The sequence below is a fragment of the Xiphophorus couchianus genome, chromosome 2 (assembly GCF_001444195.1).
Source record: "Xiphophorus couchianus chromosome 2, X_couchianus-1.0, whole genome shotgun sequence".
NCBI classification, from domain to species: domain Eukaryota; kingdom Metazoa; phylum Chordata; class Actinopteri; order Cyprinodontiformes; family Poeciliidae; genus Xiphophorus; species Xiphophorus couchianus.
In genome coordinates this window covers 24150289-24221646 of record NC_040229.1, presented here as the reverse complement: position 1 = coordinate 24221646, position 71358 = coordinate 24150289, and the positions used below count along the sequence as shown (strand labels likewise).

The window sequence follows — 71358 nt, the reverse complement described above, 5'->3', positions numbered from 1 at the left end:
CTTCATAGCTCCAGTGGAAGAATTTGTTGACAAGGACTCTTAATGTTGGTCATTTTGCCCAAAGCAGGAAAGACACTAAACATGTGGAAGAAGGTGTTTTTGTAAAATAAGACCAAAATTTGCCCTTTTTTTTTTTTTGGCAAGCATGTGGTGGAAGATCCACTCTATATGAAATCCCTAGATGTTGGTGGCAGCCTGTGGAGATTGCTTTGTTCGACAGGTACAGGAAAAAGGTGTCGAGTTGACCGGAAGGCGACTTGAGGTGAATACAGGGTAATGCTGGAAGAACTGAAAGACTGGAGTGGATCAGAACGAAAACAAAACCCTTAAACTTTTAGTCAAAGCCTATTTATATCCTAAAAGTTCAATCCAGACCTAAATCCAACCTGTGGATTACATGTTAACTAGTTACTTAAGCGCCATGCAGTCAGGCTCTCTGTGTCAGTAATTTGTTTGGCGACACTTATTGTTTAAAGCAGAGTGCAACTTTTTCTTTTTAAAGATTTTATTGGCTCTAGTGGCCTTTATTTGACAGTGAATTGACAGGAAAGAGGGTAATGAGAGAAGGGGGAAGACATGCAGCAAAGGTCGCCAGGCCGGGAATCGAACCTGCGACAGCCGTGTCGAGGACTAAGGCCTCTATATGTGGGTTGTGCTTAACACCTGCGCCACCACAGCACACCCGAGTGCAACTTTTTCAATAAAACTTTGATGTTGTGTTTTCCAAGTGGCTTGACAGACTACTTATTATCTGGAGTCCATGTTAATGATGGACACAAAGCAGAAAAAGACATTAGCACTGTTTAATTATGCATCACAACTTGTGGTTTTATCACAAGATTAATATGTTTTCCTTTTATTGTGCAGACCCGGAGAGCTACACACCAAAAGACTCGGGACTTTTAATTGCATCAAAAAGGAGTTTGACTACACTTTTCAGATTCTCAAACATTTTAAAAACCATGCAACATTTCCCTTCTTCACAACAACACGCTTTATTGTAGTGCTCTCTCACATGAAGCCTAATTGAAACAGTGCAATTTGTGACAAAAAGAGAAAATGTTTGAAGGGATGTAAACAGGTTTGCGAGGAAGCAGTTACAAGAATCAGCCAGGACGTAAATTAGCATCAGGAATGTATCGAGCTTAAAGGTGCTGCATGTACATAATATATCAATTAAAATTTGTTTAAATGGGATCAAAGTCCAGTTCTACCGTCAGTGTTTCTATTCGTTCCTCTCTGTTACAGCAGGTCGGTGAAAACACAAGAAGAAAGGGCTTGTTGCAAATTTTCCAGGAAAACAGCAAAAAATAAAATGTTAAATTTTTTATGTCTTTTGCAAGAAACATTGGAAAACTGTTCCTTAGAATAATAATAAAAACAGAAAATCCATTGATGTTATAATAGCACCAGTTTGAAGGAAAACATGGGAAACAGACCAGGTTTTTTTATTCAAAAAACAAAAAAACAACCACATATACAGTGAGCCCTACAAGCACTTTTTAATTAGCACCATAAAGTTTTGCCTGCAGACCACTGCAAATATTAGGAAGCTATTAGAAAATCACACAAAAACAACGGGGTGCCGACAAATCCTCGGTGCTCGCTCCCCTGAAGCGGTGGAACGGCACCTGAATGCCTCATTATATCACATAATAGAATCCTAAATGAATTTTGCATGTGTGAGCACACAGAGTTCATGATATGCTGAAGAGTGAACCTCTCTCTGAACTCCGTTTTTTTTCTTCTTCTTCTTGTTTTGCAGGCATGTTCACCACGAGAGTGACGGGGGCTCTGCCCTGCCGGCCCAGTTATTAGCTCTTCCACAGCACGCTTCCAAAGCTGCTCCGCTAATGGAGGCCGAACAAGTGAGCCAACTCCTCCGACGCACACACAGGAAACTAATGCTCTAAAAGTGACCACCGCGACGATCCTTTGTAACATCTCGCATTTACGTGTACAACATCTGTCAGATTATAAACACACACAGTCCAAAACGGCACAACGACAAATAATAACCAGCTACTGAAGGCTGACATAGTGGTATTTAAAACTCTACAATATACATGTGGAAGTACAGGTGAGCTGTGGTGAGTTCAGCGTTTTCGTCATGTTCATGGTTTCCTATCAACAAACTGGAAATAAAAATACAAGGAATTGTCCCGATAACTTATTGCTCAGGCGTTTGTTTGTGTTTAAGGAAGAGGCGTACACACAGGTAACAGTACTGACTTCAGGAAGTATAAATAAGACCACTGGTTACGATTCAATGCCACATGCACAGCATAGTTACACTTAGCAATGTTCAAATACGCCTTGGATCCCCATGTCGAAAAGCACAGCGAATACAGTTTTTACTCAAAACCTTCACAGAAATCCACACCACATCAGCGTTTTCATCGTATAAAAATAAGTTAGAAATCTGGATAAATATTTTACACAAAACTGTAATAAAATAGGTTGAGGCTATACACCAGACTTAAAGAGGATTTTTTTCCCCCCACATTATTGGGGTTGTAGGCTTGCTTAAAAAGAAGAAGAAGAAACAGCTTAAGTGAAGTTTGTGATAACTAAAGACATTTCAGGTACACAAAACTAAGTAGCCAGCCTCCATTTGTTTTCAAAGCCAAGCCTCAGCAGAGACTGAAGAAGAGCGCCCCCATCCTGTATGGATCAACGTCCAGTCGGTGACCAGCCCTCAAGTCTGGACTCTGCAGAGGAGGTTCTACAGGCTGAGGACGAAAGCACAATGCCGTGGGATTAGCTCCTCTCTGCTCTTTGTCACAAGAAAATAACACTCATTTTACTTATTTTTTTTAAAAAACAGCTCGCTGCTGGAGCTAATGCTGCACCGACATTATGGGTTTATTATTAGATAATAATAAATAACATGATCTGATGTTTGGGTTGGATAAGAGGATCCAGAAAGCCACAGCTTTATAATGACTATTCCTCAGTCAAAGCAGAAAGACAGGCCAGTTCTGTAGATAAAAACGATGGATTTTTAATCCAACAAAAAGGAGAATCAGAACAAAAGATAAATATTAATCCAAGTTTATAAATTAAATGCGGGAAGATTGAATGTGTTGAACACCAGATTACATTCACGCTACTTTTACAGCATTACCGTTTCACACATCTTTGATTGGCTTCTGTATAACATTGCCATCAGACCATTTCTGCAATAAACTTAGCAAAACTTTCCTTTAATAAGGACACAGTAGTAGAAGTTGAACTTGGACAGGATAAAATTGCTGTTTTATCCTGTCCAAGAGTCAAATTCATGTGTCCCACCATGAGTTTGCAAATGTTCACCACATTTTAAAAATCTCAGCGTTAAGGTAAAGGACTGCTCACAACGAGGAATAAACACGTCGACTGAAATCAGTGACGCAAACTCCATTTAATGATGTTTAAAGATGTAAGATTGTAGTGTGATAACAGTAAATAAATAAATGATTTAAGAGTTTAACACAAAAGCAAATCACAGCTTTTTTCTTCCCCTCACAAAGTTTCAGATTATTGTAGTTTATTTTTAAAATATTCAAATAGATAACTTACTTTGAAATAAGTAAACCATCTTATAACATGGTGCTAATTATATTTCCAGGAGTGGAAAAATAAATAAAATCTAAGATTATTTTAATCTGACCTGGAAATTTAAAAAAAAAAAAAAAAGAGAGGGAAATGCTGGATTTTTTTTCTAGATTTGTTTTCCAGGAGGAATTTATTGTATTAGATTTTCAGTCTCACTTTAGGCTTTTTCAAAGAAATTCTTTTTTTTTTATTGAGAATTACATTTTAAATGCCTCTCGAAAAGATTTTTACTAGTCATTTATAGTTCTTAAATGTCAAACCTTAAATTTTACCGAAAATCTTTGATCCATGCGTTTGTAATTATATTCATCTTTATTGCTCTATATGTGCAGAGAATGCATGTAGTAGCATGACTTACACCTTCTCTATGATGTCATCTAAATCCTAAAAACTAAAAGCAGAAAAGCACCGCCTGTTTGCAGAAGCAGTTCGACTCACCTGTGCTTCAGTCGCTTTTGAGGAAGAGCTCTGAAAACAGAAAGAAGAAGACAACTGCTTAAAAACTATCTGTACTCCAGTTGATTTCACTCTGACACAACTTCTCCATCCAAACAGTTAAAAGTCTCACAAACTGCATCTGGCAGCTGATCTCTTTCCACCCGTCCCATCTGCATGTCCAGGGTTGCGCTTACAGCCGCAAGTATGGACCAAACGCATTTGTTTTGAAATTGTATGCACTGGTACAACCTTGACATAAATTGTCTGGTTGCTGACGGTTATATTCAGCTATGAAACCAGAGTCCGTCAGCAGCCCCTGCAGTTACTGAGCCTTCAAGTCCAATTAGAATCAGTCGGCCTGGGTGCGGATTAGCGGGCTACCGAGCCGTATATCTCTGGTAAGATGACCAGTCTGTTATTCTACGCATGTTGTTCCTCTTTTAGGGTTCGATTTTAACCTTTTATGGCTTTCGGTGCCATGAAGTAAAACTTGTTTTATCATCTCAGTAAAGAAGTCTGTAGGGCTTACGTAACCACTCCAATCTCAACATCTGGCCTGATGTGCAGTGGGAGATTTTAAAGAACGATAAGTGGAGGATGGAGAAGAAATACTACTACTGAACTCTTGCATTTTTATTTCATTTTTTCATGATACAACACTGATTAAAACTGCTTATCATCTCTCTGCCGGCTGACCAAGTGGAGTCATCTAATACTCAGTCTATAATGTTCCTTTTCATGGTTTCAGATATAAATGAATAAAATGAAAAGCAGCACTTTGATGTGAACACGGCCTGCTCCTGAACTCGAGGGCCAGCCTTCACCACAGGAAAAAAGCTGTTAAGTAGAGAAAATATGATATTCCTCCACGCTGCTCTCTCAAGCTAAGCGTTTAAAATCGAGACTTGGCGCCACCTGCTGGCGGAGTGCGAGTGTGCTCGCAGAAATCCAGCATCTGACAGTAATTCTCACAGATTAACTCGCAAAACAGAGTTGAGAGCTGATTCAGCAGTTTAAACACTCAGTTAAAAGAAAATGAAACGTCTTGATAATTTAAAAGAACAAAAAACGAGTGCATAAAGGCGATGCTGGGGACGACGCGCAGACTCACCGGTAGATGTTGGGATCCAACAACATGGCCGCGTCCTGCGGTAACTGGGATAAGTGCACTACTTTTGTCTTCAGCTGAGATCGCTCCGTTTCATTCACCCACACGTCAGGCAAACTGCACACAAAAAGAGAAAAGATGACATGATTTATTAAGAAGAAAAGAAAGACAAACAGTGTAGACACAAGGAGCAGTATGACTGTGATAAGAAGAAATTATGGCAGCTAATTTTCTGGAGACGGTCTTATAGTAACATGTTTATTATCTTTGTTGTAGGTACACCTCTGTAAGCTACGATTTTTAAACCAATTAAGCCAGTTTTGGGTTTTTTCTCACTTTCTAAATCCAAATAGAATAAGGTCACGTTTAAAACGACGGGGATTAATTCATAAACACTTTAGTACGTTCCTCCTCTGCAGAGGACTCTACCTACAACATTCATGACCTCTTTTGTGAAAACTGGAAGTGTGCGAGCACTGCCTTGGCGAACCGAGGTACAGAAAAAGAAAGAGAGAAAGAAAGAAACAAAGACTGCACTCCCTCCTTTTTCCCTCCACACTCCCCGTCTCCACCTCCAGCGTTCCCCCGTCACGATGTGCGTCATCCCAGGAGCCCCCAGAGACGCACACACATGCACACACACTGCAGTAAGTTAAGCAGGCAGTCGCCCAGCCAGAATCAATCACATAGCTAGTCAGCCCTTTCAGCAGAACGGTTTGCAGACAGAGCTTCACATTCAACACAGGTAGAGGTGAGAGCAAAACTGAGACATGAAGGACAAAAGACTGGAGGGGCTGCAGAGAAGAAAAATTAAATGCGAGGAAGGGGGGGGAAAAAAATCTAAATTGGTAAAATAACAGTTGCAAATCATGAGTTGTTTTTTTTTTCTTTTTTAAATACGGGCAAAATGTATGGAATCATTTCAGGTCCTGATGATTTCACCACGTCGCCTTTCCATACGTCGGCAGTTTTTGTCGTTTCGTCCTCGAGGTCTTTGGGTATAAAATGGAGCCAATTGTTTCAAAGCAGCCATACATCAATTCATGCTTTATTTTGAACGTAACATCTGCCAGCAGGAGGTTTGATAACCTGACATATTTTATAGGAGTCGGCCAGCAAAAAGATAATCAGAACCACAAAATGAATATAATACCACAGCTTTTCAGATAAGGTACAATTATATATGAGATTAATCAAAGGATTTCTGGTTTTTATTTTATGGTTTAATCGCCATAATTATTAAAAATACTTAATCATAACCAACATAAGTAAATGATTGAAGCACATGGTTTAAAATGGTTTGTTTTTCCTTTACAAAACAGAAGTAGGGAAGGGAGAAAGTAGTACTATTAAAAGGATGAAATGGGAATAAGAACAAACTGTGCTAACGTGAATTTTGTCTGACCAAGAAAAAATACTTTATGAATGTGAAATTGATGCAATCTTTTTTCTCCTTCAACAAATAAAGTAATTAGAAAAAAGAAAAACACTTGTACTTTCGCTGTAACTTGGCTGATAATTATTTGACATTAGTAGTGAGTACTAGACTTCAACACTGTGAGAACCGTGTTAAGACATAATGAAAGTAAAAACATTAATCGTCTAAACCTCAAAAGTCGTGAAACAGCAAACCCTTCAAAATGTACGTGCAGACCCTGAAACTAGAAAGAGATTCAACACAAAGTGCGGCAGATGCTGGTTAAAAAGAAAAGCACAAACTACATCCAGCTTATAAATCATAAGGGAGACATGGCGTTTACATCCTAAAGGATTAAGGAATATTCTGAAATAAATAGCTCTGGTAAAAACTTACATCTTCCCTTTAATGGAGGGGGGGAAAAAGGAGGAAGTTTTTTTTCACTCCATCCTCTGTTGTCTACGCTTCCTTTCAAGTAGAAGTTGAGACGAGAGACGAAACAGTCGCTTTCAAAGTAGTTACAAAGTTTACATTAGCTTTGAATTAGCCGTGTTGCCCAGAGCAGAACGCTGTGTGACAGAGGAGGATTTGAGGAGCAGCAGCGACCCAGTAAACATCTTTGTGGTTCTGTGACTGAACTCTCACATGCGCTCCAGTTCCTCCGCAGACGGAGCAGAAGCCGAGCTGCGGTGCTGATGAGTTATTTTATTTTGATGAGCGAGTCACACAGAGGAGCTGAACTGGAGAGTTGTTTAGGCGTCTGTGGTCACTGTGCAAAACGGGTCACACTTCTGCACGCTAATGTACACAACCATATTTACAAAGACTTGAAAGTGACGAATAATCCACACAACCACAATGAGAACTGGTGAATTTGTCTCGCTCCTTAGAGGAGGTGCCATTTGGCTCCCCTCTTTATAAATAACCCGCACCCTCTGCCCCCAAAAAAACTCCACACCATGAGACTGTGTTTATAGGAACAATGTATTCATCCTTAAGTTGCATCTGAAATTACTAAAATCTTAAATTACTTTGTATAAGAATTGGCAGGAATGACTGAAGATCTGAAGTGAGCTGCAGTAAATGTAAACATTTAGCTGAATAACAATCTCAGAAACGAATGCGTTTAGGCTAAAAAATGCAACATAAAAAAGGGTAAATTATCAAATATTCTCGTGCAAAGAAGTGATGTCCAACTTCAACGAGTAACATATTAGAGAGCTGAAACGTATCCCTATAAGATCTAGAAAGCAGCTCAGTGTGTGACCAAAGTCAGGGGCTGCATCCTTCGAAGGTCCACTCAGCCACAGTGATGCAACAAAGGCTGTTCAAATTCAAACGCTCCTCCAAAAATGCTTCCTTCTTTCCCCTAGATTTGAAGGATGGATCCAGCGAATCATTGCAGGCTGAACGGGAGATTTTTATTCTTGTAAACATGGCGGACAAAGTAGGAGGTAGAGCAGGAGAGGACCACAATTTTAAATAAAAGTATATCAGAATCTTGCAGTAAAGGAGTTAAAATCTTAAAGCAGTTGTGTTGTTAGGCTTTTGTCTTTTGCATAAAGGTGCATTTTAGTATAATGCAAGAAAAAAAATTACATAAGTAATTGTGACACACAACGATGTAAAAGATGGAACTGTTCTTTTTCCAAGAATGGCTCTAATTGAGGTTTGAGGCATTCGTAGCCAGTGACCGTGTATTCCAGTGTTTGCTATCCAGCAGCAATCAACACCATGCAGGGGAATCCGTTCACTCATCCATCACAGATTAGACAGCAATTACAGCTCCCAGTCTCTCCCAGCCTTCCCACTCTTCTTCCTCAATGAACCACGGGTGAATCGGGTTCAGGCTGGCTCATGTTAATCAGTAACTCATTTATCTAAACTGAGTTAATGAGTGTCAGTCAGAATGTGAATGGTTCGCTCCGGCTTTAATAGACATGACTTGGCACATTCATGCAATTAATGATTGACTCGATGACTGAGAAGCACACACACACACACCAATTCACCCAAATGAAGTGTAGGCATTAATACGGAGTTCAGCGCAACGCTGGAGGAGAACTAAACAAGACGCGCGTTTCTTATCAGGTGGAGTCTTGGGTACTTTCCCAAATCCTTCAACACAAACTCCTGGAGATACTGTAATGACTATATTACTTTACTTTTGGAGGTTTAGCTAATAATTACTTTTAGTTAGCTAACTATTACTTAGGACGACTAAACGTAGAGCCCTACAGTAGTCAACAAAATGCTGATTGATGGAAATGTCGCACCAGTTTCAGAATCAACTAATTTTAGCAACACAAACGCAGAAGCTGCTTTTAAAAAATCTTAATATGTTAACAGAACTCTGTTACAGCTTCTTCAAAGACAACAATAATAGCAGCAGCTAAAATAAACAATGTAAAATGTAATTCTCTGATTAGTTTTATGTTTAGATATTTGATGTAACTTCTTTTATTTTTACATGTTAAGTGGATGGATTATATGAAGTAATGACCTTAGCATTATTCTGCAATGAGCCAAAGGTAGTCAAAATCAAGGTTATTTGCTAGATTAAAGGTAATTTTTTAAAACAACCTTAGTTTGAGCAGGTATTGTACATAGTTTTTATGCAGTCCACATTTCTGTACTGAAATGTTTTATTGGTCTGATGCAATATTCTAATCTTAATGTCGTGATTTACTACAGTTACTGTCAATCAACAATGGCCAGATCGAAATCATGTATATTTAATGCAATTATTAAACATTTTTGTATATTTAGAAGATCTCTTCATTGTTTTTGTGCGCAAACTTGGCAAATAAAGTTGATTCCGATTCCTTAGGTTTAAAGGAGAAAATCATCAGCATTAACAGAAAAAAAGGCTTGAAAACATCAGTGTGTGTGTAATGTATATAATGTGTTTAATAAATTGAGATACAGAAATAAATGAACTTTTAAATAATATTCTAATTTAATGAATGTGTCAGTATATTACTCATTTCATTCGGCCTAACCTTATTATGGCTCTGCCTCATTTTAGTTTTCCCTCCCGTTTCTTTTGTCACTAAATGTTTCACCAACAGTCTACATCTTTACTGTTATTATCTTCCTTACCCCCAGTTTCTGATTGTCTCTCCAGAAGAATAAACTTTCCATAGTTACCTAAATCCCCACAAAATATCATAAGAATGATTGTTTTCTTTGCTCTTGGCCATCATTGTTCCTTTTGCTTTTATTTCTTAATTTCCAAAGCTGTACTGTGCCTCCTTCACATTGTTGTCTTTCCATCTTCCCCTAATATCACCCCTTTCCCCTTATTGTCCTTCCATTTCAACAATGCCATCCTTCTTCTTCTGCCTCTGCTCCTCTCTCTCTGATCTCCTTCAGAGGCTTTGTTGTCAAACCCTTTAATGGAAATGTAAGAGGGCTGCGCATATGCTGGCATCTTCCCTTGGGCAAAAACTCTGCAGAGAATCATTGTTATGTGAAACTCCTTCTTCACGAGAGCATGGTGCCAAAACTGCCTGTTCTTTTGCCTGACTGATTTAGTGATCTCAGCTTTTGTTCTCTCAATGCTCACCTCCAGGGAAGCTGCGCTAAAATGGGAATAAGAAGTGGGATTCAGATGATAACTGGGTGGTCCCACTAGGCTGAACAAAATATGGCCTGATGGATGAACTTCATCTTGAACTAGAAACTTATCCAAAACTTGTGTTGAGGTTTGTGCATAGGTGCTAATTGACTCTTCAATAGATTTTAGTTTTAATCATATGAAGCCAAGTCTTCTCTTTAGCTGAAGTTATAGTATGGGAGTAGTTGTAATTTATTATGAACATTCACACTGTGATTCAAATCGTGTCAATCAGCTGGCGAGACAAAGCTGTATGATCTCAGACTCTTGTTGCCAGCTGATTCTCTGAAATTAAATCCTAAATTGATTGATGGAGACATTATTCAACAACAAATACAACTTAATGGATATTTAGAGGCATCAAAATGATGTCTTTCTTCCTGGGCATTTTCAAACTGTTCTTTATACAAATAGACTGTATATTATTTATAATAGGAAAGCTAAAGCTGTAGCAACAAAGTTGGGGAGCAGACGTCTGCTCTCTGTCACAGGATCGGCTTAATTTGAACATTTTTAGAGCCATTTTAAAGCATCAGATTCAGGGCTACGACCTCTAGAATAGATCATCACTACTTCAGTGATTTTAGCTGCACTAACTACACTAATCACTAACATAAAACATTAAAGATTGTTTAAAATACAAGCAATGCAACAAGGTTATTTTGTTCCAAAATAATAGAAACTGGGACTCCTAACGCATGAAGTTTGAGGCATGAAATTTACATCAATCGCCGTCTCTTTAATATATTTACCCATTTTCAATCTGTACTAAGTCAGCAAAAGATTTATTTATTTTTGACAACAGAGTAAGAGAAAAAAAGTCTTGCTCACATGTCTTCAGGTGTCCAGTGTAAAAGTACTTTCACCTTGCCAGTTCCTTCTTTCCTTTTGGCTAGCACCTACATAGAAACAGTAAAAAGAAAAAATGAGCAAGGACAACACATTAACCTAAATTTAACAAAATCACATTTTATTTTAACTTCCCCTAATATTCAGCTCATATAGTGCTAGAGCCATGTGAGACAGAGAAATGTTGCAGTTTTTGCTTCCTGTTTGGTCTTTGGGGAGCAAGTTTCAAAGATGCATCCCTTTCCTGACCCCGTCTGTGCAGTGAGAAATAAGAATAAATGCACCAAATATTTCAAGGCCAACCCTCATTACGCAGTGGGGTGTTGCAATAATGACAAAAATGTCAGTCTTTTACAGTATATCATTACTACTATTGTTATTGTCTTTTTTTGTATAATGTTTTTAACATTTCAAGAACTTTTTTGTGTGAATCTTCATACCTGATGCCGCTGTTGCACCTGAATTTCCACTTTGCAGGACGATAAAGGCTGCTTCTATTTTCAATCTAGTAATAAGTATTTAATATAATTAACACACTAAATACTGATCTCTACTAACTTCACTAGAGTCAAGTAACATCTTAATTGTTGAAGTCAAAACAGAATTGCATATTTTAAATATTGAGGGGTTTTTTTTAAGATCAGTTTTCCATAATTGTTTGCCCCTTTAATGAATAACATTTCGTCCATCATGCTGTGCCGTTTAGAATACTACTGGCTGGGAATTTACAAATATTTTACAGAGTGAAAGAAAGGCTGGAAAAACAACCAGGAGAGTCAAAAATAGCCGCAGATATAATATTGTGCGTCATTTGGATTTTTGTCCTCTTTCAGAGTGTCTGTTTTTAGGATAGTGAATGAGCTCACGTGTGAAGAACTTGTCTTACGCACATGCAAATCTTAAAATAGGTTTTACTCCTGGGAGTTGGCTGATGGAAATGAGGCTTGATTTGAAGCAAGACACAAAAGACTCAGACTGGTCCACTTATGAAGCTACACTCTTTGTATTTTTTTTTGACAAAACAGAACATAAAGTTCCTTTAAAGTATCCTTCGTCGGTTTAAGAAGTCCCAAACACTTAACTGTTAAAACAGAAGGATAATGTGCAAAGTAAAGCTAGTAAGTAAAGCTTTGCATCTCGACCTACATCCAAAACATAAGTCCTTAAAATAAATTAAACAAACTACAACAACTAATCGAAGAATGTAGACTGAAAGCAAAGCAGCCGAAGCTAAATGAAACAAAACAAAAAAAAACCAAACATCAACAATCAGAAAATCCAGCACAGAGAAAGGATAATCCCACATATTTTTAGTCGTGACTCAGGTACTGTAGAAGACTTTGATCTGAAGACCATAGAGGTGCAGGGAGTGCATGGACTTCATGGGTCATTGGTGTCAGAAGGAGGCATGTTATTTACTTCTTTATAGAACTAGAAGAACAATTTCATGCTAAATCCTGAGTGGCAACAAGCGAAGGTACACAAGAAGTATGGCAATGTAAGCAAGATTAGTGTCTGTAAACATTCTTGCAGCCATAGTTGAGGTTTGTCCAACGTGATGGACACATTTTTGTCTGTTTTCAACGAAACTGAAGAATATTAATAGGAATATGAGCAAATCTGTTTTAATACAATCTGTTAGGACAAAATTAAGATGCTAGGCATTAGAGTAGTAGAGTAGTGGGTTTTGTAAAGTAAGCAGGCTTTCGGGGATATGTAGGTCTGTGTCTCATCGGCATAGTTTTGATCAGACAAACCTCTACAGGTGGCCTAAATGAAGGACATATCCTTGAAATATATATTTACTGGTCTCTATGTTTAGAAGAGACCAGTAAATTCTGTCATCAACTCTGTCATCAAGAATAAGAATCCAGCTTGTTTTAATTCAGTGATTTATTAATATAATTTTTTTTTAAGTACTAGCTCCACTGGAAGATTATATCTCTTATAACAAGACAATTTTCCCATACTATAAGTGAAATAATCCATCAATGGTACTAGACTAAGACTAGTACCATTGAAAACAAGCTCCTATATCTTGCTGAAAAGTTACTTACATATTAGTTTTGACTTATTTCATGTATGGCAAGTTATGTATTTTCACTGGAAACTAGACCAAAAATATTTGGTAAGACTTAGTGTTTTTGCGGCGTAGACTAATCTATGCTGCCGTCTTCTTAGAAGTGTCTCAAGTACTGTAGACGTTACTAAGGAAACCAGCTGTTTTATTGCACATTTAAGTAAAACACAAAAGCTGGAATTATATAGTTCTCTGAAATGAAGTTAATAATTACAAACAAAGGCTACATTAAAAAGGTTCCATGCCTGTGTTTGTTTAAGCTGGAGAAAAAGAAGTGGACTTGTGTTCTGGCAGAAAGACGCGATTTGTGAGCCGAGTGGTCTGATGATTCCGGTTGGCGCTTTAAGGGGCAGATTTTAATCCTCTAAAAACTCACAAAAGAGCAGTAAAATAAAAAAAAAATAGGGGTAGAGGCAGTAGGAGTACACAGGGAGTGAACAGTAGATATTACTGTTTCCAAAACAGGCAGTAAAAAAAAGAAAAGTGCAGAGCAAAAGAGAAGGGAGGGCTGACTTGCTAGAACTGGGTGCCTGTCTAAAGTCAAGGGGTCAAGATGTGGATGACGCAAATCGGTAAAATAACAAAAATATCCCATCATAAACATGACTGAGTTAGTGTGCCAGGTCAACAGGTCCGTTCGCCAAGCTCCACAGAACCCCCACGGCTTTGCTCCATCTCCCCAGGCTTGGGAAGGCCCAGTGGGGCCCGGGTTCTGGAGGAGCACTGCTGCTTCTCACCACAACCCTCCAGAGGTTAAAGAGAAACAGTACGTATGCCCAACGCGTCAGATCTCCTTCCGACTTCCATGACCCTGACCCTCACTTAACCTCTCTTTTTTGTCTCCTTTGCATCCTTGTTTGTTAATTTGAGTTTTTCTCCTTCACTCATTTAAATTATGAAATTAATTTACATTTAATGAAATTATGAAATACATTTTCATAAATATATTTACAATTTTAACATGAGCTATGGTGGATTTTGACATGCGTCACATGAGCCGTTGCCCAGAGTTTCAATATAACAAGACAGGCAAGCACCATACTTAAAAAATATATATTCATTTCTCTTTTGTGACCTAAATAAACAGGTTTAGAAATTGCTTCAGTGCATAGAGAATCAACAGATGAGCTGTCAGTCAATGAGCTCATATCAAGTTAGCCTGTGTCGCTAAAAAAAGTATTTTTAACTGCGCCCAAACAGGAAATTCGAAGAAATTATGTTTTCATAGCAGAATTTTGACAACAACCCCAACTATTGCCACTTGGAAACAATCATTTTAAGTTTGTCCTTTCAAAGAAAAAGCTCAACTTGCACAACAACTGAACATGATGTACAATGACAGATTAAACTTCAGCTTATTCTGTGTTGATTCATAGATATGTTTAGATTATGACAGCAGATGAATGACTGGGGTCGCTTATATGCAACTGAACAAAAGCAGTTTGTCAATAATCAATTTTTCTAATTTTACCATACATTTCACCAAAAAGCAAACCCACTTTTAAAGCAAAAAGTGTAAACAAAAATAGACACCTTTTAACAGAGCTAAAGTGGTAAGTAAAAATAAAAACAATGTATTCGTCACACCTTTCCCATCCAATGTTTCTATAAATCCAACAATCAAATTAAACACAGATTTTAAAATCTCAGTCAGTTAAGGAGATTTTTTTTTCTCCTGCACAAGTGCATATATTCACCACTGGAAAAAAGGGCCAAAAACATTTACAGTCCATGAATTATGCATAGAATAAGAAACGCATAAAGACACACGCACACACATACACAAAAAAAAAAACAATCCCAACTGTCTCTGCTATGATTTAGAGAAAAATCACATCCAGCCAAAGGGGCCTTTTACAGGTTCAGTTCAAGTGCACAAAGAAGAACTACGAATGGAGGGAAACTTTCACAAAGGGATTCCTGTCGCCCTCTGCTGGACAACATAAATAGCGTCTTTTGGAAACACTGAACGTAATATGGAGTAGCAATGATAGTTTATGATGAATTAAACACTTCACATATGGAAAGATTAAAGCAAGGTCACTTTACAGCAGTAAAAAAGAAAATACACATGTACAATGGGAGGTCTAATTTACTGGACGTTGAACATAAGTGTTACGTTGTGGTCACCATGAAAATCTTTTTAAGTTTTAGGAGATTGGACAGTTTGACACTTATTAAAACGTCGGCTTTCGATAAAGCACCAAATTACTTTTACTCACTTATACCAATAAGAAATCTGAATTACTGTAGCACAAACCTCCTTTAAACATATGCATGCAAGTGGTAATTAAAAATAAACCATACAGATGCAAACTGGCATATAAAAAAATAATTGTAAAATAATTTTCATATTTTGACAAATTCTCTACATAATAAATAAGTAAAACTGTATGTTGAACCCAGTAATAGCGTCCTACTGTTTAGGATTTTTTTTTACTCTTCAACACACGTATTACTATAGAAGATACTCATGTATTTAAAGGAAGACATTTTAGAGTTATTTACTTCATAAAAGAAATGCATATTATTTCGCAACATTTAGGAGACATGGCAAAATATAACACGTACCGAGCTGTGAAAGACAACGCTGTGACCATTTCCCCCACTTTCGATGTGAGTGGTGAGGTTGAGACAGATGGCCCTGTGACGCAGCGCATCCATAGTTTGGACATCAAAGAAATCCTGGGGCCTCGCTGACAAGTTGGAAAGACAAATTCAAGGAGAGGCAAGTTATGCAAAAAACAAATGGCACTTAAAAAATAAATAGAAATCAGCACAGGTCAAAAAATGTTGGTAGTAAAATGTAAAATCAGCATAACTGTGTATATAAAGACATACATTAAAATCATCTTCTGATCTACCTCTAACTTAAAGGGAGCTGTGGATGTGATACAATACATTTAATGGTTGTAAAACTTTGTTTTGTTTATTCATCTCAGCATCCACCTAAACATACCAAGTGGAAAGAAACTATACCTGAAGTAAAAACACAAACAAATCATGTGCAAGTAAAAAAGATGCCCTGAGCCCTTTATGTCCTACATTTAAAATGGATATAAAGAATATGTTTTGCTTATTTTAATTGCACGCAGTTCTTTAAATGTCCTGTGAGTAAATGTATTTGCCCATTTATCCATAACAACTGGAACTTCAATGTCTAGCAAGTTATTTTCATAATTATTACAGTAATTTCACCCCCGTGATACAGGGACTGGCGCTCTTTTAATAAATTACCATCTTGTATTGGATGGAAAGCGCAACATCTCCCCTTTCAGAAACAGTTGAAACTTTTCAGATAGTGCAAAGTGTGGCAGTATTATGGTACTGCAAATTTGGCTGGATTGCAGGCACTCCGCTTAGGACTTAAAGGTTTAAAAACCTTAAATTACTCAAAAAACAGACAGAATACAAAAATGTTTGCTTTTTAACATTATTCAAAAATTAACCAATCTTTAATTCTTATTTCCATTACAGACATCTGAAAGGAAATATGTCATAACAAGAATTACGAATGTATTTGTGAGTAGGTGCAGCGTCAAAACCATTAATGGAGAATGTGAAGTCGGTGGTCCTATTAAATGTTAAAATGTCTCGCCAAAGACAGAGAAGGAGACATCAGTTTGTGACTCTGCACATGTGAGACGACTGTAGCAGTTCAGGAAAAAAAGACTGAATGAATATGAAGAACTGCTGGGCTTACACTGATGCTGAACTGTTTAAAACACACATGTCAAAATCGAGGTCTAGCATCCTGCAACTTTTAGACAAGTCTTTGCTTAAACACACCTGAGCCAAAGATTGAGGTCATCAGCAGGACTCTAAAGCTCTTGACTACATAGCAAGGAGGCAAGTTAGCCATTTCAGTCAGATGTGCTGGACCAGGGTCATATCTAAAATTTGATTGATTTAAAAGTTTTCAGATGGACCAGAGGTCGCTTGTTTGGGTCAAACCAGACTTCAGGCAATCTTTTCACACCTGCCCTAATGAAGCCTGTGGGTTACTTAGCCTGCGAGTGTACACTCACTCATTCATTTGGTGTGAATTATTCACTCAAAGTGAACAGAATAAAACACTTTTCCCTGACAGACAGCAAACCGTTGATGCGTGGGACACTTTACATACGTCAATCTATACTCCAAGACATAACTGAGGAAAAAAACAAAACATTTCAAAACAAGTTTAACTTGTGTGTTTGTTGGATACATACGTAGAGACCACCTGCGTTTGTTCTTGAGTTTCTTCCTTTTGTTGATTCCCGCCTTAGAAGGTGAATCCTCCTTTAGTTTGGCCTGGCTGGACATTTTGGAAGAGCTCTGCTGGCTGAAATGACTGGGGACGTGACGAGCCAACCCTCCTTGAGAAGCAAAGCTGGCATTGCAGCCACCCACTACACACTGCAACAGAAAAGTAACAGCAGGACAAAATTAGACAAGTACGTATGTATTTGTATATAACTATAACTTTAGACGGCTGGCCAGCAGCTAAGGGCCAAAAGTTGTGGTTTTATCAAAAGTTGTCTATTATCTTTAATGCCAATAAGTGACTAAATAGCCAAAGAAAATTCACATCCTCAAAAAGGACAAACTATTGCTGAAGATCACATTAAGTTATCTTAAAAGATCACTAAAACAATATAAATATGTTTCAGCTCCAGTTTTTCATTTCTCGTGACCTAAATGTCAGAGGTGAGGTGATTTCCACATCATAAATAAAAAAGAGATTTCCTGAACAGGAGGAAATTCTCCAACACACACCGCCACAAGTGCATTGGTTTCCTTCCTACCTTGAAGGGTTTATCTCCACTGTGGGTCAGCATGTGTCTCTGCAGCCAACTCTGGCTGGTGGATGGTGTGTTATACACCTTGCAACCCTTCCAGAGACAGACGAATACCTGCGAAACGGACACAGAGACAGAGGACGAATTAGACCAGTAGTCGTGATATTCATGCAAGGACTAACCTTTATTCATTGTAGTCTGTTAATTTCTCCTGAAAACAGCAGGAGGTAGAGGATGTCCGGGAAGTTTTTGGATCTGCCTAATATTGTTTTGAGACAAAGACAATCACAACATTTAGCCACTGCAACCGTCGCCTTTAGAAACGCAGTGTCTTAATATTTTTTCATTAAAAAGACACTGAATGCACTTGCGCGAACAACTAATCTGAGAAACAACAATGTACTTTAAACATAAGGATCATTTTGACTTGCTTAAAAATGATTAAAAACAACAAGAAATGAATCTGATACCAGATGTTTTGTACACAAATTAAAGATTGAGCGACATTTATCAAAAATTGGTGTGGATCCGAGTGCAAAAATCATCTTAGAACAAGTTAAATGTATATACACTTAATCCCCGCATAAAAAAACGTCCATGGCAGGAAGCAATGACCTGTTATTGACCACATACCATCCATCCCTTCATTCCCAGCCTTCTCTGCACAGTCAGTTTTTAATATTGCTAAACAGATGATTGTTGGGAAAAAAAAAGAGAAAAATAACTTCCTTCAGGTTTTAGAGCGACAGCAATCACCTTGTTCTTGTCTCCACCTGACAAGGTTTCGGATCCGTATTAAACACAAATCGCATTAAACCAGTACAACATTACACAGTGTAATAGGGACCCTGTTGCTGATCCAGAGGAGAACAATCTCCCTTTCACTACTTCCAAAGCAAAGCTCCAGCATGTTTGAATGGAGGTATCCCAGTCTGTATGAAGAGCACCTCATGTTTTTCAGGCAGTCAAATAAATACGTAAAAGTATAATTTTATTGTTTTCTCCGGAGGTCTTCAACAATATTTCGGTTAGAATAATAAGTTTAGACATCCTTTGGCACCTCAATACAACCAGCTTCTTTAATCCTAATCAAAAGATTTATTTGACAATTTACCTTGCACTAAAAAGATCACCCTAAATCCTGCACTGTTGATTAAACACAACAGATTATACTCTGACAGCATTATTTGTCCTGCTCCGCAGGTTGACGTCAACATAAACTAGCGGCACACCGTTGCTGGATGTGAGCATATTTGATGCTTTCCTGTTTGATAATGAACCCCAACATGTTCACAAAAGAGGATCAAGAGGATGCAAACTGCATTTTTAAACAGGACAAAAACAAAAATAACAAGCATTATTAGTATTCCAACATGTTTCCTAGTTAGGTGATGGCTTACAATGGCAACAGACTCTCCCAGCTCTTACCTAAGAGACTGTTATGCTAGCTAGCGAGCCCTACCTCATACACCATTTAACACAGAGTCTCTAGCAGTAAACAATGTAAGCGCTACAGCCGTTTTCTCAACTGTGCACATGACAAATTCTTATCGGTGGGAAAATTACAACCGGTATATGGCCCAACACTAACATGCAGCAAATGTTTGGCTCTGTGCTAGGTCTGTGCACCGTCAGAGTCAAGCTACAACAACAACAAAAAATAATAATAATAATAAAATAAATACACCAGCGTGGAAGGGCGTCAAGCCGAAACAAGATTTGAGACTAAGCTCCTTCAAAACTTTAAAGTCTACAAACCCCTCCTCTCTGGCCGTCTACATGAATTCCCCTGATGTGCTCTGCCAGGTCCGGGCTGGAGTTGAAGCACTGTGGACAGCGGTCCCAGCAGCAGGTGTAAGCCATCGTCTTGGTCACAGAAGATCTGGTGCTGCTCTGGCCGTTCAACAGCGCAGGAGTGGAGCGCCCGCTGGATCCTATGCTCTCCATTTCTATGGTGGTGCTGCAGACACTGAGTAAGAGGAGAGAGCAGGCTGGTTGGAAAGAAATGCTTAAGGAGTGTAGTCTGATAGTCATAAAATGCATATGGATCAGGTTTAGCAGACATGAAGAACAGGTGCAGATGCTGCTTGCCGAGTTACGTAATCAGCATGAGGAAAAGCCACTGGAGGCTGGGAGAGATTTTCAATGCATGCCACATCAATTACATGCTACACTTCTGCAAATCTTGACAGAAATCAGAAGCATGCAGGTTCTCCAGGGTTGTCACAGAATCATTTAATAACACAGTTTTATGTTAAAGTTTGTTATCCCTGGACAAATGCCAAAGCATTTAAAACAACTGAAGTAAATGAATCTTTCACCGTGGTTGCATAATCTTTTACAATGACGGAAAAACATCCTATGTTTGAAACTAATTGCTTTTGGAGAAAAAAAATCACAGATGACACAAAGGTTGAAATAGTGGTGCTGGAGCATTTCTCTCTGGGTAATCCAAAGGCAGTCCTGGGTCCTGTCTGATGTACTCCCCTGCTGGGCTCACCTCACATGTTTTCTGCAGAACCTAAGATTTAAGTTTGGTCCCACTCAAAGGTTGGCTTTATGTCTGGAGAACTGTTCCTATAATGATTTGGGAGTGTGACTTGGAACATTGCCCTGCAGAACGAAATTATGACCATTTACTGCTAGGGCCAAGGCCTATGGCAGAAAAACTGGCCCCAAGCATCACAGATCCTCCCCTGTACTTCACAAGCATGAGGTGCTCATTATGACCCACCTAGAGTGTGTGCGTGTGTATTGGCAAAGGTATTAAAAAATTAAGATTACACAGCGCCAAATAAAATACTTTTAGCAGCCTTCACATATTTTGATTTGTAACTTCTCATTTAGTATTTAATATTTCTCCCCTTTGAATAAATATACTCAAATTACAATTAATGATTTTTCTACATCTTTCAGTGATACAACAATATAAAATGGATTAAGTTATTGATAAGATTGATTAGCGAACAAAAGAAAAACTATTCAGCTGACGGGGAAGGAAGAGTAATACCGCCTCCCAACCCGTCCATCAAGCCCACCTGTCCTCGGAGTCTATTCGGCTCAGTGGTTCCCCGTCAGAGGATGACACCTCCAGACTGGAGCGCCTCTTGTCCCCCAGCTCCCCGCCGCTGCCCTTCTCACCATCTTCACTAGCAGATGTGCTCTTTTCACAGTCTATTCCCGAAGACCGGCTATCGTCATCTGGCTCCTCCTTGAGGGCCTTCATAGTGATTTCGCCGTTCAGGTCGCTGCTATTGTCCCCCAGAGTTGGTTGTGACCGCGGTCTCTGCTCCGGCTCTTCGTGCGCAGCTGTTGCTTCCTGGGTGACCGTTGGAGCAGCGTCCTCCTTGCCCACCTCTCTCGCGTCCACATCTTCCATTTTCGGCTCCGCGGCGCTGGCTTCTTTTTCTGTTTCCGGTTCGGTAGAGCCATTTTCTTTTTTCTCGCTGTCAGCTTCGTTTGTCTCGCCGGGTGGGACGTCGCTCCCACCGCTCAGGGCGGTCGTTTCCTCGGGATCCTCTGCGGCCATTAGTACCGTGAGCAAGAAAAGAAACACTTTCCGTATTAAAATTTCCTGGCACGGTCGAACTCTACGACAGTGGGGAGGAAGGCGGGGCCTGACCACAACGTCTGCTCTGTGATTGGCTAAGAGCTGCACAGGGAGGAGTCACGCTGTCATCATTTAAACTACCCATGTGTCTTCGGGTATTTATGGCAAAATGAGACAAAGTATTGGTCAGTTTTTAACTGTTTAACTCATACATCAGGTATAAACCACCTTTGTAGCGTATCATGGTTGGCGCACTTAATTCACGTCAAATAACTGAGCTTTTTTTTCTCGTTATTTAGATTACGAATTTTGTAGTTCTGCAGTTTTTAAGAACTATATACATGGCAAAGAATTTGTATTTTATATATATATATATATATATATATATATATATATATATATATATATGGTTTTTTGTTGTTGTTTTGTTTTCTATTTTCAGAAACCCTCTTAACCTGTTTTGGTTTGTTTGTGTTAATAGCCATGTACACGATTTCTTGTGTCATTGTTGTTATTCCAGAAAAACATCTGGCCAGAGTCTCTAAATTTAGACCACACCTTTCACCTTTACAATTAACAATTAAAATGAACTTTTCCGTTTCCCTTTGGGATTAATAATGTGTCTTTGAATGGAATTGAAAAATGAATGAATTAAAGAATAAATCTTTAGTAGACCACATACTAACATTCAGGATAAGAACAGAATGTTATGGACACAAAGCTAGTTACCCAGTGACTCATTCCCATCTATGTGTTTTAATCAATCACAAAATCTCAGCCTGCAGTGGTCATGTCCTGGTAACTATAACCCATCAAACCAAACCCATACAACTCTTAGTCTCTATAACCATCAAAAACCTGTTAGTTAATTTGTTTCTCTCACCATTCACTCCCATTGTCTTGATTATAAATTTTAATTCAAAAGTCTTCCTGTTAATACAGGATTTGAATGGGTTTTCACTTGACACCTGATAGAATAGCTGAGGTAGCTCTGGTAAGTGACCGGCAAAGGGCAGCACAGGATATTAGAGGCATGCACCTTCTCCTTGCCGGAGCGCTGACGTGCTGCTCTGGTTACAGCTGTTGATAGGTTTAGGCATCAGCTGGGTGGAGTTTCCTCCCTGAGCATGTGTGGTTTATACATACAATCTGGATCATGAGGATGCATCATGATTTATCATGACCATAAAGACCACAGGGACAATCAGGATTCCTGATTCAGGAACAACCAGCACCATCAGGACCATAAAATTCACAAGGACATAAAATTAGCGACCAGGACAGTCAATATTGTCAAGATTTATCAGAAGTCATCTAATCTGGGCCAAAACCCGTCAGTATAGAAACATATTTGAGAAAACTGAGACAATTGTAAGATCATCTTTCACTTTCAAATTTCGCGGCAGTTTAAGGTAGAAAAGCATCGAGAACAACAAAAAAGATATTGAATCTGAGCCACAACCACCTCATGGTGAACTCAGACAGCTGTGATGTAACAGCAAACAGTCGCTGATGGCTTCAACCTCTTCATCTTTCAGGGCAGCTCTAATTTCAGGAAACCCATCTTTCCTCTCCAATCAGAGAAAAGTCCTTGGATAGACGCCCAGACCCTGACCTCTGACCCTTTTGGGAACAGATGGATGTCTGAACTGTCTGGATGGGTGGAGACAGAACTGACACGCTACCTGAATGTGATAATGGCAGACTGCAAACGCATGACAAAACAGACATTTACCTCCGACACAGAGACAGTGACACAGGAAGCACCTCACTGCCTCAGACACAAGTTCTCTGGTTCAGCTCTGATTGGGTGGAACCAGATCCAGTTCAGAGTTTCAGAGATTTGAGGAAGCTTCAGATCGTAGCATGCCTCTCATTTATAACAGCTCTAATTATTCAGGAAAAATAGTCTGTTGCTGAATAAGAAAATGTATGCATCAGCATAAGAGCGCAGCTCAACCGTAGCCAGTGCACAATGGTATCAGTAATTATAACATTTTGTCAAGAGCAGAGGTGAGAGAAGCATCTTCTCTCAACAGAAAAACTATAAATTATTGCAAATGCTACACATAACGTTTACAGTTCGCTACATGTATTTTGCTTTGGTCCACAAGATTGAATCCCTAGAGCACCAAGGAGGAAGAGTTTTACATCTTTATTGAAGCAAAAGATACATCATAAACCTTGTTTTAGCCAATAAAATACAATAAAAGTTAGAGAAATTAAAGCCCATACTGTCAGTTATCATTGACAATATGAGCTTTCCACTGAGTTTCTCTGGGTAGCCCATATCCATAAAAGACATCAAGTCTGAATGAAACAATTGCATAGAGTGCCACAGTAAGAAATTGTTGAGTTTTACCAAGATCTTCCATATGGTGTTGTGTTGAGGTGCTAATTGTCTGACATGTTAAGAGAAATTGGGGACTGTTTTCAAAACTCTCCTTAAGCAGTTAAAAAAAATAAAGAAAACTGAACTTTTACATCAAACAATTGACGATGCATGGAAAACCAAACACAAACAGTGAAGAAAAGTTTAAATCCTTATTTCTAACCTGATGCATCTCAGATATATATTAAGCTTGTTTTACCTGAAAAAATGAAAATCTTTTATTTCCATCAGGAAACAAGACCTTTAAACAGGAAGGAGGTTTTATGTGATGCTGATTAATGCATCCACTCACTTTGACTCATGAACATTTTATAACTCTGGAGGCACTGCTGTGAATCAATTTGATAAATGATAAAGGATTTATATATATATATGTTTTACAGTAGTTGTTTGGATCTGATCAAAGATGCAGCAGCTGAAGAGTAATAGAAAACCCAATCAGAACAATAGGAAAAAAACATTGTCAAGTTCCGATGCCAGAAAGATGTGGAAGAGATCCTCTGTTCGGCAGGTTTCAGTCAAAAAATCTGATGTTTAGTTCCTGCATCCATTGTCCTGAAGCCCAACCAGTCCTCCCATTACAACCCTAAGTTGCTACGCAGCTTCCAGATCCTGAAAGCAGGATGTTCAGGGTGGAGGACGAGATGTTCCTCCCAAACAGGGCAGGATGTGAGAGGGAGGAGGAGGTGTGATTTACTGTCCGCCTGGACGAGTGCCGGCCCAAAGATAAGAGCAGGAGGGAGGAGAGGGTGTGGAGCTGAACTCGCTGCTGTTCAGCACTTTTCTAAGTTCAGGAGCGGCTTGGTTTCCTCAGACAGCTCCCTTAGCTGTAAATATGTGACAAAACAAAAACAAAGTCTTTCTATAGATAATAACTGAAGAGCCAGACTCCAGTTAGAAGGTTATGATTCAGATGACGACAAGGAGATCAATTTAAATTGATTGTCACAGCTATTGTCTGTAGCTGCAGCTACCTGAAAACCTGAGATGTTGACATGTGTTGGTTCCTTTGAATCAGGACCAAAATTATTAGTTCACTGCAGCTTATCCACAAAAGTTAACAATTATTTCTTTATGCATTCATTTGTTTTTAATAAATGTTTTGTCATTTAAATGATGCTTAAATTTTGCTGCGTATTATACATCTTGTTTTTAATGTCATATTTTCACCTCAGTTTCTTTATGTTCCTGTAAACACATCAAACCTTCTGTATCAATGCTAGTTTAAAAAGAAACGCGTCTTGCCCTCTATCACTGTGTGACTGTCATCTAATCCAGGTTCTGCTGATGCTACCTGGCTCTGATCATAATGGAGGAGTTACTATGTGCTAGTTCTAATCTCTGTTTATCTATCCAACCACTGATAGATTTAGTTCAGATTTTTTTGTTTTGTTTTTCATGAAATTGCCATAATTGTCTCAGAACACTGTATCTGGGAGCAGAACCCGAATGGAAATGTTTTTTTATCCTGTAACCAAATCAGTCCACTTCTACAGTGTACGACAGAACCGAGCCGTGGCTGGACCTCTTGGGTCGCCTCCTGAGTTTTCCTGCTCAGGTTTATTAGAACAACCGAACATCCTGAGGAATTTCCTCCTTTCTGGTGTTTCCAGCAGCTCTGAAGATCCCGAACCTCAGATGAATGGGAGGAAGTGCTGCTGGCTGACTTTTTCCTCCCACAAAGACGCACTTCCTCCCAGCTCTGCTGTCCCCACTCATCAGCAGCCGCAGGACACACGGAGGAGCAGCAGAGGAACATGAAGGCCCTGGTTCTGCTTCTGCTTCTGGGATCCAGCTGTGTCTGTAAGTAAAGTGAGATATTTCTGTTGCTGGTTCTTATCCAGTATGGGATCCTTCACATATCTGTTTATCTTTTCTTTTTTTTCTTGTTATGAAGGACTTCAGACACCTGAAAAACTCTGAAAAACTTTATTAAAATCCTCATAAGTTCTGGTGGGAGGTTAAATAAAAACTACTACTACTGCGAGAATCAGAACCAGCGTATCGTTGCAGTGTTGCCTTGTTCAAATCTTTTTTTATGGTAAAAAACAGGGGAAACTGTTTGTTTTTTGTTGAATTAAGCACAAGCAATAGGAAATTCATGTCGTGATTCAGACCGGAGTTGATCAAGCTCCCCAATAATGACCTTCTGGGCCAAAAACACAAATATTTTTACTTTCTCTTTGTTAATTGTGTCAGGGAATGATATAAACCTAATGGTTATATACAGCGTGTAACCGACAGATTTTGCACTCCCAGTCCCAGAGCAGTCTGAATGGGTTCCCCCACCAGCCTGAAGAGATTTTTAAACGTTAACCAAGAATCCAACAAGACAGTAACACACTGAACCCGAGAGCTGTCGGGTTGGTTCTCTGCTTCGACCTGAAAGCAAACTGACAATTATTCCTGCTGTAGTGTTTAAGTTTTAAACACAAATGGTTTCTGTTCCTTAGTCACACACTTCTGCGGCTGTTTTAATCAGTTACATTTATTATTATTTCATTACAAAATGCAATAATATTCACTGATCATCTACGTAGATCTTCATTCAGGTTTTATGAACTTCATGGAAAGATAAATGCAATGATCATGTTTTTAATTTAGCTGTTTTTTTTTTCTAATGAACACACCTAGTTCACCGCATATAGAATCCTAAAGGCGTAAATGGTTGATTCACCATCATAAGTCTCTCGTTTGGGGTGTGCTGTGGTGGCGCAGGTGTTAAGCACAAGCCACATATGGAGGCCTTAGTCCTTGGCGCGGCTGTCGCAGGTTTGATTCCCAGCCTGCTGACCTTTGCTGCATGTCTTCCCCTTCTCTCATTACCCTCTTTCCTGTCAATTAACTATCAAATAAAGGCCACTAGAGCCAAAAAAAATATTTAAAAAAAATAAGTCTCTCTGGTTTGTGTGCTCAGTAAATACACCTTCGGCAGCACCTAAAGGCAGCTTTCTGCTTGATTTTTACATTCCCGTTCCTGAGATCCTACAGCAGTTCTTAGAAGTCTACAAATCTTGGTTAAAGTACATTTTTAAAGTTAAAACTAGGTCGTCATAAATAAAGGCAATAGTTTTTTTCACACAAAGAATAAAATGATAATTATCAGACGCAATCAAACAGAAAAACAACAAAAGCTGTTGGAAAGAAAAACTTTAATAAATTATATTTTTTAATGTATCAGTATTGCATTGAAGGATGCATGTGAGAAAATGAAAAATGTCAAAGAAATAGAACTGGTTTATTGCTAAGTTTTAATCTGGTTCATTAGATTCACTACAATTAATGCTAGTTATTAACTCAAAAACATGGATTCACAAAATAAATCAAAAATATGCTTTACCAAAGGAGAGCTCCCAGCCTGTTCTGTAGGTGTCTGCATAAAAATTGCTTTCCCGTTTAGAGGAAATGCGTATTTACCTGCAACCACAGGATTGTTGTTGTTGGTGGGCTTTTTTGTTTGTTTGTTTTATTTTTGGTATCGTGTTAAAGAAATCGGTGTCAGTGAATCACTGTGTGTTGTTGGGGATGAGTACATGAAGCAAATAAACAATAAAAATTACATTTTCAGGAGGCAGGACAAAAGTTTCTTTAAAAATGATGCCAATAAATGTCATGTTGAAACTTCCATGTTGCTTGGCTAACATGTGGTTGTGCTGAAGACAGAAATGTGAGGAGTAGATCAGTACAGTGGTGCTTCAAAGAGTTTGATATTAAGCAGTGTGAATTATTTTTGCTTTGTCGATCTTTAATTCTTTTAATTTGACCTTGATTTGTGTTATTTTTAAGGGGAGTGAAGCAGGTTATTCTTACTTTTTTATTTCTTTACAATTTCATTATAATTGATTTGCTTGTTGTTTTTTAAAGTAAATTAAAAAATTTGAAGATCTCTGATATATAAATAATCCTGTTTCTCAGGTTTCTGAATTTCTGACTTTCAATTGTTGTATGATCTGAGGACTATTTCATGTTGCAAGACAAGTTCTGTTTTGGTGATTTTTTGATTTTATTAAAACTGCATTCAGCTTTCCCAAAATGTAGTTAATGCCAGTTAAATCATTATTTAATTAATGGACAGTATGACCTTTTCACACAGGTCCATGTTGGTTTGGAGAGCTTTTTAAACAAAATAATTATTTGAAAATGGCCTTTTGTGTTTACTCAGTTCTACTTTTATAAATTTTTTTGGTTGATATTAAAATATCCTTGTATGATCTGAAGCATTTCAGTGTGACAAATAAGGCAAAAAGAGAAGAAATCAGGAAGAAGGAAATACTTTTTCATGCAATGTGTTTCATAAAACAAACAGATAAACCAGGACTACAGACTGAACGCTCTCTTCCTCTGGAGTTTAAATTATTTTATGTTGGTATTTTTAAGTGTTGGTATTTTTTCCTTTTATTTCTCCTTCAGGTGTTGCTCTGAGCTTATAGTAAGTAAGTAAGTAAGTTGTCAGTACAATGTTTTTTTTTTTGTTTTTTTTTTTAAGTCAAGAGTTATTTTTAATTCTGCTGGTGTTCTCCTGTTTAGGAAACTTCAATACCCCTTCCTTCCCCCATGTCAGTCCATAAATGTACCTGCAGGAAAACTCCAACAGTTCATGATTCACACACATTCTGAGACACGGCTTTCAACCTGATCAGAAATGTTGGTCGAGTACCATAATTCCAATGTGGCTGTCCTGGGTTCAATTTTCAACCCGATGGACTGCTTGGTATCAACTAGGAAATTGGCATGTTCAGTATCTTTCTTCCAAAAATGAAGGCAAGTAGAAGAGGGCTTTGCAAAAAATGTAGCAAAGATAATTGAATTAGCCCTGGTTAAACACAAATCTGTAATTCTAAGTGATCAGAATTACAAACAACACCCGCAAAAGCACTCTAAAAACAAAATCCAAAAACCAGAATAATTTTCAGATTCAGAATATTCATGTCCTGGATGGCTGAGAATTAGGAGTGCAACGGTACACAAACATTATCAGAAAAAATCTGAATCAGTTTATGGTGCAGCTGAGCAACAAATGATCCCCCTTCACTTTGACACCTGCAGCTCGATTTATTTAAAGTCTAACCTCCAGCGTCTGAATCAAGCATCATTCCTGCCAGGAGTTATTATTTGGAGATTATTTGGACCTCAACACAAGTATAAATGGAACAGGATTGGGACCAGACCAGAAATTGTAATGATTGTACAGCATAATATGAAGGTCCTTAGAAACATGAGCATCTGTAAACTCTGCATGAAAATTAAGGAAGACATAAACTACAGTGCCTGATCAGTGGTGGAGAACATTAAGATAGCTGACTCCTAAAGACACTTAGATCAAACTTAAAACAAGTAGTAACCTAAGCCACCACAGATGAAAACATTGACCTCTGTAGCTGGATCAATCACAGTCTGAAGCTACTGGTGCCTGAAGCTAATGATTTGTCTCATACTAAGTGAGGCTGAAAAACTATTGCAACCCGATGCAGACATATTCACAGTCAGGAGGCCATCAACAGTCCCCCTTGTCGTCTGACATCAGGGTGTGTCGTCACTTTCCTTTTTATTAAAATTCAGAAAATTAAATTGATTTGTTGCTAAGTCATATTCAGAGTTTAACCTTTTCTGAATATACAGATTTAATTGTTTGATGATCCTCATTTCTGATGTTTCTGTTTACAGGCACTTCCTTTCCCAGTTTTTCTTCACCTACGCATGAACCAGAGGAGCTATCCAGCGGTCCAGTCAGAACCAACACAAATGACCCATTGCCAAACACCGACAGAGCCCTGGGAACCACCCGACACATTAACATCTCCGACATCCACAGTTCATCAACTCATGGAGCTTCAGCTCATGGAGACACCACGAAACCTCCGGACTTACTTCCAGATGATACATCCTCAGTCTCAGAGCTTTTTTATCCAAACACAGACCAAACTGTTTTATCCAGTGTTGATGTGTCCACCACTGACCAATTAAACAGTCGTACTGTCCCATCTGGTCCAGGTGTGTCCACCACTGACCAATTAGAGGCTCACAATGCCTTATCTACCACAGGTGTGTCCACCACCAATCAGTTGAATGTCCACACCGTCTCATCTGGTCCAGGTGTGTCCACCACCAATCAGTTTAATGTCCACACCGTCTCATCTGGTCCAGGTGTGTCCACCACCAATCAGTTGAATGCCCACACCGTGCCATCTGGTACAAGTGTGTCCACCACCAATCAGTTGAATGCCCACACCGTGTCATCTGGTCCAGGTGTGTCCACCACCAATCAGTTTAATGTCCACACCAACTCATCTGGTCCAGGTGTGTCTACCACCAATCAGTTGAATGCCCACACCGTGTCATCTGGTACAAGTGTGTCCACCACCAATCAGTTGAATGCCCACACCGTGTCATCTGGTACAAGTGTGTCCACCCCCAATCAGTTTAATGTCCACACCGTGTCATCTGGTACAGGTGTGTCCACCACCAAGCAGTTTAATGTCCACACCGTCTCATCTGGTCCAGGTGTGTCCACCACCAATCAGTTGAATGCCCACACCGTGTCATCTGGTACAAGTGTGTCCACCACCAATCAGTTGAATGCACACACCGTGTCATCTGGTCCAGGTGTGTCCACCACCAATCAGTTTAATGTCCACACCGTGTCATCTGGTACAGGTGTGTCCACCACCAATCAGTTTAATGTCCACACCGACTCATCTGGTCCAGGTGTGTCCACCACCAATCAGTTGAATGTCCAGACTGTTTCATCTGGTCCAGGTGTGTTCACCAGTGACCAATCAGAAATTCCAACAATGTTATCAGGCACAAATGTGTTCACCTCTGACCAATCAGATGTTCTCGTTGTCTCATCTGGTTTAGATGTGATCACCACTGGCCAATCAGAAGTGTCAAACAGTTCAAAAGGACACATGAAGCCACAGCCTAAGACTGAAACACCATCAGTGTCAAATATGTTGTCCTTCCTTAATGGAAACCAAATTGGCTCCAGTGGAAGCAGAACAGCAAGGCATGATTCCTCTACAGGATACCCACGGGAGATCACAGGTGGACTGAAGGACTTCACAGTCCCCTTTGAGTTTTCACCATCTGCTACATCTACTTTTTCTGATGGCTCATCTGCTGACACTGAGCCAAACACCATATCAACAGCTTATCATATTACTTATACAAAAGGCTCTACCTTAGCTACACCAACCACAGCTTACACCCCTGGAGAATCACTCCTTACATCTGCATTCATGACAGAGACAAACCCATCATACAACCATTACAACCTTGTCACAGTTCCCGAAGCTTCACCTTCAGTTGAAGGCTTTTCTCAACATCCAGACACAGGTAGGACAGTGAGTGAAGTAGCTGACAACACACCTGGTGGCACACCTCGAACCGCACCTGAAGCCACATCTGCTGTTTCAGTATCTGCATATACATCTGCAATAACACCTGAGATTGGACCCATGACCTCACCTGGGGTCACTCCGAGAACAAACACTAAAACTACATCTACAACTACAAATGCAGCTTCTACACCTGGAACCACACCTGGAGATTCTGAACCTGAAACCCCACCTGGTGCTTTCACGCATGAAGTGAAGCCTGCAGTGACATCAGCAACGCCTACACCTCAGTCCACACCTGGAATCTCCACACTTGAATTCACACCAGCAGCTTCTGAACATGAAACCACATCTGAAGCTGTAACACATGAAACTACATCTGCCGCTAAACATACAACTACACTTGCAATCAGAACTACAACCAGAGTGGCAACCAGTTCTGCACCTGTGACCACACCCACAGTGACAAGTCGTATAGTGTCCAGCCCCTCTACACCCATAATGACTGTACCAACGAACCTCCCTAGCATCACCACGCAAACCACACAGTCAACTACACCTCCACTGCTGTCCACCACACATGTGAGTATACAATCTGTTAAAATAATTATTCTTTTGCTCCTACTTCAGGGTTTCCCCCAGTGTATTATATGACTTACGGGCCACCAGGTTAAGCGTTGTTTGTTTTAAATAGGGTTTTTTTATACACTAGTAACAGTGACAGTAAAGATGAGTTAAGCCAGTTTTATAGTTGCAGCATTAATGTTGCCCAGACCACAGGGCTTAGTAGGCTTTCTGGGGGAAACCCTGTACTTTTATTTATACTATAATGGCAATACCTGGAATTGCTATGGGGTAGCCGTGACGTTCTCTTCTGGACTTTTACTGGTGTCTTTCCAGGTAGCCTCACTGCAGGCCCTTCCTTGACAGAAAATTATACAGGAGGAAAGGGGGCATGCAAAAGTTGCAAATTCGCATAACTACTACAAAAACAAACGTAAAACATTCTAACTTCTTCACTTTTAAGAATTGTTTTCTCTTTAAATGACTGTACCGTCTTCGCTTTGATTCAGTGGGGCAAATGCCTGAATAATCAAACGTAACAGAGGAAAGGTTTAAAATGCTATTTTTCATACCCGATGCCAAGCATGGTGGTGGAGGAGTAATTATTTGGGCTTGTTTTGCAGCCACAAGACCTGGGCAACTTTCACTCCATTAAATACTCTGTATGCCAAAGTAATGGAAGTCAAGTATAAACTCAAGTGTCTTACAGCTTGGCTTCATGTATGCAGCTCAGTTCCTGCTGGGTCATCAAAAGAACAATGACTGACAAAAGGGCAAGTATGCAAGCTAAAAAAGAAACAAAGTTCTTTTAATGGCTCATTCAAAGTCTATAATTTAACATAATTAAAATGTTGTGGAAGGTCCTTAGGAAGGCTGTACAAAAATGTTCCTCGTTAAATAACTAAACAAGAGTGTGCCATCATTCATCTACAACAATGAGAGAAATAGTCAGACTGAAAAAAAATCAATAATAATTGTCTAATTTTGCAAGGACATTAGAGGTTCCTCTGACTCTTACTGGTTAAGTTTCATTACTGAAGCATTATAGATGCATATACCCATCTACACTGTCTTATGAAAAGTGTGGTCAAAGTCCACTAGAGCTTGTATTGTACTCCTTAGAACAGATGTATGCAAACACTGTAGAAATTAAGATTTCTCATTTCGTAAAATCTGCCCTGACCTGCTGGAACACAATAGTTTATTCTCCCGGTGAAGATCAAGATAGCAATTTAAGTATCATTTAAGCGTTTACAATGAGGAGTTGATGAGATGAAGGATGTTTTTGTACCCAACTTTCTCATTTCTACATGGGTCCCAGGTAGATTACAACTCTTCCATAACTCTGAGAAGATTAAAGAGACAGAGCAGCGTTTAAATGCTCATTAATTTTTTTCTTCAAAACGATCAGTCTACTCAACTTCACACAACTTCAAACTGAACTTTGGGTTTTGTGTGATCAGCATATTTGTGGCCTCTTCCTGACTGGAAAACTCAACAATGGCTAATGTTGTTGGCCCTAATGGAGCCAGGCTTGATGTTGGAGGTTGGTGGAGAAAATGTTCAGGGCGGGCAGGAAGGAAGGCAGGGTGGGTCAAGCCTCTATTTGGAGTCAAAGAGTCCGAGTCAGAGTGAACTGAGTGGAGACCAGGAGCCGATGAGATGAAGAATGAAGCGTAGCTGCAGCCGACATCTCATCGGTCAACTGCTGAACTAATACTGCCACTCTGGACATGATTCACCTGCACTGGATGGTACCTATGTCACATGACCTCGTCTGTGTGCTAGCCTGGGTTGAAATGCACCATGTTTACCTTCTGTTAACGGGACAGACAAGAGATGCTCCCAGGATGTTTGATCCTTGGACTGTTGTGGAGGATTGGAAAGGTGAGAAAATTGGAGTGATTTGATCTTCCATGACTCTGTTGATCAGAAACCTCTGGAATAAGCTAATCCCAGATTTTAGCATTTGGTCTTTGCCATAGGCTATTAAATTATTTTGGCAATCCCCTTGCCTTCTCCAGAGTGCCACTCTTGGTAGAACCGCGCCATGACCTCTGAAGTTGAACCAATTGAGGTTTGGGAATTTTGGGGTTACAACTCATGAAGTGACCTCCTGTTGCAGGTCCAGACCTTCGCTGGACCAAGCTGCTCTGTGGAGCTAACACAGGTCAGGACCACCTGGGACTCAGCAGTGGTTTGGTTGACTGCTGCCTGTCCATCACCTGACTTCACAGCCTTCATGGATGCAGGCTCTGGGCCAACCGCGGTCCGCTGTGATCAGGATGGAAACAATGGATATATGTTTATCTGCAACATGACAGAGTTACAACCAGGAACTTTGTATGAACTACGGGTGATCTCTGGGAAGGATGAGGAGAGAAGCCTTGGCTCAATGCGCACAGGTAATAACTTATTTGGAATAGTTTTCTCCATTTATGATCCTGTTCCCTTTAATTTTTCTGCAAGTTGATCTCCATTAAGGTTAAAACCTTCATATCAATTTGAATTTATAGTTAATGATAGAACATGGACATATTTAAACCAGATTCAGTGTATATTACTTTTGATTTAAAACTAGTTGAAAAAGGACTAAAACTATGAAGTATTGTCATTTCAACATCAGATTCATATTTTCCATCAATGTCTCAGCCAGTGTTTCAGTGTTACTGTTGGGTCTCAGCAATGGATTGTTTTTCGGTCAAGGCATTGCTACTGGTTCACTTCCTGCCCCGCCTGCTGTATTTTTTCTGTTTGCCTTAACTCAATGCTACATTCTGTTCTATTAGAAGGTAAAACACTGACTTACTTCAGTCCAACCAGCACTTAACTGGTTTCCATCCCATCCAAGCCTGTCAATAACCTGATCCCTGAGCCTACCCTAACCTTTTCACAGCCTGTCTCAAACCATAACCTGATCAGTTATTCTCCCAAAGTGTTCAAAGTGTCTTTCTGTCAACATCTCAAAAGATCTTCTCCTTTTTCCTCCCACAGTCCCAGTTGGTCCAGCTCAGCTTGAGGTCCAGTTGGACCTTGAAAGCATGGTTTCAGGTCATGAAGGATCCTCTGGGCTGCGAGTCCTCTGGTCCCTTTCTGTAGGACATGTGGACTGGTATAATGTAACTCTGGAAGATGTCTACTCCGGTATGGTTCGTAGCACCAGAGTCATGGGTTCTGCAGCTCCCCAGTATGGTTTCACCTCACTCATCCCAGGAACTTTGTACAACATCAGTGTGTTGGCTATATCTGGGAACAAGACTGCTGCACCAGTGCACACCATTGCAGTTACAGGTGAGATACAGGGTGGAAGATCTTGGCATAGTAACAAAAATTTACAGAATTGTTTAAAAAACTGCAGACCTCTACTTTTTGTTTTTGGTTTTTTTTTGTTTTCTTTTCTTATTCCTCTGGATTTTATTTGGGAAGGCTTATCCATGTGTTCTGTACGACTTATGTTCGGTTCTGTTATAGAAAAAAAGTTTACATATCTTGTTCATATATTTTTGTACATTTTGTATTTTGATGTTAAAACCTAATTAAAAAAAATAAAAAAAACTGCAGACCTTTTTACAAATCTGCTAGAAAATTGAATAAACTGGTATAGTTTTGAAGTTGTGTTATCCATCAGCACAACTTCCAGATCCAGATACTGGAAGATGTTATTAGTTTACCATCTCACTGCTGCCTGTCTTGGTATTCCTGCAGCCCCTTCAGTTGTGGACAGCCTTCAAGTAGCATCTTCATCTTTAGACAGCCTTGGTGTGCTCTGGCAGCCTGGCCCGGGACGAATGGAGAACTTTAAGGTCCTAGTGATGGACCAGGATGGGTTTCTCCTGAGGAACATCACTTTGAAGAACACTACGACCTACACCAAGCTGGATAGGTTGCAGCCAGGGACACCATACAGGGTCACTGTGGTAACAAATGCTGCTGGCCTGCAGAGCTCCACCTTCATCCAGGCCTACACTGGTAGGTGCAAATGCTGAAGTGATTTTGATGAAGCTTCTGAATGGTTATCTTGTATGGTGAAGAGCAGTTTTGTGCTGTCTCAGAGAGACATTTTTTTTAACTTTATATCTGCTGACCAGTCTGAGACTTGACCAAGGAGGAAACAGAACCTGTACTCACTATGTAGCATTAGTGTGTCTCTGCCTATTGTTGTAGGAAGAAACAGTCAGCAGTATATGTTCAAGATCAGCATATGGTGATCTGACAGACAATTAGAAATCCTTACCTTGTTTTCCTGAAGTGGGGTCTGATTCTGAAAGAATATGTGAAGTTTAAATGACACCAGGTTGTGAGTTTAAGGAGTTTATGATTAACTGGTTAGTTTATCTTCTTTTGCTTCTCTTGATAATGTGAACTTTCTCTGGCTCTTTGCAAGCCTGAAGTTTCCTCTCCACAAGACAAAGCAATGATCAAAGTCTAATCAGGTCACAACACCAGATCAACCATCTGAAGCCATGTTTGAGCTAATGAGTAGTTTGTTGCTGAAAGAATCTGGTATTCATCCATACGAGGTCTAATAATGACAACCTTGAAACACAGCTGCAAGACTTTTGCTCAGATAAAGACATTCTCTTATAGAGGAGGTTGCAAAATTTTTCCAGCTGGTGTTTTCCAGCAGGTGAAGCAGATGAGGTGTCAGGAAAAACAGCACCAGAGGGTGAAGATAAAAAAAATAAAATGTTATCTCTTTTTCCTCAGTCCCAGCAGCTGTGTCAGATCTGATTATTAACAACGATGGCAGCTCAGAGAGTCTTCGGGCCTCCTGGACCCCACCTAAAGGGGGTGTGGACTTTTTTACAGTGACCCTGTGGGCTTCAGGTTTGACCCCTGAGCAACGAATCCTAGCCCCCAATGTCACCCAACTGGTGTTTGAGGGTCTAACCCCTGGACGCCGCTACCAGCTGTCTGTCAACTCATCAGCTGGAGGCCTGAGTTCGGAGAGCAGGACTGAAGGAAGGACAGGTGGGTCCAGGAACGTTTAGTTAGTCACATTGCATGTGGTTTGTTAAAACAGCACCATCATACTGGAGAAGACCCTGAAAAGGTGATCGTGTACTCCATATCTGATTTACAAACAAAATAGCACCAGTGAGCTGCACATGCAAACATACCCATCACTGCAGCAGTTCTGGGAGATATTCACCTATTTTTACTGTATTAGGGATGAATACAATTCAATTAATGTTTGGTGCAACTCATCCCATGTTACTGGTCATCTTTAGGGTTTATCTGAAGCAAGGCAGTCCTGTTTGAAGAGATGTGTAAATATAAACTAAAAATATTATAATATGGGGACACAAGACACGTTGATGTTTCTATAACTTTTTAATGTATTTCGCTATTAAAAATAACATTAAGCCTCCAGCTGTTGTCTATGTACCACAAGGGCCTTTTATAATGACTGCTCTGTGTCCTAATGTTTCAGTTCCTGACCAGGTGTCCACCCTCTCCATGTCCATCGACAGCAGCAAGTTGCAACTCAGCTGGTCTCCCCCCAGAGGTGACTGGGAGAACTACAGCGTTCTGTTGACAGATGGCCTTGCTGTTCTATTTAATAGGACTGTCAGCAAGAAGAGCAGAGAACTTCTCGTGTCCGTCCAGAGCCTCGGTTTAGTTCCAGGACGGCTCTACTCTGCTGAGTTCACAGTGCACAGCGGCGGTTTGAGTAACACAGCCCACTGCAGCAGCAGACTAGGTTAGCTACTGTTATAACTATCTTCAATTTGATTTTATAAAACAAGTCATGTGAATGGACTGATACACTAGGACCATTTGAGCCCAGTTTGGTTTGTGTTGCAACAGTGCACAAGAAAGCAGAACTTAAACTACTCACTTGATTGGAGGATAGGACTTCAACAGACAGGAACAGATTCAGGTCAGATTTTGGCAGAAAGAGAAAACCACAATCTGAATTTTTTTTTTTTTGATCAAGGTCTTTTTATTATTATTTTTTTTTACATACACCACACACACACAAAAATCAACAACAAAAACAAAAACAAAACAAACAAAAAAAAAACACAAAAAAAAAAAAAAAGACTGACAAAATTTACAACAAAAATCCCTCCCAACCCTCCTCTCCTATACCGGATCTACTACCCCAGCACGAATACACCTTTTATTCATACATCAGCCGATACAAAGCACAGGTTTGCACACAAAGAACCAATATTTGACCTTTACACAAAGTTATCTGCCGAAATATTCCCGACATAAGATATAAATGGCTGCCAGATGTCAAAGAATTTGTTTACAGATCCCCTAACAGTATATCTGATCTTCTCTAAATGAATGTAAGACATAACTTCTCTTAACCAATGTCCATATATTGGAGGATGAGGGTCCTTCCATCGAAGAAGAATGAGTCTTCTAGCCAGTAGAGAACAGAAAGCTAACACAGTCCTCTGATGTTTGCTGAAGGAGGACTCTGCTGGAGCCACCCCAAAGAGAGAGATGAGTGTTGATGGACAGACAGTTTGTCCAAATATTCCTGAAAAAGTGTCAAAAATGCCTTGCCAATATCTGTGTAACTTTGGACAAGACCAGAATGTATGTAAAAGTGTGGCTGGAGATTGTTTACAACGATCACACGTCGGATCCAAGTCCCTTTTGAGTTTGCACAATCTGTCCTTAGACCAGTGTAGACGATGTACTACCTTGAATTGAACTATAACATGTTTCAGACATATTGAGGACGAATAAATATTTTGAATAATTTTTTGCCAAACTGTGTCTGATATGGACTCCTCCAAGTCCATTTCCCACTTGACCCTCAAGGAATCTAAATTGGTATCATTAAATGAACTGAGCAGAGAATAGACTCTACTCATAGAGCGTCTTGTTACAGACTTGCACATCAAAACCTCATCAACAAGAGAAGTTGGTGGATGTAAAGGGAAACATCCAGAGTTTGACATTACAAAATGTCTCAATTGTAAATACCTGAAAAACTGTGACTTGTGAATGTCAAATTTCTGTGTGAGCTGTTCGAATGAGGCAAACTTATTATCTATATAAAGATCATTTAGAGAAGTTATTCCCTTTAAACTCCAGGCATTAAAAACAGAATCCATTAGTGAAGGAGCAAACATGTGATTATTTGATACTGGAGCAGATATTAATAATTCTGTACTTTAGAACATCCTCCTGCACTGATTCCAGATTTTTATTGTGTGAGTTATAACCGGATTAGAAGTATAAGTTGAGATTGGTTGATTAAACGGTAACGGGGAGCAGAGTAAAGCAGAGAGAGAGCTAGCCGTAACTGAATTCCTCTCTAAAGTCACCCAAGTAGGAGCAGGATTGTCCTCTCTCAACCAGTACAGTAAGGCTCTAATATTAGCCACCCAGTAATAATATAGGAAATTGGGAAGTGACAAGCCACCAAGACCATGGGGTAGCTGTAGCATCTTACAGCCTATTCGCGGGTGCTTTTTATTCCAAATAAATGACGACAACTCACTATTTAATTTTGTAAAGAAAGTCTTGGTGAGAAACACTGGCACGCTCTGAAATAGATAAAGTAATTTAGGCAGTATTGCCATTTTGATTATATTGATTCTACCTCCCAAGGATAGAGGCAGAGATGTCCATGTAGTGATGTCTTTCCTAAGGTTCACCAGAAGAGGCAGATAGTTTGCTGTATAAAGATCTTTGTGACTATGAGTAATCCAGATACCAAGGTATTTAAATTTAGCAGGGCTAATTTTGAAAGGAACTGGACCCATATGCTGCACTTCCATTGGAGTCACAGGCATCAATTCACTTTTTTGAAGGTTAACCTTATAGCCAGAAATGTTTCCAAACTTTTGAAGTAAAATAAGTAACTCAGAAATACTAGATAAGGGATCCGAGATATAAAGAAGTGTATCATCAGCGTATAGGGAAACTTTATGTTCAGTGCCAAACCGATTAATACCTTTAATTTTGGGGCTGTTTCGCAAAGCCACTGCAAGTGGTTCAATTGCAATTGCGAATAAAAGTGGCGAGAGTGGGCATCCCTGCCTCGTCCCACGTTTCAATTCAAAATAACTGGATAGATTACTGTTAGTGCGTACTGCTGCCATTGGCAAGGTATATATCAACTTCACCCATGAAACAAATTTAGGACCAAAGTTAAACATCACCAAGGTCTTAAATAGATAGTTCCATTCCACCCGGTCAAACGCTTTCTCAGCGTCCAGCGAGATTAAAATTTCATTACAGTTGTGACTGGGCGGGGCAGAATTATACAACACATTAAATAGCCGCCTGATATTAAAGAAGGATTGACGATTTTTAATAAAACCAGTCTGGTCAGGTGAAACAATTGTAGGGATAATCCGTTCGACTCGTTTTGCCAACATCTTTGTGAGAATTTTAACATCAGTGTTTAATAACGATATTGGACGGTATGAACTGCAGCTCAAAGGGTCTTTATCCTTCTTTAAAAGCAGTGAAATTACAGCCTGACGCACAATCTGAATTTAAGGATGGCACAAAACACTATTCATAGATGGCCAAGATAGATCAGCTTAGCTACTAGTAGAGTTTTTGAACTGTGGTATTAGGCTGAAATAGCTAAAGGGAATCCACACATGCACAGGGAAAATATACAAACGTTGCGCAGAAAGATCCCAAGCCAGGATTGGAACCCAAAGCATTCTTTCTAAAATAACAAAATAAAACAATAATTTCACAGAAAACTAATGTACTTGTTTATGGTAGTGAAATAGAACACTACATTCCTCCCCAAAGATCCCATTATATATACACATCAAATGTGATGCATGTATTTCAAATATATGAAAACACCTGAGGTTCTACATAATGCCCCACATAAATACACCCTGGGTGTTGTTTGTCTTCTGTCCTTCAGTTCAAATGTCCTAAAGTTTTGTAGCAACACACAGGCCTGTTTGTGTCTTGGTGTGAATAAGAAGCGGAATTAAAAAAAAAAAAAAAAAAAAAAACATTCAGTGATTGTATTAGCTGAGTTGAAGGTAACTGGATTTCTTATTTAGATTCTAGCCTCAATCAAAGGGCACAATTTAGAGTTTAAAGCTTAGAAACTCTTATTGACAATACTGCTTCACACACTGTAGATCTTCCAGTTTGGTGTGAGAAAGACTGTATCCACCAGCAGAAACTTCATCTAGGATTTAATTACTGAACTTTCAGTATTTTGATACTAAAAAGTTAAATCTCCCATTACCCCAGCACCTCGTCCTGTGCAGCAGCTTGTCCTCCGTCATGCTGATGAGACGTCTCTTAGTGTGCAGTGGAGACAGCCTGTTGGACGTTGGGACAGCTTCGCGGTGCTTCTCACAGATGAGGACCTCGCCACTCCTGACACTCAGAGGATCCTCAGTGGTGGGTCCAGAGAGTGCACCTTCAAAGGCCTCACCTCAGGACGCCGCTACACTGTTACCGTGAAAACTAGCAGCGGTAACCTGAGCAACTCTGACTCCCTGACTGCATGGACCAGTACGTCTGAGGCCTTTATTGTTGTGAAGAGTGCTGCTTGACAGGTTACTTGGTTTATCATTTAATAATCTGCCACCATCTGTCCTCACAGCACCAGCTCCAGTCAGCGGGCTGCAAGTTTTTAACCTCGACAGCACAGATATCCTGCAGGCTCAGTGGGAACTAGCTTCTGGAGACCAAGACTCATACCAAGTTCTGCTGGTCCGTGACAGCAGTGTCATCAAGAATAAGAGTGTCGCAGGTAACATCAGCAGCATAAGCTTCCAGAACCTAAGACCAGGAGCACAGTACAAGGTGGTGGTCACCACCATCAGAGCCGGATACACTTCCAGACAGACTGTGGCCGAAGGACGCACAGGTAAGCTCACCAGTCACTGGCATGACAGTTCTATCAGGTGTCCTTTTCAAGACAATAGTGTAGGATTATTCACCCCCTGATGTGGAAGACGGGCCACAGTTGAGTGGTTGCATAGCAGCATGAAGGTTGTGGGTTCGAATCCCAGCCTCAGTTATTTTTGCATAGAGTTTGCATGTTGTTCCCATGCATGGGTGGGTACTCTCCACATACTCTAGTTTCCTCCCACAGGCCACAAATATGACTTTTAGGTCAGCTGATTGATCTAAATTGCCCTTAGAGTTACATTCACAAAGGTATGTTTACCTGCTCAAATACAGCCAGGCTCTGTGAGGGTATCAGATGGTATTATGGCATGTGGTTAAATTAGTGCCCTTGCTAAAGCTCATTTGCACATTTGTGATGGCAGTGTTAATACAGAAAAAGCACAAATGTTTGTGTTTTCAAGTAGACATCTTTTCAAGGGGCACTCATGGATTTTTCCTCAGGTTTATAGAAACTTGAGTAAACTTAGCTATAACTAAGGAAGAAGAGCTATGGAAGAAGAGGCTACTGGAATTGCTTCAGATCTGTTTTAAGTTGGCTATTATTGGTAGTAGACACCAAAGACAGGACAATCACTTTGCACTGTTGAACACATTAAGATGTATTTGTAAAAGGCAAGGCAACTTTATTTATATAGCACCTATCAGCCAAAGACAATTCAAAGTGCTTGTACAAAAAAGTTAAAAACAACATACAACAGATTAAAAATAAACAAAATAAACATTACAATTTTGAATATAGTTAAAAAAACAAAAATTTAAGAATAGGCAACATCAAATAAGAAGGTTTTTAACCTTGTTTTAAATAAACTCAAGGTAGGGGCAGCCTTACAGTGAGCAGGAAGCTTATTCCAGAGCGTGGGAGCATAAAAACTAAAAGCTGCTTCACCGTGTTTAGTTCTGACTCTCGGAATAGTTAGAAGGTTTGATTCTGATGATCTTAAAGGTCTGAGTGGTATATATGGTTGAAGAAGATCAGAAATGTAGTCTGGGTTTCTATTATGAAGTGCTTTGTAAACCATTAAGGAGATTTTAAATTCTATTCTTCGAGCAACAGGCAGCCAGTGCAGGGATTTTAGAACTGGACTGATATGCTGATCTCTTTTTGTTTTAGTTAGGACTCTTGCAGCAGCATTCTGGAGAAGCTGGAGCTGTCTTATTGCTTTTTTTGATAATCCAGTAAAAATTCCATTGCAGTAATCGAGTCTACTAAAAACAAAGGCATGAACTAATTTTTCAGAGTCATGTGGGGACATGAGTCGTGTAATTTTAGCAATATTTTTTAGATGGTAGTATGATGTTTTTATGATAGATTTGATGTGGTTATTAAAGTTCAGATCAGGATCCATGATCACCCCCAGATTCTTAGCTTCATCAGAGCATTTTAATCCAATGGACTGAAGGTGGGTGATTATATTTAATCTATGCTCTTTTGGTCCAAACACTAATATTTCAGTTTTATTTTTATTTAGTTGGAGAAAAGGCAGCTGGAGGTCTACATGTCTTGGTAGGATCATCAGTAATAATGAGAACATGACTTAAAGAAGAAACTTTTACTGACAGTTATTCTTGGATAGTGATACAGTCTCAACTTTAGAATAGGATAGATGTTAACAGATCAAATTAAGTTGATAAGACCAACAATTAAATATTGGTTTCAGAGCCAATGTTTACAGATTTCAGGCTATTTTAACGGGTCTTAGGCGGCAGAGCAGACCTAAAAGAAAGACTCTCCCTCTGTTTGGGTTTGTTTTCAGCAGAAAGCCGGATATTATTGAAAAGCTGGAATTTGTGTGGAATTTTCAGGAAGTGTCGACAGGGACAGCAACACAAAAGAGCGTCCAGGTCTGTTGGTCAGAGACTTCCCGTCAGGAAGAGCCTTGGTGTTTTGCCATTGAACTTTCTGAGAGTCTTCACATATCTCATTATCCATAATCTTCAGCATTCCTGATGAATTAAAGTGGAACCTTGGTCCCATCTTTTCTTTTCTGAGTACAATCTTGAAATTTATTGCTACAGTTTGATTTCTTTAAGATGATTAAACTCTTCCCTGCTTTCAGAAAATCTAACAGATACACACTGAAGTGGTATGCACGATGTTGCTACTGTGCAGTCTTAACATCTGACTGCGTGTCTGACTCAACCTCTCTTCCCCCAGTGCCAGCAGCGGTCACTGATGTTCGGGTCAGTAACAATGGTCGCACGGATTTCCTCACTGTGTCCTGGAATCAGGCTGCAGGTGAGGTGGACAGTTACTTGGTAACCCTGAGTGACCGTGACAGGACACTACACACCCTGGCCGTGTCAAAGTTCAACCCTGGCTGCATCTTCAACTCACTGGTATCTGGACGCCTCTACAACATCTCTATCACCAGCTGCAGCGGTCGCTACAGAAACCACACCTACATCCAGGAGAGAACACGTGAGCAGTTCTTCTCTGAGTCTGAGTTCTGGGTGTTTTTCTCCATGCAGGTTTGAATTCTCTCTGGATTCTGGAGTGTCTCTATGAAGGTTTCCTGTTGTTTTGACTTGGTTCTTGCTTGGTTTTAGTTGTCAGTGAAACAATGACAATTTGTCTGTCTCTTGGTGTTTTTGTTCACACTTCACTGCCTTTACCTGGAACCCAGGCAAAGGCAAACCCTGCCTTTGCCTGGGTCCCAGCTTTCTCTGTCCTGGTTCTTATTGTGTTTATTTGGGTTCTGTCTGTCCCTTTTTTAGTTTTGATTATTTTTGTTTGGCTTCTGGCTATTACTGTGCTTGTTCTAATACTTTCTTTTGCATTCTATGTGTCTGTGTCCTAGTTCTGCTTGTGTTTGTTTGGTTTCTGACTACGACTTCCCTGGTTTTAATTTAATTTCTCTGGATTTTGCTATCCTTGGTTTAATTTTTTTTTTTGTCATGATTTTTTTTCTCTTGAATTTGTTGTGGTTTCAGCTCTTGTCTCTGGGCTCTATTTTGGTTCTTGATCTCTCTCCTCACAAAATCTTTTATTCTGGATTATGAATGTCTCGGTTAATCAATACTTTGAATGTTTCAGCTACTGATTTGATCAAAATTTTAAAAAACAAAGTTTCTTCCCAGATCCATTAAACAAGTTGTCACTTGTTTCTTTGACCCCTTAGAGCCCTCAAAGGTGCAGAACCCCACAGCGACTCATGGTGCTCGGGATGACTACCTGAAGGTTTATTGGCGTCATGCTGCTGGAGACCTTGACTTCTACCAGGTGTTCATCAAACACAACAACACCTTCCTGCAGAACAAGACAGTACAGAAGACACAGAGCGAGTGTGTGTTCACTGGGCTAGTACCAGGACGGCTCTACACAGTACTAGTGAACACCTGGAGTGGTTTTTACGAAGCCAGTGCGTCCACCCATGGAAGAACCTGTGAGTAACTCCCCGCCATTCATAATCTTGGTTATTTCTTAATATATGATGAAATGTTTTACGGGCTCTAATCAAAGGTTCCTGTGCTGTCCCTGCTTCAGTCCCAGCAGCAGTCCGATCTCTCAGTCTTGCGGGACGGGGGACTGAGGACCTTCGGGTGATGTGGTTGGCACCGCCAGGTGATGTGGATCACTATGAGGTGCAGCTGCTGTTCAGTGACATGAAAGTGTTCCCACCTCTCACTCTGGGCAGTGGGGTGGGGGAGTGTGTCTTGTCATCACTCACACCTGGGCGACTCTACAAGATCCTAGTTTCAACCTTCAGCGGTCCAAATCAGAGGGCCCAGTTCATAGAGGGTCGAACAGGTAAAATTTAGACACAGTCATAAAAAAATATTGCAATGCAACCATGAAAACCCCTGCATTGCTTTTAATTCGAGTGCTTCGGTTCTGTTAGTTCCTAGTAAGGTGAAGAACATCCATGTTAACGGTGACAGCAGTCATCTGAAGGTGAGCTGGACTCCTGGACCGGGTGATGTGGATGGATACTCAGTCTTTCTGTACAGAGAGAGTCGAGAACTGGCTGTCCAAGATGTCCTTAAGCACCAAAATGAGGTGACATTTGACTGGCTGCAGCCAGGTCAACTGTACGGTGTTATGGTTCAGTCTTCAAGCGGAGAGCTGCTGAACAACAACACATCCACGGGACGTACAGGTGAGAGCAAGAAAGAGGTTTGCAGCACACATTAGTCTGTCACAGTGAGCTGTGACAGTTTTCTCCATCCCATTGTCTGAAGTTTGTGCCTTCCCCTTTTTTCTTTCTGTCCTTCCTTCTTCTCTATTTACTATGTGCCCTTAATTCATTCCCACTTGTCCATTTGCTTTGTGTCTTGTCTCTACTTTTCATGTTCTGCTTTCTTTAATTTCTTTCTTAATCATGTCCTTTTTTTTCTTGTGCCATCCAAACATCCTTGGGTCCATCGTTTACTTGCTTGTTTCATTGCTTACTTCTTAGTTTGCCCTTTCTTGTTCTTCCCATTCTTTGTGAAGTCCAAAATTTTTAGATGAAAAATCTGCAGTTACACCATCCTTTCTGTTTTGCAGTCCCGTTAGCAGTCACAGGTCTACAGGTGGAGCCCGTACTGAGCACCTATAGCCTGCAAGTGAGCTGGCAAGAAGCTCTTGGTGTGTCTGATGGATACATCCTGCAGGTTCTGGATGAAAGAGGCAGCATCGTCGCCAATGGCTCACAGCCCGTCAGATTCACCCGGTACCGGTTTGATGGCCTTACGCCAGGGAAGAAGTATCGAATCCTGGTCCGGACCATCAGTGGGGGACTCCAGAGTCAGGGAGTTAGTGCTGAAGCTCGAACATGTAAGACTTTTGCTTCTACTTGCATAAATAGAGCATTGGTATCTGTTCAAGAATAAAATAGAAAATATACCTGGTCATTAAGTTCAAATCTTCATCTGTTTTCTTCTCCATCAGACCCAGCATCTGTTACTGATTTGTCCATCAAAACTAGCAACACTGCCACCCTGTCTTTCCAGTGGTCCCCACCAGAAGGAGACTTTCAGCATTATGAAGTCTTTTTGTATAAAAGTGATGAGTCTCTGCAGGAGAGTCGGCGGGTCCAACCCAGTATTAAGCAGTGCTCCTTCCAGGGTCTCAGACCTGGAGCTCTGTACAGACTAGAGATTGTGGTCCACAGTGGAGACCAAACCAACCAGACATCCATGTGGGCAAGGACAGGTGAGATTTGACTCCAATTCTCAGAGTGGACAGTGAAGCTGGGAGGTGATTTTAACCAGAAGGCTGACCCAGTGAACATTGTCCTTTTCAGTACCAGCACCTGTAGCATTTCTCAGGGCTCAGAGTGGAAACCAGTCTGACACGCTGTTGATCAACTGGGATCGCAGAGATGGTGATGTGACCGGATACCTGCTCTCACTCTACAGCCCTGATGGATCCCAGCAGGCTGAGCATCAGCTGGGTTCTGAGGTCACAGAGTTCATATATTCAGGCCTTGTGCCAGGTCGGCAGTACCGAGTCGATGTGTTGAGTCTCAGTGGAGAGCTTCACAACCTAGCCAGCACCGTGGGTCGTACTGGTAAGACCAACTATCAGGTTAGAAACAGACGGTTTCAGTCACTAAAATTTCAAGAACATAAGAAAAGTAGTTTATAAAGATTTTGGTTCTTTTTAATGTGAGTGGTTCTGTCTTTATCTGCATATTTGGTATTCTTTCTCAGGTTAAGTAGCATATCTGACATTTGGGTCCAATGTTTTCCAAATGCAAAACAGGCAAAGTAGATGGAGAAATTTCAACTGAGAAAATAATTAAATAAAAACTTACAAAACAAGGAGGACATTGGGTGGGAAAATGGCAGAAAAAAAACAGAGACCAGGTTCCAAGAAGGTTTGGGAGAATCCGGTGAGGAGTGAATGAAGGAGAAGTGATTAAATATTGGGAGTTAGATTGCTGGAACAACGGACTGGGACTAATTACTAACAGACTGTAGCTGAGAGCGGAGAGCCAAAGGCAGGCTGAGGGAGAGAGAGAGAGATGATAGAAGAGCAAGGAGGAGGAAACACTGACAGCTGGGAAAACATAAATCTAACTATAACAAAGAAAAACTAAACACAGGAAATAGTCAACATGATCTAACTGGAATAACTAAGAACAGACTGATCTCAAGTAAAATAGAAACAAGGCTGACCTAATCAAATAAAAGAGCAACTAAGGCAAAACACAACAAACTATCCAAAATTATCAGAAAAAACTAAACACAACCCTTAATCCAGACAGATTTTTACTCTAGATGCCTTGTCTTGTTCTTTCTATAGCACAACAGCTTTGTTTAGTTCTGCTTTGGTTAACTTTTGGCTTGTTTAATTTTACATCGTACAAAGATTTAACATTAACACCTATTTTTGGCTAAACTTCAGTTAATTTGATAAAAAAAAATATGTCTAATTGGCAGCTTATATTGATGTGTCTCCCCTTTTTGCTTTCCTTCTGGACCCAGCTTGTGACAAAGTTGGGGCTTGTTGTGGCGGAAACACTAGTTTTGACAATGTTATAGAATGTAAAACAAAATCTAACCTAAATAGCCTAAATTTTATTTAAACCTGGACCAAAGAAGAACTAAGCCAAAATTAAATGACACCAAATGTTTAGATCTCCTACTGTTAAGAGGGCAAAGATGGCTGATGGAATTAGGAGCAACCAGGTTTATATATATAGGAAACATTGGGCAGTGTGCTGCCTTTGTTTGTTTGTTTCTCTTCCTTTCTACCTTTTGATCTTTCTCTATCATTTCATTCAAAGTTACTTGCTCAAGTTCAAAGACAAGAAAGAACTCTAAAATATTTGTCCTCAAACATTTCATCTAACTTACAGCTCCAAAACCTCCTTCCTCGTTCTTGTTTGGGGGAGTCACCAACACCTCCCTGGAGGTCACCTGGAGTGGTCCAGTAGGTTCTGATTATGATGACTTCGACCTGCAGTGGACTCCTAAGGACCAGCTGTCTGTTATCAACCCGTACCACAACCGAACATCAGGCAGCCGCATCCTAAAAGGGATGTTCCCAGGACGACTTTACACCTTGAGCCTTCGAACTGTCAGTGGGGCAACGCAGCCTGGTGCCACCTACAGCACTCCCATCCAAAAGAGCATTCGAACCAGTAGGTGGCAGCATTACACTTTTTTTCAAGAAATTGCAACTGATTTGGGTATTGGTACATCAGTGTCTGTATTTTAACCAAAGAGATTTCCAGATGAGAAGAATTAGCAATGGAAGAATAACCGATTTCAAAGTGATCAATGCCTAATCTTCAATCTGATATATAAAAAAAATAGAGCTCAGCCTGTTTTCAAGCAATGCAGCATCACCTGATCTGAGGCTTTTCTTTCTGCAGAGCCAGAGCGAGTCCATAGCCTCCACTGTCGACCACAGAGCTCTACCTCTATCTCCTGCTCTTGGGGACCTCCACAAGCTGACTATGATTCCTACACCATTGAATGTCTTCACCAAGACTCTCACACCCTGGTCTATTCACGGCGTACAAGTCGAGTGTCCACCAGCTTTGTCATCACCCAGCTTGAGCCCCACAAACGTTACACCATCTCTGTGAAGGTCATTTCTGACGGGACGACCAGTGAGGAGGCAGAGTACAGCGTAGTCACCATGATCGACCGTAAGAAAGAATTAAGTTTAGCACGTCTGCTAGAGGGAGGGTGGATGAGCTAACCAGATTTTTTTGTTATGGTTTCTATAGGCCCTCCTCTGCCCCCACTGACTACCCGGGTCAGTGACAAGTCCACTTTGGTCACAAAGTCCTCGATATCATTCCAGTTTAATTGTAGCTGGTTCAGTGATGTCAATGGAGCAGTGCGGTTCTTTACTGTTGTTGTGACTGAGTCTGAAGGTGAGCATGACCAAAAACCCATCTTTAATTCTGACCAGAAACTGGTAAGGTCAGTGGATTAGGTTCTGACAATGAAACAAATATATTTTGATTTCATCTCATGTGACTTTTTGATGAGTTATACTTTGACACTCTACCCCGTAGTTCTAGTTGAACACTGATTATTTAATGTGCAATTTAACTTTTAAAGGCCTTACCTGCTCATGGGTCTTGTTAACATGCAACCTCTGACCCATCCTTGTAGGTGTCAATGACTTGCAGCCAGACCATAACCACCCTCTGTCCTCCTACCTGGATTATAGATACAACAGCTCAGTTAAGTCCTACCAGACCAACTACTTTCCCAGCCTCTGCTCAGATGGCTTAGACAGCAGCACTCAGATTTATAACGTCAGCCTTGGGACTGGGATGGACTCTCTAGGGGGTCCATGTGACCACAAAGACCCAAGTCATGCAGAGTCTAGCAGAGACCTTATCTACTTCTGTGATGGACCTCTGAAGTCAAAGACTTCATACAGGTACTGAACACAAACAAACAGGTCAGACTATAAATAATCTGTTTCCATGTTTCTCTGTCTGGTATCTTGGCCAGTCCCATCAATCAGCAGTTCATAAAGTAAGGACCGACAAAGGTTTAGTTTGTCTTGAGCTTACTGAGAATTAGTAAGAATCGATTGTTGTTCACTGTTGACCCTAGTGTCTTGTCTTTTTGCTCCTCTCAGGATCAGCATCCGAGCCTTCACTCAGCTGTTTGATGAAGAAACTACAAATTCTGGATTAGCTTCTCCTCTCTTCACTGACACCTTCTTATCTCTGCCCATCATCACAGAGACAGGTCAGGCCAAATTTCACTGGCTACTAAAGATTCAAAACTTCCTTAGCTCAGATTTTTTTTAAAAATGAAACAGACGGAGTTTGTCCTGGAGATGATGTCAAAATACTGAGATACTGCATGGATTTATTTTATTTTTCTCCTGCAGAACCTCTGAGCGGTGTCATTGAAGGCATCAGTGCCGGACTTTTCCTCATCCTCATGATAGTTGCCATCACTGCTCTCCTCATTTGCAGGCACAAGGCTCACAAATTGTGAGTATCTCTAGACCTACCCCTGTGGAAGGTACACCAGACACCTATATGACATCTAACAGTACAACAAACACCACATGACAGGTTCATGACACCAGATGGCAAAACGCACAACACCTGACTGGTACAACACACAGCACACCACAGTACTACTACACACAACACCTGTGTAACAGGTGCATGGCACATGTTTAGCACCCGCTAATGTCAACCGAAATAAAAAGTGTTGTTGACGCTGTTTCCATCAGGGTGGAGGAGAGACCTGATGTCAGGAGATGTATAAGGAGAGAGAGGTCAGCAGCAGGAGTCCAGATGGGAGTCAGAGGGTAGGAACAAAAATCAATAAACAAGCGCTGTTATGGATGATGAACATTGCTCTGACCAAAACAGAATGGAGTTCCATCTACAGCCACTAGATGGTATCACAGCTAAACACGGAGAAATTTTAAACATTTAAATCCATCCACTGTCAGTAGATTTATTAATGATGCTATGCAGAAGAGTAACAAAGAAATACCATAGATAGATTGATACATAAGTATATTGATAGATTGATTGACTTTTGGTGAAAACTTTTCCACAACCTAACGTTTAGTTTATAAAATAATCTAATGAAAGCAGAAATGAACAGACCAATCAGTTTTCTTCTAAAAGATTAAATCAGTTTTTAGCAATATTTATCAAAGATCTGTTAAACTCTAATGCCTCTTCATCTTGTTCCCCAGCAACAGGAGAATCTCCAGGTGAGATATCCTGATGACTTTAATTAGGTTTTTTTTGTTTTTACATTTTTGGTGATTCCTCCTTGCAGTTACAAGTTTCGTTTGTTGTTTTCAGTCCCATCAAGATCCTGAACTTTGAATCTCATTACAACAAACTGCTGGCCGACTCCAGCTACCTCCTGTCTGAGGAGTATGAGGTACGCCATCTTCCTTTTAGCTAGTCAAGGAGCTGTTTCAGCTTTAGGAACCAGTTTAAGTTTAAAGTATGAGTCTGAATCAGTGGCTCTGCAGGTTGCCTCAGGTTCTCCTGTTCCTATTTCTCTCTTTGGTACTGAAACCTGCTTTGCTCCAGAGCAGTTCGGGTTTCATGTCACAGAGGTTTCTTATGTCTGAAAGAAGCATCTTCTGCACAGATGTTTGTTCAGTTTGTTAGAAAAAGGTATTCCCTGATCATGATTATGAGTGGTCATCTGAGCAACCTCAGCGTGAACGGATCCAGAGTCAGAAAACCTCTTTGACCTATAGAGAGCTTTTCGGATTAGTTGATAACATATCCAGGAGATAACTTATTGAACCCACCGAGTTCAGACTCCTGGTTTTTCCACTCATCTGTCTGACTAAAAGCTTTCCAAGCAACTGAAGAATAGTTCTATTTTTTTGTTGCTGTAAATATGCCATGATTCTTTCATTTTACTCAAAAGGACCTGAAAGATGTCGGTCGTAATCAGCCACTGGACTCTGCTCTGCTGCCTGAGAACCGTGGGAAGAACCGATACAACAACATCTTGCCCTGTGAGTGATTTTTCTTTCAGCTCAACTGACCCATTTGTGTCTCCATCTCACCGTCACTGTTCTCTCTCTCTCTCTCTCTACAGATGACTCAACGAGGGTCAAGCTGTCTTACGTGGATGATGATCCCTGTTCAGACTACATTAATGCCAGCTACATCCCAGTGAGACACCAGTACCTTCCCAACATTTAAATTTTGTGCAGAACCCCTTTGGTTCTTTTTGGTTATGAATGGGTTTTAGACTAAGACTTATGCTCTGTCTTTATGGCTATATTTTGATTAGCTTGAATTTCCACTTGCAGTTATTTACTGAGTTTTAAATGTTACTTTGGCTTAATTTGGGTTTGGACCAGTTGTAGTCATGTGGTTTTGTTTCAACTAGTTTTGTACTTATCCATATTGGTTTTGATGGGATTTGGACTTGTTCCTGACTTGGCTTAAACTGGGGATGGTGTTAAGTCTTGAGCTTTGATTTAGACTTGGATTTGAATTGGTTTAACACTGTAACTCATGTTCTGAGCTAGTTTTTTATTGATTGTACACTGGTTTTGAAAGTATTTGTACTAGCTGTTGGTTTACACTGTTGTATAAGAATTTGACCTAAGACTGAACTGGTTTGGACTCAATATTAGAATGAGTATTCCTGGTTCCCTGCAGTGTAAACATGAACTTTAATTTGGTCATATAACATTCTACCATTCAGCCTGTTTTGATGCTGTATTTAAGCAGACACCAGGAATTCTTTCTTCTCATCTCGTTTCAAAGCTGCTTTTGCTCCACCTACCTATTTCAGCAGAACTGAGTGTTTGGTCTTCTCTGTGTTTTTAGGGTAACAATTTCCGCCGGGAGTACATTGCCACGCAGGGACCCCTTCCAGGAACAAAAGATGACTTCTGGAAGATGGTGTGGGAGCAGAACGTCCATAATGTGGTCATGGTCACTCAGTGTGTGGAGAAAGGCAGGGTGAGTATAAGATAACCCAGTGCTGTTGTGTCTGAAGGAGTTTCTGAGACTCTCCTTTGGCCGCCTGTGCTTAAAAGATTTTGTTTTCTCTCTGATTCCCCATCCAGGTGAAGTGTGATCACTACTGGCCGTTTGATCAGGATCCTCTGTACTACGGAGATCTCATAGTCCAGATGCTGTCAGAGTCGGTTCTTCCAGAGTGGACAATCCGAGAGTTCAGAATCTGCAGTGTATGTTCCCCCAGCAGGAACAACATTCTCATTCTCTGTCACTGAGTGAGGTCAGACGATGATGTGATGTTTCTGTGTGTTCAGGAGCAGCAGCTGAGTTTCGTCCGCCTCGTTCGGCAGTTTCACTACACAGTGTGGCCCGATCATGGAGTCCCAGAGAGCACACAGTCGCTCATACAGTTTGTTCGAACCGTCCGTGACTATGTCAATAGGACTCCTGGTTCTGGTCCCACTGTGGCCCATTGCAGGTAAAAATAATGCTTTGAAATTAATAGACAGCTTCCCCAAAAAACCCACCATCTGATATAAAGAAAATAAATTCAATTTGAAGCTTTTTAAATTATGAGTTTGATCTGCATGCAAAATTCTGACAGATGGTTTACCTTGACACATCTTTGCAGCACTGATATAATTTGCAGTGGAATAAATTTCCTTTGGGAGTCAGAATGTGGATGAACGTTAGAATGTTTTCATCTTAAAGTTTTAACTCTTTCAGCTGCAAACATCTCATATCTCCACCCAATTTGTCGGTGTGCCCAAGGTGTTACATCTTGGTGTACTGACCGTTACTTATTCTTACTTTTTCACAACTTTCAACTAAGTCTGCTGCATGTGTTTTAGTGCCGGAGTGGGCCGAACTGGAACCTTCATCGTCCTGGATCGGGTGCTGCAGCAGCTGGACACGAAGGACACGGCAGACATATACGGCGTTGTCTTTGATCTGCGCCTCCACCGGTCACACATGGTGCAGACTGAGGTGGGTCCGATGCATCCTGGGATTAAGGAGGCCCAATATGGTGCAGCTGTACTGATAAAAAGTGATTGCTTTTAGTACAAAGTTAAGCATTTCACCATAATTAAATGGAAAATGAAATAAAGATGAGAAAATTCAGAAAAAAAGTTTGTTACAGAGCGGTTAGCAGTCCTACTGCTAAATTCCCCCACATACTACCTAGGAACTAAGGACCTTCTTAGTTTAATGGAGCGGTATCTTCTACAGACAGCAGGAGGTTTCATACCTTTTGAGTAGGTAGACATGGATCTTAGAAAATATTTATTTTCAGCAAATCTGCATGAAAATTGTTTCTCAAAAAAGGGTTCAATAAGACCATGTCTCTCTCAGACCTATCTGCAGATGCAATGAAGTAGCTTAGAAATGGTAAAATCTGGGGGATCTGCGGATCTTATCTACTACTCCACTAATGTACTGAATTTAGCAATTCAATTCTGAGTAAAGTTTAAATTCCCCACAGCTCTGCTTTGGTCATTCAAACTGTTTCTAACACAAACCTCCTCTCTGACCAGGGTCAGTACTTGTACTTGCATCAGTGCATTCGGGATGTCCTCAGAGCCCGGAAGCTGCGCAGTGAGCAGGAGAGCCTCGGTCATCCCATCCTAAGAATGTGAATCCCACCTGGCAGGGAGGTAAGCAAGCCACAAATGATGGCGTGTGTTATCAATAAGCATCAGAGGAATCACTAACAGGAGGTTTTGGTCCTTTCCCACAGAGACACTGTGATTGTACTGCCTGCGGATTTACTGTTGAGCTAACAGAGAAACACAGCCATTTATTTTTCTATCAGTGTTCATATTTTATTCTGCAGATTTATGATAATTTATGTAACGTGAACTGGAGTGTGTCTGTGGTTGTACTTTGTGTTTCTGTGTCACAATGAAGCTGTGAGTGGAAACAGCCTCAGGAGACTGAACATTTTGATCAGCTTCGATCACCAGAGCACCCTCCAGCTGCTAATCATTTGTTCAGACAACAGCAGACTCAGCTCCTCATTGAACGTGTTTATACAGATGAACAGCAGTACCTGTATGTTACCTGTTCATCTTCTTCTACCTTAACCTGTAACTGGAGATCTGCTTAAAGTCATTACTGTACTTGTAGAGGTTCTGTACCTGAATGTGAGCCTGTGCCTGTACCTAAACATATCTGTCTGAGAACAGCTCATTAAACACACAGCACGTGTACAAATACCTGATTTCTGTGTTTATTGATCCAAACCGATTCAAATCTGCTCCAACAAGAGACAAAAAAGTAGGCAACTCAGCATCAACATCGCAACATGCCAAAAACACAGTTACAGCATTTTCACAGTGCTGCAGAACACTCCCACAATGTGCCAAAACACTGTAACTGCACTGCCACATTACAAAAATCACTTAACATTACTCTAGCATCTCTTTAACCATCTTACAACACTGGAACAGCTATGTAACAACTTCAAAACAATGATGCAAGAAATGTAATAACACTGAGTAACCCAGAATCAACACAGATACAAAATTGCAAAAAAAAAAAAAAAAAAGAAAAAAAAAATTCTATGACAGCACTCTAAAAATGTTACATTAAATAAAAAATAAAAGCAACAGGAACAAAAAAATAACACTGGAAAAACTTTCCACCAACCCTTCAGCACTGCAAACTTGATGTAACAACACTTTGTCAATGCTGCATTAGTACTGCAAAATTTACGTAACAGCACTGGAGAAATACTGCAGTAACTATTTATCAACTGACAATGTTACATTAACTCCACAGCTGCCAAACAATATCAAGAAAGGAACAACTCTGCAACAAAAATGCAACAGCACTTTAAACATGCTATACCATAACTGCACAGATCGTATACCAGCACTGTAACAACGCTACAACAACACTGCGGCATCCCTGTAGCTTTTCTGAAGCAACACGGCAGAAAAACTGCAAAAAGGTCCTAACACTTTTAGAATGCAGCACTAATGCTGCACAAACAACACAACACTCTAAAAACACTGCAACAACTCTAAAAAAACACTGAATCAACAAAGCAACAGCAATGAAAATGCTGTAAAAACACTGTAATAGCCCTGCAACCACTCCTTAACAACATCACATTGGCACTGCAAAAATGCTCCAGTAGAACAGTAGCAACCCTGAAAAAACACTGTGAAACCACTGCAACAATACTGTAAGATTACTCTAACAAAAAATTAACTATGCTGTGTTATTTCTACAACAAAGCTGTGATAACACTGCAACAACTCAGCAAAGCTACTACAATAATGACACAATACTAAACCAATAGTATGTGGCACTAATAGGAAAACACTCTACAACACATTGTATCACCTTGCAATTTTCCCTGGAACAACATTGTAAAAATTATGTAACACTACAAAAACACTTTACCAATTATAAAACACAGTGACAAACAATGGAAATGCACAACAGCAAAACTGTAATGACACCACACTCCTGCATGTAGGAGTTGTAAAAGTACAATTAGCAGAAGCACATCACATCTGTTATGTGAAAAGGCTTGCCCCACATGTTTAGTTTGTTGTTTGTTGTTGTGCTTCTGATGTATGTATGTTACATTGATAGTCGTTGTGTCCCTATTCCATGTTATTATGAATCCTTTGTTCTGGTGTGTCTGTGACTATTATATAAATGTGGGTTTATGTGGTATTTTTCTGCTGTGTCACACTATGAGTCTGTTTTGCCTTTGAAATACCGTTGTATTACTAACTCTTGTGTGTGCTTGTGAATCTGTCGTGTGTTATTGTTGATTTGTTGTCTGCTATTAGGTCTATGTTGTGTTATTAGGAGCCTGATTTATGATATGTCGAGAGTCCTGTGTGTTATTCTGTCTACCCTGTGTTATAGTAAGTGTGTTGTGAGTCATTGCGTCTCTGTTGTGTGAGTCTGTTTTGTCCTAGGCCCTTACCCTACTCTCTGCGCATGCGCTTCAGGCCGCTACAGAGCCGGAAGTTGAGCAGTGATTTAGCCCCACAGACAGCTAGCAGCGGAAAGATTTAGCGAGTTCACAAAACTTATTTCTAGGCATAAAAAGTTCTTTTCGAAGGAACCTCGGAGCTCATAGTGACCCACTACGGACTCCCGATGGATTGTGACCGGTTCTGGTCCTTTATTTCCCGTGAAGAGGAGCGTTAGCGGCCTTTGAAAGAAGTTGTGATTGTTTTTTGGCGCTCCAGCAGCGAACGCTAGCTGCTAACTGCTAACGCTTTCTGGACGGACAGAACCGAGCTGCTGGAGATCCAAAAGGCTCGGACAGAACATAGCTCCTTCTCCGCCATCCGGAGGTCCAGAAGGTTCGGATGCTGGAAGTCCCTCCGCTGACTTACCCCGGTGAGTTTGAACTAAAGTACCCTAAGTTCACTAGCTATTGCTAAGAAGCTGCTGCTTACTAGCTGCCATTACAGAAACATCTCAGGGAAGTTTCATCTGCGTGACCAGAATCCCTCAAACTAACCCAGCTTTGTGTACTGGTCACACCTGGCCAGCAAAGGCTAGTGAGGCTACGTAATGGCACCTAAACACGGAACATGTCGTGTATTTGCACGGACAAAACCAATTACAGTAAAAAGAAAATCCGAACACCCGCACTGATAAATAACCTGTCAGTGACTCAAAGCTGCTGGCTGATTGATTGATTTACTGACTGATTGATCCATAGGTGATGAATGGCTGATACTGGCGTTGGTGTAATGTCTCAGTGACCTGGTCAACTACCTCAAACTCCAAACAGCTGCACCTTTTTAATTCAAAATCCTGACTTTATTTATGTAATCAATAATCTATGATCAAATCAGATGCTATGGATTTGGGTCCAATATTGAAAACGAGGACGTTTAGGTCGGTTAAAGGGGAAAGAAGTAATATTCTGTTTTTGTTTTTGAGTTGATTTATATATTTGTTTACAGGTTTTTGACGAATTGTGAATAATTTTCATATGATATTTGCAGGAGAAAATAATTACAAAGAACCTTAAATATGATTACAATTTAGATTATATTTATAATCACACATACTTTTGTATATTGCAATAAAGATGCATAATGATGGCTGTGCAAACTAACAACTTAAGCTGAAAGAGCATTAAAATAACTTAATAAGGATACCAAGATCAGGCAAGATAAAAGTAAGGAGAGGTTACGGTTTAATTTGCCCCCCTGTTTACACTAAAATATGTGACAGAGTCACAAAGAATTGTTCAGTTTTGAAACTTTTAACTAGAAACACTGACCTGAAATGTTCAACAAAATAATCTTTGAATCTTCTGCCATTTATTTTGACAGGCAAACTTTTTAAAAAATTGACTTGTTGCGGTTTTATTCAGCTCAAAGGTCACTTTTGTTGCTTTAATATCTTCACCCTATAGCTATAGATCATATACTGCTGTGTAACAGGTATTGAAGTTGTATTATTTTTTAATTGAATATTATTACAGTTAATCCCTGAATGTAAATTATACTGTTTCACATTTTTTATGGACTGTAGATTTTAAGCATTTGTCCGGAAATGTAATGTGTTGATGTATTTCGTTACTTGAACATTAATTGGCGCACATTTGCTTATTTTCAGGTGACTCAGACGTGGTTTTGTTGAAAACTTAATAAGCCCTGATTATGTCGCTAATAGGAATGAATGACATGGATAATAATTACACTATGGGTGTGTTTATGTTATTATTGAGAGTTCTTGAAAACTGAAATCTTGCGATGGTAAATTAAAGGCTGTTTTTGAGGGGGCGACACCGCCAGTAGCATAATGGCAAATCTAGTGATTGGAGCTCAACCTGCAGCCGCAGACTGACTCATACTGACAGAGCTACCATAAGTCAGATGCTTTCTGTAGATGTGACTAAAGTCGTTTAGCCTTTAATGCTGTGTACACTTGAAATAATCAATGGAACCGAAAGATTTGAAGGAGGAGCCTTTAGGGAGTTTCCCTAACGTCTTCCATGAAATACATTTGTCACACGCTTTCATGCAGGTGAGATAGGAAAATGGAAGACATCAGCTCAAAATTTTATCTTTTTATTTGAGAAGTTTGTCAGAATGAATTAACAAATGTTTCTAATTGAGTTTTTTTAGTTTTAATTATTAAATTGTTATAGAAATTGGTTGTCTGCTCAGGTTTGTAGGACAAATTTAAAGCAAAGTTCAGGACGCAGGGTCATATTGATTGTGAGGTGACACCTGATCACTGGATAAAGGGAAACTTGTCCCTGTTAATGTAAGTATTTTTTCCCTCCATGAATATGATAGCCCCTAATCTTTCCGTGGATTTTCGCATCTCAGTAACTAAAATCTGTTAGCAGAGAGAAGAGGACTGGGAAAGTAAATCCAAGAAGTTGGATTTATCAGGAGTTTGAATGCATTGAACGTAAGATAAGACGAGCACAAAGCATTCAGTTTACAGGGACTCTGATGTGAATGCCCTCAACTTATGTGTAGGGTCAGAGAAGAAATATGAGTTATTAGTAATCAATATTGTTATAGCAAATACATCAAAAGAATTGCACATTTACATTTTCTTAATATTATGCTGCCCTACAGCCTACCAAATATTGGATCCAATTGTGATGTTGCTCAGATTCACATTTCAATGCTAGTTGCAATCTTAATATATTGTGCAGCTCTAGTTTACATGTGCATCAGTTTGTTTGTAGGTTTTGGTGGTTGTTGTTTCAGTGCTGGATGCTACTCTTTGACAGAAGTCATCGATTGGGCTGGTGAAAAAGGAACAAGAAAATCTGATCAGAATGAGTAAAGATGTATGCGCGTTGTTGTTGTCTCTGCTCCGTTTGGGAATGTGTTTACCTGAGCTGCAGAACTTAAAGATGCTGTTAAAATATTCATCCTATTTGGGTAAACAGACATGAACTAGGACACATTGCATCAGAGCTGTGAGGAAGACTGTCCCTCGTTGAGGTGAAATGAATAATCTTCATTCAGTTTTGCCTTCTGTTAGATATATGTGAAATAATAGTCTGTTTGACCAGATTCATTACAGGATGGCACATTTCTCCAGTCTAAAATCCATCTATGGATGTTGCTTTCGAAGCAGTGTAATAATAAAATTAAGCATCAGATTACTGGTGAAACTGGCTCAGATCATAAACTCCCTTCATGTCTGTCACTTAGGGATAAATATCCACATTTTCAGGCCGGTGTCTTGATTTAAAAACCTACTAAAGAACATATTGCAAAACTTCTCAAATATTTGTTTTACTTCAGAGGAGATTCTGCATCAGTTTGCAGCGAGATGGAAGAAATTCACAGGCTGAATTTGTTTTATCGCAGCAGTTCTTTGTCTGCTACTCTCTAGGTCTTTCTCCATCTTATCTAAACCCTGGCTGGCCAGAAAGCCATCTTGACATCTCACTATTCCACCAGTAAACCACCATGTCTTCCAGTAAAAGTTTGATGCTCCCTGTGGATTTTTAAAGAAAATCAAACACCAGGAAGATAGTTTATTTCCACAAATCCATTATTTATTCTTGTGTAAAGATGGATGAATATCACCACTCTGATTTATGTACCGTGTTAGACAGCATCCTTTGTTTTTGAATGCTCGTGCCTAACAGTCCTTGTATACAGATGATCTAAATTCTGCTTAGGCTCTTATTAACAAACACCATCTGATTAAACACCTGACAGACTTATGAAAGGAGTGAAAAACAGCACTTTAGTCAAGATTTCTAAACACCAGCTGGTGATTTTCAATAACCCTACAAAGTTTGAGTTGCAAGCAGTGTTTTGGTCAGGATTTAGAAAATCCAGCTGCTATTTGTGAATTATCACTGCAGTCCTGTTCAGTTCATTTCTGATTGATTTATAAACATATTAAAAACCCCAACAATGATTGTGTTGTATTTAGTATGTGGTGTTGATATTAAACGACAGGAAGATTAAATGTTGTTCCAGATTTCATTCACCTTTTTAAGTATGCTGAAACTCAACATAAATGTTGTTGACTTGCATATGGAATTTGCAGCATTTTTTGCCTTGGTTTCTGACAAGATTTATTCTTAAGAGGCTTTCTGAAAATGGATAGAACTGAATTATAAGTAAACCAATCAGACTGGGTGAGAAATGTCCCATTACTGAACTAATTCTGTCCCGGTTTGATCCACAGAGCTGCTGTTTCTCCCTGCTAAAGCTCTGATGATGGAAGCAGAGCTGCTGGAGGCTGGATCTAGGTGAGTTCCCCAGCAGTGTGACGCTATGATGGCCTTTCGGGTTCCCCACTAAAGGTTTCCTCTGTTTCAGACGTCAGATGGTGCTCTGAAGAAGCCATGGGTAGCTGCTTAAGCTGTCCAGAGAAAGAGTCAGTTCCAGATAATCATCAGAGTAAATTCAAGGTGAGTTCCTGCCTCTACCTGCCCGCCTCCCCGCCCACGCCCTCACTTACTCACTAATGACCGTCCCACGCTCTTATTTCACAACCGGTGGTTCCTTCTCTCCTGTTCTACCAGTGAGAGCCAGACATGTTTAAGCTGTTCTCATTATTAGGTAGATAGAGCAGGTGAGTCACCTGGAGCTAATTCGTTAACGGAGCGGCGTTATAAATCAGTTTTCCTACATTAACAGCTGATTAGTGTGTAGGAAGTAGCTGTGACAACTCATGTTGAACCAGCAAACATGGAGTTGCTTCAGCTATGTTCCTGACATCAGATGTTCTTCATCTATGGAGGATTTAGCGTGTTTGATGCCTTTGGAGTTCAGATGATCTTTGCACAAGCTGCAGCTTAGAGTCGTTGGCCCTGATGGTTCACACAGACTGTTTTTGAGCTTTCTCAGTATTTATATTTTGGATTTGAATTAGTAACCAATATTCTTCACATGGTGTCCCTCTACTTTCATTTACATCCCTCAGATGACTGTGAAAGTGATTAGTGATGGAAATAAAATGAACTTTTAAAAGTTTGAGATTTCTCAACCATTTTAAAGTTACTCAACCTTTTAAAACCTCATTTTTATTTGCTATATTTTTGGGTTGAAACAATGAAACTGATGGACAAAGGTTACATCATCACTAATGTGTCAAAGGTGGAGTCTCTTTTATATTATAGATCTGTATAGGACTGGACAATATGGCTGAAAAACAAAAGTTACATATGTAACTACGGTTCTATGAATCCCGGATGAAAAGCAGAGGGCGGTGCTGAAAGCACTGAATGTTCCCTTCGGCATGCGGCGTTCGAGCAATAATATCAACAGAGTCACACCTGTGACATATCAGATGATCAATCAGAGGCTATATAGCATGACATCATCCGAAGCTCTGTTCCTACAGAATCTTCTAGCGAAATGCAAGGAATCTGAGTGATAGAGAATCTCTGGCTGTCATCCGGGATTCATAGAACCGTAGTTACATGCGTAACTTTCTTTCTATTTTATTCCTACTGACCGCCAAAGAGCGGTCAGTAGGCACTGAATGCTTAATACCAGCGATGTCACAAGGAATCCTGAGCACATACCTTACTGAGAAGGCCCAGAGGACCTTTGTAAAAGAACCTGGTCCAGAGGATGAGAAGAGGCCACATTCACATTGTAAAATGTAGTGAACGTGCTAGGAGAAGCCCATGATACAGCAGCACATATAGCCTCCAGTGGAACTCCTCTCAAGGTTGCCCAGGAAGTGGAAACGTTCCTGGTAGAGTGTGCCTTCACGTTCACTGGCCGGGGGCGGCGCCCTACAGCGTAGGCGTGGCAGATGACATCCACAATGCAATGGGAGAGACTGTTTGGACAGAGGACAACCTAATCTAGGGGCCCCATAACACAAGAACAGCTGGTCTGAGCGTCTTACAGCAGCAGTGGCTGCAATATATGCCTCCAGTGCCCTCACTGGGCACAGTAACTCAGAACTATCACCTGCTTCCCCTGACATAGGCTGAAAATGCGCCAATCTCAATGGTTTGTAACAATGAGAATGAGAAAACACTTTAGGGACAAACGCCGGGTTTGGCCACAAGGTAACACCAGAGCCATCTGAACTCCATCTGAGACATGATGGGCTGACAGAAAGAGCATGTAGCTCACTGACCCTCTTAGCTGAGACAATAGCCAACAAAAAAGCAGTTTTACATGACAACCATTTGAGATCTGCCTGAACCAAAGGCTCAAATGGAGGGTGGCACAGAGCACTGAGGACCAAGGACAGTGTGTGGGAACCATGGCCGTGCCGGCCAATATGGAGCTACCAGCAACATCCTGTGGCCCTCCTCGAGAACTCTCTGAAGAGTCGGCCAAATCAGGGAAAGGAGCGGAAAAGCATATAGGAGGACCCTGGGCCAAGGATGGGCCAAGGCGTCCTGGCCCAGTGCACCTGCAGCCCCTGTAAGGGAAAACCATAAAGGACAATGAGTCGACTCTTCTGTGGCGAACAGGTCAACCTCTGCCTGACCGAAAAGGTCCCAGATCAGGCGGACTTTGTTGCTGTGGAGGGACCACTCTGCCAGTACTGGCGCCTGTCGGGAAAGAGAGTCTGCTACCTAGTTGTGCAGTCCTGGCAAGTACACCGCCTGCAGGGTGGATAGGTGAACAGATGCCCATTCCAGAAGATCCCGGGACTCCTTCAGAAGCTGCGCTGACCTGGTGCCACCTTGGTGGTTGATGTGTCAGACAACAGAGGTGTTGTCTGACCGAATTAGGACATGTCTCCCCTCCAGGTGGGGCAAAAAGTGCCTGGGAGCCAAATGCACAGCATGCAGCTCCAGCACATTTATATGCTTGGAGCAATCCTGTGGACAGCAGTGGCCCTGAACTGCCCTGTGTTGCCATACAGCACCCCATCCCACTGAGCTGGCATCTGTCATGACCACTTCTCTGCGACACACAACCACCCCCATAGACATAACCCTGGACAATTAGGCCCTGTTTCTCCATAAACTCAGGGCACGAAGACATGGCCACGTTACCACAAGTTTACAATGCCTGTGTAGCTTGGCATCCAGGCACTAGCTGTTGATCTCCTCTGCAAAGGGCACAGTGACAGCAGACCTAAGGACACAACCCGAGTAACTGATGCTAGTTTGCCCAGCAGCAGGAAGGCGATGTAAGGAAGCTGCCTGCCCAGCCGGAATCAACTCACCAGCTGGGGAATGTCGTCCACCCTCTGGACAGATGGGTAGGCTGTCATAGAGGGAGAATCCAAGAGCACCCCAAGAAAAGTGGTTGTCTGCGATGGAATCGGACAACTCTTCTCCAGGTTTACCTTGAGGCCCAACCAGGATATATGAGCGAGCAGGCGACTCGTATCACGAGATGCATGCTCTCGAGATGGGGCACAGAGAAGCCAATTATCGAGGTATGGCAGAACCTTCATGCCGCGGGCCTGCAGAGGAGAACAGGCTGCCTTCACGCACCTAGTGAACACCCTCGGCAAAAGGGAGAGGCCGAACAGGAGCACACGGAACTGCCAGTGGTGACCCCGATAGGCAAACCTGAAAAAACGGCGCAGGAGGTACATGAAAGTACGCATCTGTAAGGTCGATTGATGTAAACCATTCTTTGTCACAACCCAAAGAACGTCTGCCGTCGTAAGCATGTGAAATGGCAGGACCTTTAAATACTGATTGAGTCCCCTGAGATCCAAAATGGGACGAAATCCGCTTGTCTTTTTTGGCACGAGGAAATGCGTTGAATAGTAACCTCTAGGTTGCCGCAGATGATCCACTGCCTCGATTGCACCCTTGGCCAGGAGGGCGAAAAGCTCCTGGTCCAGGGCTTGAGCTTTCACCAGGTCAGTGATGACAGTCACCCTGACCCGGTGTGAGATGTGAGGCCGCCGTCGGAACTGTAGCCGGTAACCATGGGTCAGAGTGGCAACCACCCATGGATCCACAGTGAGAGCAGCCCAGTAACTGAGCTGCTAATGAGAACAATATCCGACGGCCTGCCTGGCTGCCTCACTTTCTCTCCCCACAACCCCTAGGGGATCTGGGGGGGCGGCAGCCAAAGTCTGTGGCCCGGGTGTGCCTGGTTGGTTGACGTTCCAGCACACGAATGTTCCTGCTGGGTCCCTGCTGTACCGCACGAGGGTAAAACCCACCAGGCCAATCACAACCCCGAGTCGGGGCCAGCCGATGGGTGCCTCGTATTATGAGGAGGAGGGGGCATACCTCTGCTGAGGCCTGAAAGCTGTTGTCTAGTCTGCCGCGCCTGAACAGTTTGTTGCAGCGCTTCCAAGGCAGCAGAACCGAATAACTCCCCTGGCACCACAGGAACACTGCGGAGGGTCCTGCGGCATGTTTCAGTCAATGTGGACTGAGCCAGCTAGACCTATCGGCGAGCCTGGACTAGAAAAGAGATCACACGCCCAAGCTCTCTGGTTATCAATGCAAAGGCCTGAAGCGCTGCATTGCTAAAGCCAATAGCTGTATCTGTCCCACTGGTATCCTGAAGGGATGCAGAAAGGGCAAACATTAGGTGTGCCAAGGAATTGTCAAGGCGGCCGGCACGTGCTCCAGCATTATACGCTTTACAGAGAAATCCGTCTATAATATGACATTGAGCATGAATGCTCACCTTTAGCTAAGGTCCAACATGTGTACAAACACAGTGGTTGTAAGCTGCGAGTTGGGAAAGGTGGCATTAACGCCGTCATCCCCAACAAACAGTACCTTGAACGAAGATCCGTCGCAGCCCTAGGAGGGTGATAGACTGCTACTCCGGCCAACAGGCAGTTGGGCGTCCAATGACTGTGAAAAGATCCAGAAATTCAAAAGGCTGATGCCATACAAAGCGAACCGCACGTGAGAAGAAAAGAGGAACAGAGCTTTGTCATGCTATATAGCCTCTGATTGATCATCCGATATGTCACAAGTGTGACTCTGTTGATATTATTGTTCGAACGGCGCATGCGCGAAGGGAACATTCAGTGCTTTCAGCACCGCCCTCTGGCGGTCAGTAGGGATTCATAGAACTTATCACAACATACATAAGTGTGTCATATCAGTCAAGATCTGTAATTATTGATTAGTTTTTTGTTTTGAATATGTGAAATGCTGCCAGACTGGTGGCATGATATCTGCTGTTGTATCTCTGCAGTTTTCTTTCCATGCCGTTGTTTAAGTGGTTTTAGATACAGCAGTGAAACCTGAAACTGCTGCTGCACAAGTTACTCAACAGGTTGTTGCTAAGTAACTGAGGAGTGAGTTAGTTGAAGCCACCTTGCTTGTTTCTTATTGCAGAAGTTCTGGATTGGAGTTCAGTGAATATTCTATATATTGAATACGTCATCAGATCTATTGATATTGAACATGTGTCTTATCGCAAGATATATTTTTATTGATTTATTGTCCAGCCCTGTGTGAACATGCAACGAAAAACTCCCTTTGTACATCGCTTCATTGTTCATGTTACACAAGTCAAACTCCTGGTTTAAACTTCAGCAGCTCTGATACGACAACTTGCAAAGAAAGTGTGGATCGCCATTTCTGCCATACCTCATCTTTTATCTGAGCTCAAACATATTCAGTGAATCAGATACAGGTCAGGGTTTAATTCTGTTGATCAACATTGTTCCCACTTTTGACAGGAAGTGGAGCATTGGGCTCTTCCGCACTCTTGTTTGTCTGGGTGGGTTGACTGTAAGCCTCCCACCTATCTCACTGCCTTCTGTGTTGGGACCAATCAGATGTGTAGTCAGAGCCAGGCATGATGGGATTGTGATGTGATGTGCTTCAGGCAGACAGGCTTCTTTCATAATTTCAGATTGTTCAGGAACACCTTACATGTCAGGGACTCTGAACACTCGTCTCATGACTTTACCATGCTTTACCATGCTTTGAAAACAATCGGATACTTATCCGTATTTAGTACCACAAATAGAAGTGGCACAAAATAGATTTTTTTGTGTCTAAAGATCAGCATTGGACCTTTTAGACTGCCATGAGAAAATCTGATATGGGCAAAAAAAAATCTGATTTGGGTCGCATTTGCCTGCTGTGTGAATGTATTCAATAGCCATTGAGTTCTTTAATATGAACTGGTGTCAGCTCAAAAAGCTTCAGCAGGTTTCTTCTTCTTGTTCAGATGACATATCCTCAAAACAAAATAAATATGACTATCCGATGTGGAGTTCTGCAACAAATCAACATGATGATAAAATTTTTGTTCTGTTTGTTTTTGTGAAATCGCTGAATGCTAGAACTGCTCAGCTCTGTAATGTTACAACCCTGCGTGTGTTTTTCTACTGCCAGGTGATCAATGTGGACGATGATGGGAACGAGCTGGGCTCAGGCGTGATGGAGCTGACTGAATCCGAGCTCGTCCTCCACACACATCGCCGTGACGACGTCAGGTGGCCCTACCTGTGCCTGCGGCGCTACGGCTATGACTCCAACCTGTTCTCCTTCGAGAGCGGCCGTCGCTGCCAGACCGGCCAAGGTACGTCTGTCAAATGAACTAATCAGAACAAACCTGCCTCCGGTGGTTTCCTTTACATGAGAAAATTTGTACTGTGCAGAGGAGTCTTATGGTTGTGTCTTTTGTAGAGGGTCTTGTATCCGTTTTACTTGACATAAAGATGATTCCAGATATTTAGGGGTCTCTTCAGACACAGGAGGTCTAAAGAAGCAACAGAGGTTCCGCATTAGCGTTAGGAAAGGTCCTTATTGTCTCAAGGAGCTACACAAACATTTCAGTGTGACAAACAATACCCCCTGCTGCCCAATCACAGCAATTAGAGATGACCCGACCAAGAACTTTTGATTTTCAACTCTGTCTTATAAGTTTAAATATCTAAAGACGCTGTTCACTTTTGATTCTGAGTGTTTATACTAAAAGTTTCATTGTTTATCATTTTCCTTAAGCTAAAAGTTTCATTGTTTATCATTTTCCTTAAGCAAAGTCAAAAACATGTTATGGCACCATTTGCATCACTAGCGATCAATGTTTCCAGACACTCCATGGTACAAAGTGTTGGAACTCCAGTAGCACAAAATAAACAATGTTCAGATATCCAGTTAACCTCATATTGCTGCTGAAGCTCTTCATTTTGTGCTCCGATGAACTCATGAATTTTATTCTTACTATAATAATCCAACATGACTTCCCCAAATTTGAAATGTTTTTACAAAACACAGCCATATCCTATCGGATCCATTCTCCTTTTCAATCTTTCTAAGGAAGGTGATGATGAGGAGCAGAGAGCTCTGTCACAACAAGCTCCAACCTTTTGGTTACACTTTGAGCAGTTTCCTCATCAAAAAAATACACCCAATATATTTGAAACATTTGATTATATAAAGCCACTGTCTATTTTATTCTCGCAGCATGTTTGGATGAATAGTAGTGGTGCAAATCTGATTCGATTACATTATGATGTGATTGCAAACTGATTAATGACACACCCCAGCAAATACATCAGAGCAATTTGTACCTCCCACTCTTAGAAAACGTTTTTTGGATCTCCGCATCTTTCAAATTAGCTGGCAGCTAATTTTTGCCCACATTGGAGCTGTGGGAGGAGATGACGAGGAAACCTGGAAAAGAATGTTGAAGTGGAAAATGTTGAGGTTAAAGTTGCACTGTGTCTCTCCTCCTGCACGCTCTCAGGACCATGGGCTGCTCAGGGTTAGGAGGGGGTTGGTAAGTCTCAGACCGGATGGGGGTGATCGGCTGATCAGTATTGATTATGCTGTGAATACACAGGGATCAATAATTGTGTTTGTGCCGTGTTCCCCACAGTCTCCTGTGTGTTTCATGTCTTTTTCTTCACCTTGTCTCTCAGGTGTAGAGACCAACGCCACATCATCTGTCAATTGTCTTATTGTCACTCAGTTGTCATGTGGATCTTTAGGTTGTCCTCCTGTCTGACCACTCAGAGTGTTGGGCTAAGGGTTTTGATTCATATCAATAAACTATAAACTGGAGTTTAGATGGGGACAATAGGAAATTCAACAGAATCCGGTTCCCAGCTGCTTTCTACGGACTTGAACAGATTCTGTTCGGACTCATATAGGAAGGCGGATATGGATTACCATATGGATTCTTGTTATATGTTCCTATGAGCTCCAGTCAGCTCACCAATCATCTCAAAGCTCCTACTCTTCCTGCTCCTTGTCTCTTCCAGTTAAATGCAGTGTGTTGTGATTTCTGTTTCTCCACCGTGGTAAAATCACTGTCTCATTTTCTCCAATCTTTCTGTGCTTGCAGGTATATTTGCCTTCAAATGTTCTCGAGCTGAAGAGATCTTCAACATGCTGCAGGAGGTGATGCACAATCACAGCATCAGTGTGGTGGAAGAGGCAGTTCTGGACCCCAACCAGCAGGGGGCGCTCACTCCTGCAGGTGCGCACATACACCAAGTGTAATCTGATAAGTCCTGTAATCAGGAAATGACTATTTCTGCTTTTGCATGTCAGAGGTCACATAGTACTGTTGTTAAACGGGTGTGTTGTCTTTTGGCTGCAGCTCTGGGATACTCGGTACCTACGGTGCCCAATGGGGTGAGTCGGCTGCCCTCAGTGGGAGAGACACCATCTCACCCATCCACCCGTCACCCATCTGTGGCCAGCACCCGGCTGCCGTCTGTGGGAGAGGAGTCCACACACCCGCTGCTTGTGGCTGATGAGGCGGTAAGATGAGTGCCTGTTGACCTCACGATAACTTAACATTCACTTCAGACAGAACCTGAAGTTCACCTTTTGCTAGAGAGACCTGGACCTGATATGGTGTCCAGCTGAGACTGATGCTGCCGCTTTCTGTGTTGCAGGTGCACACCTATGTGAACACCACGGGGCTCCTGGAGGACCAGCCCAGCCCGCTCACTGTCGTCACACCCCTGGAGAGCCCCACCTCACCACAGTCTCAGTGTCCTCCTACCCCGCCACCTCCTCCCAGGGCCCGTGTGGAGCCCGTGCCCCCCGCACCTCAGCCGGAGCCCCAGGTTCTGCTGGAGCCTCAGGGGGTGCGCTTTGTGCTCGGCCCCACCCCTGTTCAGAAGCAGCAGATGGAGAAAAAGAGGCAACAGGAGCTGCAGGAGGCCGCCGAGCTCCAAGAGACTAATGGCCCCATCCCAACCCCTACCCTGGCCGAGCTGCCAACCCCGCACTCCAATGGGTCCTCCTCCAACCCTGCCACGGCTCCCCGTCGCCACCGCCCGGCTCCCCTAACCCCCGACTTGCAGAATGTCAACAACTCAGCCCAGCGGCGCACTGCTCTGTTGGACTATGAAAACCTTCCAGCACTGCCGCCGGTTTGGGAGGCAAGGAAGCCAAGTGCTGAGGAGGAGGAGAGCACTGACGGTGGTCTGAAAACACCGTCGCTCAACGGATACAACCACCACACCACCCACAGCCTGCTGCAGCACTCCTATTCCCACCCGCTGTCCGCTGTCCTCGAGCCCTCGCACAACTACGTCAACACAGAGAACGTGACTGCGCCGCTCAGCGCGCACCGGCCCGACACGGCTCGCCGACGCACCGACGGCCCGACCATTTTTAACTTCGACTTCCGCCGGCCGCCGCTGCCGGGCCACATGGAGGCACCTAAAACTCTGAACTACATTGAGGTGGAAATGGACAGCGGCGGCGGCGGACACAAGGGTACGTCGGACGGCAGCAACCCCCACACGCCTCGCACCCCCACCTCCCCGCTGCCCCCGACCACGCCTACACGGCGCACCGAGATGTATGCTCTCATCGATATTGAGCGCACTGCCGCCATGTCCAGCCTGCAGAAAGCACGGCCGCGAGACGATGGTACGTCTCGCAAGACGAGACACAACAGCACGGAGCTTCCCACTAAGAGTGCCGCATGACTTTCTGTGGCAGGCACGGAGCCGTGCATGGACTCCATTCAGACAGGAGCTGTCCACCTGAGGAGGTGGACTGGTACTATAGCAGATGTAATACCTCTGATGATCATGATGTAACAGACTGCTTTCATTATATGGTACATGTCAGTATTACTGAACAAACATTCCAGTTATCCTTTTGTACGAGTCACTGTGCTGCTGTAAGATGACACATGTACAGTAGATCTGACAATAAATGTCTGCTTTTATTTGTACTCGCTTTCAAGCGCCTCGCCTCTTCTATCACCATTGTCATTCTCACACACCAATCGAGTTTATTTGTATAGCACAATTCAACAAAAAAGCAGTTCAAAGTGCTTTACATCATAAAAATACAAAAATCAAAAATTGAAACATTAAATTTTTCCAAGTGCCATCATTAAACATTAAAAGGCTGGTCAGTGTTTCCCTTAGAATGTTTCCAAAGCAACTCTAAACAGGTGGGTTTTTAGTCTAGATCTAAAGAAACTCAGTATTTCAGCTTTTTAACAATTTTCTGGAAGTTTGTTCCTGATTTGTGGTGTATAGAAACTGAAT

The 71358-nt window shown here is 41.1% G+C and overlaps 3 protein-coding genes across 6 annotated transcripts; 2 read left to right on the top strand and 1 right to left on the bottom strand.

Moving 5' to 3' along the window:
• Positions 1-979: 979 nt before the first annotated feature.
• On the bottom strand, positions 980-21525 carry LOC114161882 (zinc finger protein AEBP2-like). The gene is made up of 9 exons (XM_028045513.1): positions 20928-21525; positions 19648-19858; positions 17896-18003; positions 17320-17506; positions 15680-15804; positions 11011-11078; positions 5147-5260; positions 4036-4065; positions 980-2732 (listed from the first exon to the last, which is right to left on the bottom strand). Exons 1-9 carry the CDS (start codon positions 21416-21418, stop codon positions 2726-2728), a joined length of 1341 nt encoding a protein of 446 aa, XP_027901314.1. The 5' UTR covers positions 21419-21525; the 3' UTR covers positions 980-2725.
• Positions 21526-25455: 3930 nt separating this feature from the next.
• LOC114161853 (receptor-type tyrosine-protein phosphatase beta-like) lies at positions 25456-55204 on the top strand. Of its 4 annotated transcripts, XM_028045472.1 has the most exons (34): positions 25513-25634; positions 29496-29822; positions 29874-31750; positions 33858-34137; positions 34727-35023; positions 35438-35701; positions 36440-36703; positions 37167-37436; positions 40940-41206; positions 41298-41564; positions 43764-44027; positions 44728-44991; positions 45093-45356; positions 45448-45705; positions 46095-46364; positions 46479-46742; positions 46834-47100; positions 48394-48678; positions 48913-49191; positions 49273-49422; positions 49667-49940; positions 50145-50257; positions 50403-50508; positions 50757-50834; positions 51234-51251; positions 51346-51427; positions 51932-52022; positions 52106-52182; positions 52849-52983; positions 53091-53213; positions 53298-53461; positions 53835-53970; positions 54519-54638; positions 54722-55204. In XM_028045472.1, the coding sequence occupies exons 1-33, from the start codon at positions 25589-25591 to the stop codon at positions 54618-54620; spliced, it is 8223 nt and encodes a 2740-aa protein (XP_027901273.1). In that variant the 5' UTR covers positions 25513-25588; the 3' UTR covers positions 54621-54638; positions 54722-55204. The 4 variants fall into 4 exon arrangements, with proteins under 4 accessions (XP_027901280.1, XP_027901273.1, XP_027901266.1 ...); XM_028045479.1 differs by having other exon boundaries at positions 25456-25634; positions 29496-31750; XM_028045465.1 differs by having other exon boundaries at positions 29496-31750; positions 51240-51251.
• A 401-nt stretch (positions 55205-55605) lies between these two features.
• On the top strand, positions 55606-71041 carry frs2b (fibroblast growth factor receptor substrate 2b). Its single transcript, XM_028045500.1, has 7 exons — positions 55606-57354; positions 61150-61213; positions 61284-61375; positions 67223-67409; positions 69180-69314; positions 69438-69601; positions 69739-71041. Exons 3-7 carry the CDS (start codon positions 61310-61312, stop codon positions 70783-70785), a joined length of 1599 nt encoding a protein of 532 aa, XP_027901301.1. The 5' UTR covers positions 55606-57354; positions 61150-61213; positions 61284-61309; the 3' UTR covers positions 70786-71041.
• The last annotated feature ends 317 nt before the right edge of the window (positions 71042-71358 follow it).

Excerpts from the sequence above, each read along its gene's own strand:
- LOC114161882 (XM_028045513.1), bottom strand. The coding sequence starts at position 21,418 with ATGGCCGCAGAGGATCCCGAGGAAACGACCGCCCTGAGCGGTGGGAGC. Across the intron at positions 19,859-20,927 it reads CGAATAGACTCCGAGGACAG|TGTCTGCAGCACCACCATAG; the intron begins GTGGGCTTGATG and ends CCTCTTACTCAG. Across the intron at positions 11,079-15,679 it reads GCGTTGTCTTTCACAGCTCG|GTGCTAGCCAAAAGGAAAGA; the intron begins GTACGTGTTATA and ends GTTTCTATGTAG.
- LOC114161853 (XM_028045479.1), top strand. The coding sequence starts at position 25,589 with ATGAAGGCCCTGGTTCTGCTTCTGCTTCTGGGATCCAGCTGTGTCT. Across the intron at positions 44,028-44,727 it reads CTACATCCAGGAGAGAACAC|AGCCCTCAAAGGTGCAGAAC; the intron begins GTGAGCAGTTCT and ends TTGACCCCTTAG. Across the intron at positions 50,509-50,756 it reads AGGCACAAGGCTCACAAATT|GGTGGAGGAGAGACCTGATG; the intron begins GTGAGTATCTCT and ends TGTTTCCATCAG.
- frs2b (XM_028045500.1), top strand. The coding sequence starts at position 61,310 with ATGGGTAGCTGCTTAAGCTGTCCAGAGAAAGAGTCAGTTCCAGATAAT. Across the intron at positions 61,376-67,222 it reads ATCATCAGAGTAAATTCAAG|GTGATCAATGTGGACGATGA; the intron begins GTGAGTTCCTGC and ends TTCTACTGCCAG. Across the intron at positions 69,315-69,437 it reads GGGGGCGCTCACTCCTGCAG|CTCTGGGATACTCGGTACCT; the intron begins GTGCGCACATAC and ends TTTTGGCTGCAG.